The sequence below is a fragment of the Nelumbo nucifera genome, chromosome 2, assembly GCF_055504915.1.
Source record: "Nelumbo nucifera cultivar China Antique chromosome 2, China Antique-T2T, whole genome shotgun sequence".
Taxonomy (NCBI): domain Eukaryota; kingdom Viridiplantae; phylum Streptophyta; class Magnoliopsida; order Proteales; family Nelumbonaceae; genus Nelumbo; species Nelumbo nucifera.
This window is the reverse complement of record NC_142650.1, coordinates 108,253,257-108,325,345: the sequence shown is the minus strand read 5'-3', so window position 1 is coordinate 108,325,345 and position 72,089 is coordinate 108,253,257. Positions and strand designations below refer to the sequence as shown.

General features: G+C 36.7%; 3 protein-coding genes, 1 long non-coding RNA gene and 1 pseudogene across 4 annotated transcripts; 3 read left to right on the top strand and 2 right to left on the bottom strand.

The window, feature by feature from the left end:
- Positions 1-14,488: 14,488 nt before the first annotated feature.
- On the top strand, positions 14,489-18,598 carry LOC148802751 (putative disease resistance protein RGA1; annotated as a pseudogene).
- Positions 18,599-24,424: 5,826 nt separating this feature from the next.
- On the bottom strand, positions 24,425-25,084 carry LOC148802750 (uncharacterized). The gene is made up of 3 exons (XR_016081942.1): positions 24,928-25,084; positions 24,721-24,825; positions 24,425-24,517 (listed from the first exon to the last, which is right to left on the bottom strand). It is a non-coding gene; the product is annotated as an uncharacterized LOC148802750 (long non-coding RNA).
- An 8,653-nt stretch (positions 25,085-33,737) lies between these two features.
- On the bottom strand, positions 33,738-37,176 carry LOC148802749 (uncharacterized). Its single transcript, XM_088897976.1, has 5 exons — positions 35,822-37,176; positions 34,487-34,828; positions 34,289-34,394; positions 33,929-34,208; positions 33,738-33,811 (listed from the first exon to the last, which is right to left on the bottom strand). Exons 1-5 carry the CDS (start codon positions 37,174-37,176, stop codon positions 33,738-33,740), a joined length of 2,157 nt encoding a protein of 718 aa, XP_088754102.1.
- Positions 37,177-46,271: 9,095 nt separating this feature from the next.
- On the top strand, positions 46,272-48,085 carry LOC148802748 (putative disease resistance RPP13-like protein 1). The gene is made up of 2 exons (XM_088897262.1): positions 46,272-46,680; positions 47,736-48,085. The coding sequence occupies exons 1-2, from the start codon at positions 46,345-46,347 to the stop codon at positions 47,781-47,783; spliced, it is 384 nt and encodes a 127-aa protein (XP_088753388.1). The 5' UTR covers positions 46,272-46,344; the 3' UTR covers positions 47,784-48,085.
- Positions 48,086-55,892: 7,807 nt separating this feature from the next.
- LOC148802747 (putative disease resistance protein RGA1) lies at positions 55,893-59,474 on the top strand. The gene is made up of 2 exons (XM_088897975.1): positions 55,893-57,134; positions 57,264-59,474. Exons 1-2 carry the CDS (start codon positions 55,893-55,895, stop codon positions 59,472-59,474), a joined length of 3,453 nt encoding a protein of 1,150 aa, XP_088754101.1.
- Positions 59,475-72,089: the final 12,615 nt, after the last annotated feature.

Sequence of the window (72,089 nt, the reverse complement as noted above, 5' to 3'; positions counted from 1 at the left end):
GGGAAACCCAAAAACATTGCCTGAAAATGTAAAAAATCTTAAAAAATGTACCTATTTTTGCTCCTTTTTTCACAACCTTGAAAAACTTGTTCAATCTTTCAATTTTGTAAGTGTTTTGATGGATTTTTTATAGATTTGAGTTTCTAGGAATGTAAAGAAAGTTTCCGGAGGGTTTGGGAAGAAAGAAGGCTTTTGAAATGGGTTTAGAAGCCCTTTTTCGAAGGCTATTTTATTCGTATTTCCGCAATAGTGAACTCATCGCATATCGACCGATACGCTACCAATACACGGGCGAAACATAACAAAATTGACCCACACCAGTCCAATACGAACTTGATATGATTTCGATACGGTGAAAGAGATGGTACCTTCGTTTTATGACCGTCTCTCGTGCTTGAAAGCTGAAAAACTGATACGGATCGATCGATGTGTAACGAAAATTTGAACCTTGATGTTTGAACTTGGGAAAGAATTAATTACTACAGATACAAGTTTTTCCTGTATGACAATAAAAGAGTTCCAATCTACTTCACCTTTTGTTCTTGCATTTCCACTTTGTAGTTGAGTGAAACTAGAGTCGAATTTGGATCTCCTATACTTTTGTTTCTGCAATTCCTCATGCACTTTCGTTCAATTAGTGAGAGGTGTGCCATTATTTATGTGTAAATATTCGTATATTTACAAGAATACCAATGTTGCTAGCGGGGACCCGTGTGGTGCACGTAATTTATTAAGTTAAAGACAAACAATAGAAACATATATGTCAACTGGTTGTGTTCGAGACGAGTTTGTCTCAATCCTAACCCGACCTTTCATCACTCCAATCCAAACCCGATCTGACCTAGCTTTAAAAGTACACGATTCTCGAACCCGACCCGAACCTGTAGGGTTTAATCCATTTCCAGCCCAACTTGACCTATATAGTTTTAACTATATTTTTTAACACATTTTGAAGACATAAAATACATTAATTTAAATAAGGAAATTGTTTTAACACATTTCCATTTAAAAAAAAGAAGAAAATCAAAATCAATATATAAATAAATTATAAACTTTAAGCGTATAAAGTTAGAACATAAAAAATTGCAAGAATACTTGGAATATATGCAAGGTATCATGACCCAGCGTGGCAGGTCAGCCAAAACATAAACCTGACTCAGGTCAAAGAATCAAAACCCTAACCCAACCCTAAACCAAATATACTTGATCCAAACCCAACCCTATAAGGTCGGGTCAAGTCAAGTTTACCATTTAACTTGACCCATTGACATTCCTATATACAATTGTTTAATATAATAATTAATAATCATTTATATTTTATATACGACTTTTAATAATTATTTTATAAAACAAAAATTACAATAATTAATTTTAGATAGTGTTGTTTATCAAACTTAGGGATGACAATTTTCCCCATTTCTTTGATCTGCCCCAAATGGGGCGGGATGGGGATGATTTTTCCCCTGCAAGACAAAGATGGGGAAACTTTCATTCCCGTTGGCGAGGACGATAAGGGAAAATGAAGAGCACTCTCTACCCCATGTGGGTCCCGATCCCTGCCCCATGGGATTCTCGTTAATGTATATGTATATATACATTTATATATGTATATATGTACACATACGCCTATATGTTAATATTTTAAAAAATATTGTTGAATATGTTTGAATCTTTTCTAATAGGATTGTAAATTTTAATTATTTTATTTTTAAATAAAATAAAAAACAAAAACATAATGGTTGACATTATAAAGAATCATGTGGAATGGGGATCCTTGTGGAGATAAGGATGGGGATAACTTTGTCCACATTAGCGGGGATGGGGACAGGGACGTGGATGGGGATTTTTGCGGGGATGGGGATGGGGAAAGGCTCCTCATCCCCATCTTAATCTGTTGCCATTCTGATTTCTACTATTTCTATTCGACTTTGGTTCAACAATTTCCCAACCCGGAAGGGTTGGATCAGTTTTGCTTTGCCCATTTGTAAATTGATTAAATTGAACAACCCAACCATAGAAAATAATTATTATTGAAAATTTATAGCAAAAATACACAATTATTAAAAATATATTGATAATAAAAAATACAATAATTATGAAACTACAATAAGTACAAAAAATATATTAACTTAGTCAATAAATAGTATAATCTCAAATAATAGTTTAATCTCTAATAAATATTAATTAATAAGTTATAACAAAAATAAAATAAATTAAATTTAAAAATTTTCAATAATAGTAGTTTAATCTCCAATAATTACTGAAAGTTTTCTTTTAAATAACAAAACAAAATAAATTTATACGTAATCATTGAAAATGCATTTATCACAAAAAACAATAAATAATTACTGAAATACAATAAATATTAATTTCAGTATATATAATTATATAATAAATACAGATATAGAGTTTAAAAAAATTATTAATAAATATTAATTTTTTCAAAAGTTATTGTCTCAAATTATTAGTTGATATAGGTGAAATTAGTTATTTACAATGTTATGTAAAAATATTAAATTATTATTAATTTCAATATTATGTTATAATTGCTTTTATACTTTTCAGAATTTTTAAATTTATTACCTAATTTATTTATTTTAAGTATTTAAAATCTAGTTATGTTAAATATTTTGTTATTGAAAAAATTTATTTATTTAAATACTGAAATAATATGTAAAATATTTAAGTTTTAAAATATTAATTATTTATTGAATTTAGTTATCCATAAAATCATAATTTATACTAGTATTACATAATTTCATTATTAATTTTATAATATATTAAATTATTATTAATTTTAATATTATGTTATCTTTATTTTTCTACTTTGAGGAATTTTTTAAATTTATTACATAACTTTGTTATTTTAACTCTTTAAAATCTAGTTATGATAAATATTTAGTTGTTTATGTATTTAAATATTCTATAACAAATTTAAAATTTTTTGTTATTTGAATTTTATTTATTTAAAGCTATTGCATATTATTAAATATTTGAAAACATTTAAATTGATAATGAAGAAAAACGTAATTTAAATTGTTAGTACATATTTCGTGATATATTTTGTAAAAATATAATTTTTTTTTTGTGTTTACAATCAATATTTTAAAGTTATTATATAATTCTGTTAGAATATTTAAATAAATTCTTAAATTTTTTAATCCAAAATTTCTTTAGATAGATATAGATAAAAAGTATGGGAGAGGATAAATAGGAGTTAGAGATAATTTATGAGAAAAATTCTCTATCAAATTAGAGATAATTTTGAAGATAAATAAAAAATTTCTTGACCTCTTTATTTTAATATATATATATATATATACACATAGATAGATAGATGTCGAAATACAATGATGGTGCCGATGACCTACTGAGAGAATTTTAATTATTAAGTGATTTGGACTTTGGAGACAGCATTAGTTCTCAACTTTCACCATTCGTCACATCACTCCAAAAAGGAGAAGCCATGGCGCATCACTATCTCTGTTTTACTTTTATCCACAACATCAGACTTCCTTCTTCTACCTCTGGTACGTACGTAGTCACTTTACTTTATCTTCACAACCAAACTATTTCATTGTGCTTCTCTTAATGTTCATCTACATTAGGGGAGGCCAATAGAAAATGGTCTCACATTTTAATTAGTTTTCAATTTACAAGTTTCGTCTATTTCTATATTCTTTCTTATCTTTTATGGGAAAATTGACAATTTCTTTTAGACCTTACAGTCATTTCCAAAGAACAAGAAACAGGGGAGGCCAATAGAAAATGGTCTCGCATTTTAATTAGTTTTAAATTTAATTTACATCAACATGAAACTATGTTGTTGGGTAACCAACATTGTGTTAAACATGGAATATAATCCTCTATGCATATCCTCAATAAACATCAATAATGCCCCATAAGATGAACCTTTATGGATATATCTTCCCTTAACTTTGTTTAGTGTTGCTGCTTTTACCACAATGGGTCACAACAAGCTTTGTAGCTGTGCATTGGAAACATCTGCCTAGTCCTCAACGTCCAGATGTTCCCATTGCACAGCTTCGAGGCTGTTGTGACTAGTTGTTGAGACTTGATCCTAACTCGGCCACAAATTAATGAGTTCAATAAAATTTAGGGTAAATTATTGATTAATACACTGTACTTTTGGGGTGGTGGGAATTACCCTCCTCAACTTTCTAATTCCGATAAAGATCCCCTCTGTTTGTATCTCATCAATTAATTGAAAAAGATTCTCATCATAAGACTATTTAGATATTTTTAAATCCCCAAAGTACCTTTTGTTCATGGATTTTCTAAAATAAGTGTTGGTGTTCGGTTTAGCGTTTTTTTTTCCAATTTCCATTTCTTATTGGTTTAGTTGATATTAATTGCATGTGTGTTTGTTGCAATTCTAGTTTTTTATAGAATTTTCTTGGGTCTTTTGTTATAATTTCCATTTTATAGAAGTTTCTGAAATGGGTATTTTGGTAAATTAACTTCTTTGTCACTCAACTTGACGAAGAGGGGGTCTTTTGTTGGAATTTGAATGTTTAGGGGGGTCTGTGGAATTTGTTTATATTATATTGTATAATCAACTAGATTTCTGTTTTACCTTCTTATTCTGATTTTGATGATGCATTTGGACTTATGTTTTCTTTCTTTCTAAGCATTGTAACAAAATAAAAGGACTACAAACTACTATCAACAAGAAGAAATAGAGTTGTTCAACAAGGCAATCATATATAGGGGCCTATCTTGGTGTCATAAATACACATGCAAAGTCTTTGTGCTTATAGCTGTCGAATAAATGAAAGAATATTGTAGTGTCTATTTGCATAAAGAGACTTTGACTAAATCCAAACAGATAGATAAGTTTTCTTATATCCCATTAATGCACTAATTATTGAATGTTTGAATAGATAAAAATAGAAGGATATTCAGCTTTTTCGGTTGCTTGAAAAGCATGATTGCTCCACAGACAAATATGGTGTTGGAAATTTATTCAACCTCTGAGTATCATCTAATTTTATTGATTAGCTTCTTTTTACCCATTTTCATTTTCCCTCTTTATAATTTTAAAAGTTCCAAATCCTCATTGTTTTTCTAGCCTCTGCATAAAAGTTTTTGTTGTTGTTTCTTCTTTTGTTGTACAAATTTGACTACTCCTAATACTTGTATATCTTTACAAATATCTTTTACTTGGATCTCAGTTTTAGAATTTTCCCTAATTAGGCATTTCAAATTTACCTTTAAACCAAAAATATTCATTCAGGTGAGATGCAAATTTTCTCTTCTACATCTGAAGAATCATGTAGGGATCATCATTTCCTGTAATAGTCAAATCTCAAGTTGACAAGCATGAGACATGCATGGGTTCAAGCCTAAGAGTGGCCACTTTGTGAAAAAATTTCCAAAGGTTAGGGTTTATATCCTCTCCTTCCAAAGACATTGGATAACCAACTTGGACCAATATTAGGTTAAGGAATCATATGATAGTAGCAACAATTATTGTTTTATTGCACACTTTCTTTCTATTCATTTTTTCTTGTTGTGTTTCTTGATATCATGGTCAGTCCTATTAAAACTTGAAGATCTTCTGAGGGCCATTTATAATTTGGAAGTTTGAAAGTTTGAGTTGCAGATGAGATGGAACCACAACAAGTACGCTGCACAAGCACATAATAATGGCATATGCAGGATTTTAGTATAGTTTAAATTCGTGACTTCTATGAACAACCAATAGAGTTATTCTTTGCTCTTTGTGTCTCTTTTATTATGTAGCAGGACCAATTGATGATTCTTGGCACATGGCACATGTAGAGAGAGCAACCAAGTTGTGGACACTCTTGCAACTTTGATGTGACAAAAAGGAAAATTGTTTTTTCTTATTTGTAATCAATGCATGACTGACCTCATGAGGTATGTATTGCAGTAAAAGAGATTTTCATCTGGATGGCCTAAAATTAGGCATTCTTGGTTAAATCTCAATTGATGGAGGCCCATCACAAGGCACATCTCACCCTAGGGGCGGCAGCTCCTAGGATAAGGTTAAGTCAAGATAAGGTCCAAGAAAGATAAGAAGAATTTCCAAGAACTCAAGATAGAGCAAGACTTCCAAGATTATCAAGAAATCAAGATCAGAATCATCAAGACTCCAATCAAGATCCAACAAGACTCCAAGAAGCATCAAGAATTCCAAGACTTCCTAGATTCATGCATAAGGAGAGTCAAGGAGATCGGATGGTGGAAGATCAAGCCCAAGAATTCCAAGAAGGTTTGACCTTATCAGGACAGCCCAAGAGGATCAAGATCAAGATAAAAAAAGCCCAAGATTCATGCTCTTTCCTAATTACTTTACAACTTCCAAGATGTACTATAAATATTGATTATTTCTAGTTAATACACACTTCATATTTTCAGAATTTCTTCAAGTTCTCTTCCTTGAGTTTTCGCCACCTTTTCTCTCTCCTAGAGAAATCGATGTTCTTCGCTAGGATCTAGCGATCGCCCGGTGCTTGCATAGCCAGCTCCAGTTTCCATTGCTTCCACGCTGTGTCAGGTGGTATCATTGCAGGGAATTCGCCCAGTCATGGCCAACCCAGACGATAGCAGTCGCAACCCACCCCGTGACGGAGATCAGGGGTTTCCAACTGTTTGGAGAGCAATCGAAGAACAATGTACGGCCACACGTAACATCGAGCAGCAATTGGCAGAGATGGCTGAACAACTGCGAACCTTGTTACGGGAGGTTGTTCCACGGAATCGGGAACATCCACAAAAAATCGAAGGAGACGACCACGACAGACCACCCGTCAGTACTGCGTTCCGACAACCAGTCATGGACGACGACAGTGATGATGATTTAGAATTTGGTGGTGCTCCAGTTCTTCCCGGCAACGATAGAAATGGCAGAAATTGGCATAATCAAGGTAATTTCAACCCCCATAGGAATAATGATGAATTCAAACTTAAAGTAGATATTCCTACCTTTAGTGGAGATCTTGGCATAGTGGGATTTCTGGATTGGATCACAGAAGTCGATAGATTCTTTGATTACATGGAGATACCAGAGGAACAAAGGGTAAAACTGGTAGCTTTCTGATTAAAGGGAGGCGCATCTGTTTGGTGGGAATGGATGAGAGAGACCCGGGTCAGAGAAGGAAGGGGTTCCGTTCGAACCTGGAGGCGCATGAAACAATTAATCAGAGGTAGATTTTTACCTCCAGACTATGAACAATATATGTTTGAATCTTACCAGTGGTGTGCGCAGGGTTCACGTAGTGTTAATGAGTACACATCAGAATTTTTAAGATTAGCAGAAAAGAAACCAGTTGTCTGAAAGTGATAACCAGTAGGCAGTCCGTTATCTGAGCGGTTTAAGACCGTCCATCAGAGACAAGATTGGTGTACAAATGGTTCTTAGTGTGCAGGAAGCATGGAACCTAGCCTTGAAAGCAGAATTAATGTTCCAAGACAAGGCACGCAATGATAATTATCGCTGGTACAGCGGGAGCGACAACAGATCGACAACTGTTGATAGAAACAAAACAGTCCCGGTAGTACAACCCTCTCACCCAACAAGCACAAATAACACCGGTAAGGCTACTACAGGAGGACATACTCGAGGTAACCCTTCCAACCCTCCTAAACCCAGTAACCCTTATGCAAGGCCTGCACATATTAAATGTTTTAAATATAATGAGGTTGGACATAGGTCCAATGACTGTCCTAGGAGGAAGGCAGTTAATATGGTAGAAAGGGAGGAAGAAGAAGATATTGAGAAGGAGGTATACTGTGGACCTGATGGGGAAGATGAAGAAGGTCCATACGAACATGAGGAATATACCTGTGTTGTCAGAAAATTAATGTTGTCTCAGAAAAATAAAGACACTTCTCAGAGGCATAGATTATTTCATACCAGATGTACTGTCAAGGGAAAATTATTTAATTTAATTATTGATAGTGGCAGTCAGGAAAATATTATTTGCAAGGATGTCATCCAACAATTACAAATGATTCCTGAAAAACATCCCAACCCATACACAATCGGGTGGATCAAAGAAGGAGGCGGCATACAGGTGGAAGAGCGCTGCAAAAACCTTTTTCGATTGGTAAGTACCATGATGAAGTATATTGTGATATTGTTGATATGGATGCTTGCCATATTTTGTTAGGGAGGCCTTGGCAGTTTGATACAGATGCAAGGCACATGGGTAGGAAGAATACCTACCAACTTGAAAAAGAAGGTACACGTTATACTTTGCTACCCATAACTGAGAAAAATATTACAAATGCTCCAAAAGCACATGAGAAGAATTTCCTTACCATCACCCATTATCATGCTGAATTTGTAGAAGAATGTAAGGATAGCCGCGAGGTACATTTGTTGAAGGGAGAAAATATGAATGAAACACTAGAGGAAAATAAAATTCCAGTGGAAGTGCAGGAACTACTGGATGAATTCAATGATGTAGTTCCAGAGGAGTTACCAAACAAACTCCCTCCCATGAGAGATATACAGCACCATATTGACTTTGTTCCAGGTGCCAGTCTACCTAACCTTCCACATTACAGGATGAGTCCTAAGGAGAATGAAATCTTATGGGAAAAGGTAGAAGAATTATTGAAAAAGGGACACATTCAAATCAACATGAGTCCTTGTATAGTACTTGCCTTATTAACACTTAAGAAGGATGGCAGTTGGAGAATGTGTGTCGACAGCAGGGCCATTAACAAGATTACCATTGGGTACAAATTTCCTATTCCCAGGCTGGACGACATGCTGGACCAGCTTAATGGAGTTGTAGTCTTCTCAAAGATAGATCTCAGGAGTGGATATCACCAGATCAAGAGATGGCTTGTTCGAGTGGTTAGTCATGCCCTTTGGGCTAACCAACGCACCCAGCACATTCATGAGGCTGATGAACCAGGTATTACGCCCCTTCATTGGTAAACTTGTGGTAGTCTATTTTGATAATATTTTGATATACAGCAAATCTATCACTGAACAAGTGGGACATATTAGGGAGGTCCTAAAAACATTGAGGGAAAATAATTATATGCTAATTTGAAGAAATGCATCTTTATGAGTGATAATTTATTATTCCTGGGATTTATTGTAAGTAAGGATGGTGTAAAGGTAGATGAAGAAAAAGTGAAAGCCATTAGGGAGTGGCCGACCCCATCCACTGTCATAGATGTCAGACATTTCCATGGGTCGGCAACCTTCTATAGGCGCTTTATTAAGAATTTTAGTAGTATCATGGCTCCCATTACTGAATGTTTGAAAAAAGGAAAATTTCAATGGGGAGAAGAACAAGAACAGAGTTTTGCTCTCATAAAAGAAAAAATATGTACAGCTCCCATCCTTGCCTTGCTAGATTTTAATAAATTATTTAAAGTTGAATGTGATGCTAGTGGAGTTGTCCCAAGAGAAGAGGCCCATTGCTTTCTTCAGTGAAAAATTATGTGAATCCAGAAGAAAGTGGTCCACCTATGACAAGGAGTTTTATGATGTGGTTAGAGCCCTGAAGACATGGGAACACTATTTAATTGCAAAAGAATTTGTTCTCTACACTGACCACTAAGCCCTAAAATATCTTAGTGGGCAAAAGAAATTAAGAAGTGATTTGCATGCTAGGTGGTCTGCCTTCCTAGATAAGTTCCCATATAAAATTGTGTATAAGACAGGACAGCAAAATAAAGTGGCTGTCATGATGAACTAGAAAATTCAAGACTACCTTCTTAACTCCTCGATTTGAAGCACCGCGTCTACTCATGATGAACTAGAAATCGCTCCAACGGCATCGATCAAGAACAAAGAATCCCGCAAACAAAATAAACAAAATATACACAAAGAAAAATAACAGATCTAATTAGGATACCACCGAATTCGGAGGGTTCCGCATATATCAACTACGACTTGGGAAGGCATTGGACTGTGTTGACCTCAAATTGTTTTCGAATGAGAATGATGCTGCAAGAATGTGATATCTCGAATCCAAACAAAAGCACGATAGGGATAGGCTTTAGCAATGCCAACTTTCGTAAAAGAAGAAAAAAGAGGCTACAAGATTCGAGGGTAGGGAAAAGGTCACCCTCCCCCCTTAAAGCACTGTGACGGATCTAAATTCAAGATATTGAAGAAAAAAAAGAAAACATGGCGATGATACTCGGATCAAAATGTCGATCACAAAGCGATCCAACAACTTCTAGAGGTAGACTTAAAAATGAAGAAAAACAAAGAAGTGGATCTAAAATACCGGCAATACATTTTAGCTACAAATACCATGGAAGGCAAGACAGGCACGCCATAACAGAGATTCTCAAAAGAAAAGAAAAAAAAAAATCAGCATAGAAAAACGATCACCAGACAATCTAGCAGCTTCCTGAGACAAAAATCAAAACGTAGAAAAATAGAGAAGAAGATTTGTGATTAAAAATAAATGAAGAGAAGAAAATAGACAGAGGATGCATGATAATCGAACAGACAAGAAAAAGGTGGAATTCATTCAGCAACAAACCAGGCATCAGCATTGGACTTCTAATGTTCCATTTCGTGACGACAAAGCTATGCCTTTCCATTTGTTGAAGCAGGCAGCAAGGAAAGGAATGATCGAAGAAAAAGAAGAAGAAAGGGAAAAAAAGATAGAGAGAGAGATTGTGTTGAGGGTGGGAAGGGTTCTAGTAGTGAGACGGTGCTCTGTATTTAGATGGGACCAAAGAGACGAATTTGATAGTGGTGGTGGTGGTGAGGAAAGAACAAACCAGGGGATGTTTTGGGAAGACTCCCACTACCGTGAACTTTTATTGTCGTTGTCAATGAATTTTTGGGAACTCCTACTAGACCAGGTTTCCATATTGGATCTGGTGTCTCTAGAGTTCTCAATAATGGTTACCGCATGAGGTCGGAGGCTCCTACTTGTTCAGTTGGGGTATGATGGTGACAATCCTGTGATCATTGTCTTATGATGCCCAAGGAAGATGAAGGTAGACGGATGCCTTGTCATGACTGGAGTCGATCGTGGGAAGTGGTGATAGGAGACCACACTAGCTTGTCGTCTTGATTATAGTAGAAAATAGGAGGTTGGAACAAGGTCCCTGTAAATCTCTACAAATCCTTTTCATCAACCACCATCCTTAGCTCTCACCGAATGAAATTCTCGGAGATCGGAGATGGTAACCAGAGATTCTAATGTAAGCACCATGGTAAGGCAAAGGTTGGTCAGTCTTCGAAGGTCCAGAGATGGTGGCGGGAAAGAGAGAGGACGTGGGGAAGAGAGGAGAGAAGGGAGTTGTTTCTCTCTTAGAAATGCTAGGTTAAGATTGTATTATGTTGTCCCCTAGGGAAGAATTTATCTCCTCCTTTTATAGAGAGAAAGTTAAGGTTATCAAGGAATAAGTTCTTTCCTATTAAGAAAGATGATCTTTTTTATTAGGAAGGGAGTTATTTCCTTTTGTTTAAATATTAGTAGGTCATTATTAGAGAATCCTATCCCTTCGGATTCCTTCCGTATGCGACCCTATTATACTGATGTGGAGTGGGTGACGTCATCGTTTAGCGGGCATACTTTCATTAAACTCACATGCATAATTTAAAAGCACACGTGTAACTGACATTTATTCCCGATCTATCGTGATTCCACAGTTTTGTAACGGCCTCAGGTTCATAGCAACTCTGCACGTGTCCGAAGTTCATCTTGAATCCGTGCACGTCTTTATAGATCATCGTAGATCCGTGCGTATCTAAGCTTTATCGCAAGTTTATGTATGTCTAAAGTTTATTGCGGATTCGTGCTAGCCGATATTCATCGTGACTTGTTTTGAGTATGAATTCATCACAATCGCAGATCTGCAATGAACTTATCATAAATGTGTGATGGGTTATGGATTCATCATAGGCGTTTGTGTAGTGTTAGTTTGATATATTCTGTACTCTGATGGTCTTAGTGACCACTATGTACCTATAGTAGGAAGAAAATAACAACATGCATATCAAACACATTTACATGAAAGCAAACCAACTTATTACGTTTTACTTGGCTAATATTGGCTAGGAACTGGATGGACAACATCTCTCCCCCATGCATTTGAATGCAATCAATGGGCTCCCCCCTAGTTTTGCTAGTGCGCTTGTTCTTTTCCCCCCTTTTTGTGCAAAACACACTTTAGAATATTGCTTAAGTTGGTACTAGTCTACTCTCTACCATATGCCTTTTCTAAATAAAGTTCTATTATCAGCCTTGGTATACACATTTGTTTACCATTAGGATGCTATCAATAATTTGTATATTTCTGATGAAAGAATATTGGTTTTCAAAGATTTCATCACTAATTACTCCTTAATTCTCTCTACTTAAACTAATGATGGATAAAAGTGGCTCGCCAGTCATCCAACGACACATTGGTGTCCAGTGCAACCTCGGATCACCTTGGGACTTTAAGTAGCATCAGGTCGAAACTTGCTCGCCAACAAGATGGATTCATGTCACATCGGAGTACCCGAGCTCAATTGGAAACAGCTTGGTGAAGACCAAGCTACAACATCAATTATCACCTTAGAGCATTTATACGGTGCAGGCATCAAACGAGTTTCCCGATCTCATGATAGCTGACCTACATCACTTGCTCATTTTATACCAAGCAGACCATTTAATACCTTTGATATGCTTGGGGGGCACACCACACATTTAGCAGTAGTTACAAAAGTCTCCCTGTTTCTTTGGAAAAAGGAAATTGGTCGACTCAATGATTGTCCTCGAGTGTCCCTAAGATTCAGGGGTCGAGGACCGTTAACTCCAAGAATCTTGGAGACATTCTGAACTCTCCCCAGAGCTTGTTTAAGGGCAGTCCCTCACCCTCAAATGGTACACTCTCTGTTAACCATTAAACTCTTACTTTGCTCTTTACTTTCTACTTTCAACTCTCCTGACTCGGTGACGGTTGGAGCCCTCACGAGTGAGTCCACAACTCGGGCACTCTAACACCATCTCCCTTGTAGAAATAGCTTAAGCGACCTCACCCAACTCATCTTTCCAGCAAGGACAGGAGCAAATCGAGCAAATCAAAAACCATAGGCACTCTCTAAAAGACTAATTGGTTTGTAGTCTTTCATTTCAAGATTGCTCTCTTTCTAAGGGATAACAGCTAAAATGTTAAGAGCTAATATTCCGATTACATTGCAATATTTGTTGTATATTAAATCAAAATTTCAACCAATCATATTAAAGACATCACATAGTCTAATTATTTTTCAATGGTTCATATTTCATAAAATGTACTTATCATCAAAGTCTTTAACAACATTAAAGATATCACTGTCAATTTTACTTTATTATAATTCATTCACCTTCATTTTATCTTACAACATTTTCCATAGAATGCACCATTTTGCCTAAAGTTAATTCTTGGTTCATTTAGGCATATTGTTTGAGAAGCAATCTTGGGATTTGGTGTGAATTCAAACTTGTAGAAAGGCAATCTCTCCAAGTGAATGCTAGTGGGCCCATGTATAGAGTGAAAGGCAACCTTGGGATCTGGACTTGCTTTAATATCATGTCACTATTCTCTTTTTCAGAGAATGACTATTCAGCCTAGGGTCAGAATTTTTAGGCTTAAAGTACAGTTGGGGTGGAGATCAGATCGGAATTAATGTCAATTCACGGGCAGGCACTAATGTATAGAGTGGGGGATTTTGACATTTTGAATGCTTATTAGTCTGTAGTAAAAATACAAAATCTGCATTAAACCTGTCTGTACTTGTCCATTTCTTTTTTTCTAAAAATCTATTATGACCACAGTTAAAAGGCCTTTTATTTATGACTAGTAGTCGTAACCTAATTGGGGGTCTATGACAAGCCATCTTTTGAATATCTAAGGATAAAAAATATTGGGCCCTCTTATTTGTGCATCAACTATAATATGTCCCTATAACCCTATCCTTGAAATATATTACATATAACAAGACGGGAAGGCCGGAACCCATTCCCGGGCCTCAACTTAGGAATTTATTTGGGTTTAAAAGGCTTGACTCCGCTGGTGTTATAGTGGCCCTTATATGGGATTGTTTGGTATCAAGTGTGGTAAAATCGTTGCCTATGCACTGTATAGTTGTTTTGAGTCTACTAAACCAAAATCCTATTTGAATGGGCTGATTTAAGTATAATTGTTTAAATTGATTTTAACCTTAGAAAATAAGTTTTGAAAATTTGGACATTTGCTATGTAGTGTCTAATGGCACTAATGACGCTAGTTTACGTATATTAAACAATAATAAACAATCGTAACATTGTAATATGTGCCTTAGACTTTGTTTTTCCTAATATTATAATTCCAAGGAGAGGTGAATGCTGACTTGGTCCAAGTCTGAGTTTATTATTCTATTCCAAGTGCTTCTTTACATTACTGCCCTTGCACATGGGTTTGGTTGAATGAACCATAATTAAGTCCACAACTGGAGAACCATTTGCCGTGTCTTCTTCACTTGTACCATCCCCAAAAGGTGTTATATGCTCTGATCAGTGAGTGGAACGTTGTGACCGCTTGCTTTAGTCTGTTTTCTCTTTGGCAAAATATGGCAGAAGCTGTGCTTTTTGACTTTGTTGGAAACATAGTGGCGAGCTTGGCCTCCCAAGCTATTCAAGAGATTGGTCTGGCACTGAATGTCCAAAATGATATTGGAAAGCTCCAAGACAAGCTCACAGCAATCAAAATTGTGCTTCTGGATGCAGAGGAGAAGCAAGCCAAGAACGATGCCGTGAAAGATTGGCTCAGAAGGCTCAAGCACGCTGTTTATGATGCAGATGACGTGGTAGATGAATTTGAAACTGAAGCTTTGCGAAGGCAAGTGGAGATCCATGGCAGCAAAAGAAAGGAGGTAAAAAACTTCTTTTCTCGTTCAAATCCTCTTGCATTCCGCGTTAAGATGGGTCATAGAATAAAAGAGATCATGGAGAATCTTGATGTGATTGCATCAGATATGTCCAGATTCCATTTTAGAGAGAGGTTACATGATACCAGGCCAATTGCCAAGATAAAGAGGGAGGAAACCCACTCCTTCATACGTGAATCGACTGTTATCGGACGAGACCAAGATAAAAAGAAGATTGTAGAACTTTTATTAAAGGGCCCCCCCCGATTCCAAATTGGGTGGTGGTGAAGGTGTTCATCATCATCATCATCCAGCTGATCAGAATGTGGCCATCATTCCCATAGTCGGAATTGGGGGACTGGGGAAGACCACACTTGCCCAATTGGTCTACAACGACCAGAGTGTGGCAGATCACTTCCAACTGAGAATGTGGGTGTGCGTGTCCGATGAATTTGATGTGAAATTGCTAACACAAAAAATTATAAGATGTGCCAACTCTTCAGATATAGATTGTTCCAACAAAGAAATGGAACAATTACAGGTTATGCTTCGAAAAGCTGTGGACGGGAGGAGATATCTACTGGTGCTGGACGACCTGTGGAACGATAAAGCAGAGAAGTGGAATAAGCTGAAAGAATTGCTAATGGGTGGTTGTGTGGGAAGTAAAATCCAAGTGACAACACGTAGCAAAAAGGTGGCAAAAATCATGGGCACAGTTGGTATCGAAGCCTACCATTTGGAGGGGTTGAATGAAGAAGAATGTTGGGAGTTGTTCAAGCAACGTGCATTTGAGCAAGGACATGAACCAGACCCAAAGCTGGTGGAGATTGGAAAGGAAATCGTCAAAAAGTGCAAAGGAGTAGCACTAGCAGCAAAATCACTAGGGAGTTTGATGCGCTTTAAAACCCAAGAAAGAGAGTGGTTGTATGTGAAAAATAATGAAATCTGGAGAATAGAAGAAGAATCCCCACTTGGTGATGGTGATGATGACGACGAAGGAGATAGAATTGTAAGAGTACTGAGGCTAAGCTATGATCATTTGCCATCAAAATTGAAGCAATGCTTCGCCTATTGCTCAATATTTCCCAAGGATCATGTGATAGAAAAGGAAACCCTCATCCAATTATGGATGGCACAGGGGTTCATTGGAGGGAGTAGTAGTAGCCTGGAGGAAATAGGTGAGGAGTATTTCAACGATCTATTGTGGAGATGCATGTTTCAGGAAGCAAAAGAAGATGAAGAGGGAAACATAGTAAGTTGCAAAATGCACGACCTCGTGCATGACCTTGCTCAATCTGTCGCAGGGGTCGAGTGTTTTCGGGTGGAGGTCGGGGTGAAGGGAGCTCAACCACCTACTATTCCTGAAGGAGTTCGACACGTGACGCTTCTTAAGAATTTGTCACAATTGAAACTTCCTAATAAGGTGCGGACTCTAGTACACTTGTCCCATGATTATTATTTTGGGAGATTTCCAATTGAAAGACTAATGAGCTTACGTGTGTTAGACTTGCACGAAAAAACTGTTGAGAGCTTGCAAATAAGTAGCATAGGTGAATTGAAGCACTTAAGGTACCTTGACCTCTCTTATAATCCGCATATTGGGACACTCCCTACATCAATTACTAAGCTCCAAAATTTGCAGACCATGAAACTTACAAATTGTGGTCTTGAAAAATTGCCAGAAGATATTGGGAATATGAAGAGTCTAAGGCTTGTTGACCTCTCTTGGAACTGTAGCATCAATGCACTCCCTGCTTCTATTACAAAACTAGAGAATTTGCACACTCTAGATCTTGCTGGCAGTTCACTTGAAAAGTTGTCAGTTGACATTTTGGGATTACTGACAAGACTTAGTAGAATCAAGGGATTGGGGTTATGTGGTGAGCATATTAAGCTGTTGCATGCGCTGAACCAGCAGCTAAGCGGCCATTTAATTATCAGGGGAGTTGAACAAGTGAGAGATGGCAAGAAAGCAAACTTGAAGGAGAAGCCACACCTTCGATCCTTGACATTAGAATATGGAGGGGAAGGGGATAATGATGATGATGCGTTGGAAGGACTGCAGCCACATCCAAATCTAAAGGAATTGTATGTAAGCGGGTATGGAGGGATGAAATTTGCTTCTTGGATGATTGAATCCTCATTGCTCCCAAATCTAGTGACAATTGCGTTACAGAATTGTCCAAGATGCGAATCTCTAGAGTTCTCAGGTCCGCTCCCTTCCCTGGAGTATCTAAGTTTATGTGGATTGGAAGCCCTCAAGAGCATTACAAGTAAATTGAGGAAAGGAGATGGATTCTTCCCATCCTTAAAGTATCTCTACCTCAGGGACATGCCTAAATTGGAGAGTTGGTCAGTAGTAATGGAAATATTAGACGGTGATCAGGAAGTAGTGGTAGTAGAAGAAGAAGAAGAGCCACATAACTCATTATCACTGTTCCCTCACCTTCCCAATCGCTGGATCATAAAGGGTTGTCCTAAATTGGAAAGTATTTGGGGTTTGCACGTGGAAGAGTGGAATTATCTGGAATTGATGCAAAGACATTGGAGTAAGAAAAAGACGAAGCAGGATAAAACCCCCATCCCATTAATATTGACATCATCATCATCATCAACTACAAACTCATCATCCTCTTCTTCTTCTTCATTTCAACACTTCCTTCGGAGGTGATGGAAGGCTTGACTTCTATCCGAATTTTACAAATTTCACATTGTGATCAATTGACATCATTGCATCCTCAAGCACTGAAGCAATACCTCGCCGATCTTGAAGAGCTACAAATTGAGTCTTGTCGAATCTTTCATTCGTTGGAGGGCGTTGGAGGTCTTTCTGCCCTAAAAGGTTTGAGGATTAGGCATCTGCCCCAATTGGTGGAGCTGCCAGAGGAGCTTGGAGACGTCGAATTGCTTGAAGAGCTTTATATTGCTGACTGTCCCAAATTGACGTCTCTACCTAAAGAAATGAAGCATCCAAAAACAGTGCTACGGGAGCTACTAATCAAGCATTGTCCAAACTTTCATTCGTTGGAGGGCATCGGAGGTCTTACAGGCCTGCAAGTTTTGAAGATCGACTATATGCCCAGATTGTTTGCATTTCCAGAGGAACTTGGAGACCTCAAATCCCTTCGGGAACTTCATATTGAAGATTGTCGTAATCTATCATCACTACCTCAAGGTATGCGGCGTCTGACAGAGCTACAGATTCTACGGATTCAAAAATGTCCCAAGTTAAAGAAAAGATGCGCAACCGGTAAGGGTAAAGATTGGCCTAAGATATCTCATGTCCCAGATGTGGAAATACAATGATGGTGCTGATGACCTACTGAGAGAATTTTAATTATTAAGTGATTGGGAACTGTATTACTTCTCAACTTTCACATTCGTCACATCACTCCAAAAATGAGAAGCCATGGCGCGTCACTATCTCTGTTTTACTTTTATCCACAACATCAGACTTCCTTCTTCTTCCTCTGGTACGTACGTAGTCACTTTACTTCATCTTCACAACCAAACTATTTCGTTGTGCTTCTTTTTGTTAACATTGTTATCTTTATCTTCATTTCTTTTAATGTTCATCTGCAGCAGGTGTAGGTCAGCAGCACTCTTATTATTACAACCTGACAATTACGTGATGTATGTTTCAACCCACTGTTTGTGGTCAACAACATTGATTCGTTAATTTCTATATTCTTTCTTGTCTTTTATGAGAAAATTGACAATTTCTTTAGACAGGGGACGCCTACACAAAATGGTCTTGTAGTAATATTCATTGATTAACTATTCGTTAATCTCTTGTTTTGGTCTTTTTTTGTTGCAATATTCATTTTATAGAAGTTTCTCAGGTCGGTATTTTGTTAAATTAGCTTCCTCCATCACCCAACTTAATGGAGAGGGGGTCTTTGTTAGAATTTGAATGTTCAGGTGGTCTTTCTAGGAATTTGCTTACAATGGGATTTTTCTTTAACCTTCTTATTCCAATTCTGATGATGCATTTTGATTTTCTTTTAAGCATTATAACAAAATAAAATGACTACAAACTACCATCAAATAGAAGCCTCCCTAGACCTCTAAACAGAGTTGTCCAACAAGCCGATCACATATAAGGCCTATCTTGGTGTCACAAACGCATGCGAAGTCTTTTCTCTTCTAGATATATAATTAAGGAGACTATGTGATCTCTATTTGTATAGAGAGCCTTTGACTAAATCCCAACACATATATAAAGTTTGTTTATATTCCATTAATGCATTAATTATTGAATGTTTTAACAGATAAGAATAGTAGAAAATTCAGCCTGTCTAAATTGTTCGACCCAGCCGGTTGAAACGGTGACCCGTGACCTAGAGGCAAAAATGGTTCGACCTCTGGAGTAGTTTTTAAAACATTGTTATGAACTTCAACCAACAGATGATAGACTTAGATCCTCATTCTATATATAATGGACATCAAATTTGAATGATCTCACAGAAAACATGGAACTCTCACTGAATAAACACAAAATAGCAAGAAAAAGGAGAGCTTGGACTCAATCCCTCTAACTAAACCCTTCCTTATCCTTGACTTCATCGTGCCTTCACATTCTGTTTTGTAGAGCTGCAACACCTTCTTTGCTACACAGAAAGAAGTCATTATTCTAATGCTCTCAACTGCATCATTAGCAACTTAACTTGCTTCTTCATACATCTACAGATATTTGAATTTGCATCCAGATAGCAAAAATGATTTGAGAGGTTGATAAGAAAGACTTACAACTAAAAGAGACGTCAGAGGCCTCAGGTGATATCCCAAGGGTGTGGACGCTGACGGTCAAGTCAGTAATGCCAAGGAAAGACAAGGTGAGCCAGAGATCTTAGTGAGGTAAGGTGAAAGCTCATGTGGGAAGCTGAAGAGTCATGTGGAAAGCTGGAGATATCATGTGGAAAATTGGAGAAATCATAAGGAGAGTTGGAGAGCTCCATGTGATGAGCTAGAGATTTCCATATGATGAGCTAGAGAGTTCCATGTGATGAGTTGGAGAACTCGTAAGGAGAGCTGGAGAGCTCCATGTAGGGGTGTTAATTCGATTGGATTTGGTCCAATCCGATCTAATCCTACGTGAGTCCATTACAAATGGACCAGGTCCAATCCAATTCAATGAATATTTTGGACCATTTTGCACTATCTAATACAATGTCGGGACTGTTCAATCTGTTCAAATTCATTTTAATTTAGATTGGTTTCAACCCAAACCTGGTCCATTGACACCTATATTCTTATCTTATACCAATGGACTAGATATTGGCTTAATCCAACTCAATATGGACTAAGTCCAATCCAATCTAATAAATATTTTGGACCAGATTGGTCCAATCCAATATGTGACGTTGGTCTATCCAATCCTTCCAAATTGATTTTGGACTGGATTAGGTTCAATCCCAAATTAGTCTATTAACACCCTTAGCTCCATATGCCAAGGTGTCTGGCGGGTGTTGCGCATGATAGTGTAATGCAGCATTAAGTTGTGTCCTAATGAATGGGGGTCTCACCTATTTATAGGAGAGGGGTTTCATCCAAGAACCAATATGTTTCTCACATGTGGTTAGAGCTCGATCGACTTGTTGTGCGCTTGGTTGGCACGTGTGCACATGGTAGGTAGTAGGCATGCATGAAATGCATTGGCATTGATGTTTTGATAAGCTTGACCACGTATTGCTTACGCATGTTATGAGATAGTGTCAGGTCAACTTGTTAAGACCAAGTCAACTTGTCAAGACAAGTAGGTTCGTAAAGACAAGTCAGCTCATTAAGATAGGTCAACTCGTCAAGACTTGGTCATCTTGTCATATCTTCAAGACCAGGTCAGCTCATCAATTGACAACGTTGCCCCCCAACATACTATCACTTGGGTTTTTAGCCATATCAAAACCCAAGTTTAAATCCTTGATCGAGAAAGGTAGGGAAAGGAAGGTAAAGATAGGGGAACCTATACAAGGTTTGTAAAGGTTTCCTTGACTTTCCATGCATTTTCCTTCAAACTAAATATAGCCTAATATAAAATTGGATTTGGAGAAATGAGCATGCCAAAAGACTAAAAAAATCCAAAAATCAGAAAGCTTCAAATGAAGCTTTTCATCTTTTTGCACTAAAAATAGCCTTCCCAACTGATTTTAATAGCCAAATAGGACCACGATGTAAACCAAAGAATCTTGGTCTTTAAAGACGTGACCAAAGCTCAAAAGCTCAGTGTGTATTTTGGACTATTGAAATATATGCTTAGAAAGACTTGCAAAACAGTATCGCTTGTGAGCTCCGAGAAGCTCATGGCCGGCTCAAAAGAGATGGAGTCGAACACCCAATTTTTGCTCGGTCCCTTCTTTGACCCTAAGAAACATGATCCCCTTTTGAGGGTCTTGATTATGCCACATCACCATACCTGATCCCCGATCAAAATCCATTACATGAAGCAAAACCCTCAAACAAACAATCACACAAGATTTCAACCCACTACAACAGACATGACATTTACTGATGGACAAAATCTGTCGCTAAATGGCAAAATTCCATTGATATATCCATATTCAGGCTATACCAACGGAAAATAATTTTGTCGATATATACCTTAATGCTATAATGATATACCGACGAAATAATAACCATCGGTATAGATGCATTGTCTTTACCGACGGTTAAACTGTCCGTTGTAATAACATATAGCGACAGATTCACCGTTCGGTGCAATAGCATATAGCGACAAATTCACCATCCTTGGTAATAACATAGCGACAGATTCACCAACCGTTGTAATAGCATATAGTGACAGATTTACCGTCGCCATAACATGGTTTCAGATGGTTGGACATTTGGATTTAGCGACTGATATTTTTGTCGATATAAATATAATACCTTTACCGACGATTAAATTTTCCGTGGTAATAGATTTAGCGATAGATATTTCCGTAGGTATAGTTGTATTACCTTTACCAACGGTTAATATATTTCCATTGGTATATGTATTATAAGTTCCTTTCAATATTTATTTTGACAATATTGGATATTTTGATTTGTCATTATAGATGTTTTCGACAATACCATGTTGATATATATGTTGGCATTATTAACTACTTTGTAATGACTATTTTATCAATTTCCATCATTTAATATAAACCTTTTCCTTCAAATCTAATGGATAAATAGATTTGTAACAAAAGATATTTCATTAATTGAATATAACCATATGCATATAATTTATACAATATCCCTATTGTATCTGTACAAGTATCATAAATGAAGTTGTTTTTCGTAACTTTTAACAAAAAAAAAGTTCAAAACTCCATGATCACAAGCTTTATTCAATCCCTCTTCACAAAAAGAAAAGATTTACTCAATCCTATAATGTACTTATATCTTTCATAATTCAAAATAACCCAACACTAAACACTAGAAATCACAAAAAGATTTGTTTCCAAAACTCTTTTACCATCAAAAGTACAAAATTACATGATCACATGCTTTGCTTCACCCTACGGTGTACCTGTGAGAAAAATAATAGAAAAGTCTTATAAGTTTTAGATAAAAGAATATAAATTTTTTATTAAGACTAAAGTTTGTATGCAATATAATAACAAAAATAAAATAATATTTAAATTGTATTCTTACAATTTTGATCGTTAATATTATGACTAGAAACTGAAGAGGGTCCATGTCCTTGTGGGGATCGACCTGAGGCATTGCCAACATCAGGAACCTATCGAAAAACATACAAACTTAGTATCCATCTCAAACCATAACATATCTAAACAAAGAATATTTTGATGAATAAAAATACCAACATTTGTCAAGAGAAAATATTATTATTACATTAGAAAACAAACAAGTGGCTTGTTTCTTTGGATGACCAGAGTTACTATAGACCCAATAAACAGGAACAACTTGAGCAGTCTAAACATCGACTGGTAATCTACACTAAACTTCTTCCTACCCATGATGCTTTTCATGATGCACCACAAAGCCTCCCCTAGTGGCTCTATACTTGCCCCCCACCCCCCATGCAAAACTGTACGCCCAAAATAATGGCCTCTTGTCCCAACAGAGAAAGAAAAGAATATAGCACAGAGCTGAAGTTGCATGATTATTATGTCACCTAATGCAGTTCTGAAACCTTTCTCTAGTCCAATTTCCATGACCATGGGCAAGGTCATCAGTAGACCTATCTGAACATAGCATCAAACCAATGATGCTAACTGCCAAGTGGCTTTTTCTTTGGCTGATGGTAGGTGGTTTGTTTTCTCAAGACAGAACATTGTAGCTTCTAGGTGGCTTCGACTGATGCTGATGCTAAATTCCAAGTGCCAAGAAACTGATGCTAAACTTCCAAGTGGCTTGTTTCTTTGGAGCTATTAATTCTGTTTTCTCAAGAAGGTTGATCTCGTGTCTTAGTTTGGGACTGATGCTAACTGCCAAGTGACAAATTATTCTGGTAATAGAAAACTTAAAAGTCTTAGTTTGGGACTGATGCTAAATGCAAGTGACAAAATTATTAATTCTGGAGTCACTTTACCTATGGTTTTACTCCTTTTTCTCTCGTTGGAAAATAATGAAAAAATGGGAGAAATCATAGTTATTATATCATACAAAAATTCTTTTTTAATTTATTTTGGTAATAGAAAACTTAAAGGGGGCTAATAAGTATCAATTTTGATGACATGACAAGCTATAGAAGACAAAGTTATAGGAAAAGGGGGAAGAGGGTGAACTCATGCATGGGCCATCAAAACTTGGGGTGCAATTTGGGTGGACCCAACCTGATTATAGACTGACTTAGTCCACAATTTTGGGCTTAGGTTGTGCTTAAGCGCAAAATTTGGATTCCAGATCCAACCTTTTTTAGCCTAGGCTTAGTCCTTCAATAGTCTAAGCCTAGTATGGACTGATTGGCCAATCCAAGACCAAACCAAGACTGAGCCCAACTGGATTGCATCAAATTTTAGTGCAAGTTGGGCCAAATTTGCACAGATCAAGCTTTAATCTTGGCCTTGAGCCTTCGTCCCAATTCTGACCTGGGTATACCTTGCCCAACCCATCCAGAATTGTCAATGCTCACATACATCATGCCTCAAATCCATCAAGTACGAATTTTATAGGATGAACTCTTCATTTGACATTCTAATTGGTGTCTAGTAGTTATAATGGATGTATATACAATTGATGAACTAAAAGTTGATATAAAGATAATCTAAACAAATTTAGCATAAAATATCCTTAAGAATAAACTCTTCTAATTCGAAAAAAAAAGGAATTAACAAATGAGTTCTAAAAACTGTAAAAAGAAACTCCACTAAATTTAGTCGACTAACCTCAAGATTGCTGCCCCTAATATATTTGCAACTTGCTCCGTAGGCACTTGCCCTTCAATTATTGACACAAGGCTTGCAACTATTCCTCATAGCCCTTTTAACTTCATCTGTTAATCCTGTAAAGCTTTGCTTTAATTGTTGAACCTCTTCATCACGATTCATTGACTGAAAAAATAGAACATCAAATTATTTAGAAGATGTGGGATACCTTCCCATGCAACGAATCCTTCCCTTCTTTTCTGGTTTCACTTGGGAGAAAGACGTCATTTTTCCAAGAATTTTGTGTAGTTTCTGAAGTCTCAACCACACCCATACACTGTTTCATGCATTCCTAAAAATTACAATATAACTTATCATTTAATTGAAAGCAAAAAATATAGCAAAAAGGAACAATGATACTTGAAATGAAACAAAGGTCGAAAGAGGTTTCCGGGGAAAACAAAACACATTTGGGCAAGATTATATAAGATGAATTAACACATCAATAGACTATAATATACAAAGATCTATTAATTGATTTAAAAAAATACATACACATATTGTTGCTGCCTTCTCATTGATTATGCTCCCATCTTTACGTGTACGACTCTCAATGTATATTTATGCACGTGAAGGTCGTACCCCATTGTTTTCTTGAGTCTACCATCATAGTAAAATCAATTAAATAATAAATTTGTTAAATTTGCCATAAAATTGATATAATAAAAAAATGAACAAAATAAACTTTAATGCACATATCACCTTCTCCTCAATGAACCTAGGAAAAGATTTTGTTCCTACGCAGTGAGGTTCATCTAGTTTTGCCCGATTTTCCTTGTTTATCTCACTGATTCTCAATAACAATTAGAAAAACAAATTAAATAAAGCAAATATAACAAGAAAACTCAAACAATAAGATCTAGTTATTCCTTTCCTTTGTCAGATTTCCAATAATCAACTAAACGACCCCATTGATCTTTATCTACACGGGAATCAGGAATGTTTGCTTTTATGTCGTCAATAGAAGTATCAGCATTATAACCTCTGGACTTAATCTCACTCTTCCATTGCCTCCACTTAGTAGATATTTCATTATCTGTTAGCTTTTGTCTTCTCAGTCCAACATGGTAGAAATTCAAATTTAGACTACATTTAAAAGTGCAATATCAGTATTTCATTGTATAAAATGTATAAGTACACTACAAGAAAAGGAGTCTCTAGAATTTCATTCAATAAATCCAAAGTGAGTTTTTGTTATTTGATGATCTAAGCAAGCTACAATGCGATAACTGATAAGTAATATGACAATAACATGCAAAGAAATTGTTGGATTTTAGTGCTTTGATATGTGGCTATGCAAAGGCAGGGACGAGAGTTGAAGTTGAAGAGACTTTTAACTACATGCTAAGAGGTCTGGGATCAAACCAGACCTGTCCAAGGTGGGTTTGGATTTGGTTAGGTCAGCTCAAGATGGTATCAACCCAATGAACAACGGTATGTGGTTAATGAGTTGGGTCAGCACAAGGTGGATTTGTATTTGGTTCTATTCATTCAATTTTATTTAAATGGGCCATTATTAGGTCCATGTGTGTGTGATGGAGGACCAGCTCAACAATGGGCGATCACGCCTAGAGAGTCCTTACGTGATCCAACAAGCCCAGGATAATGTCGACAGTTCAACCTGCATTAGACGATGGTGGATATTGGACGGTGGGCGTCAAGTCCAAGTCCTAGTTGTTTTAGTTGTTTTACTTTCCTAGTTATTCTACAAGACTACGCGTATGTATTATAAATACTTCAGTTTCTGAGCTCAATAAACACACAAGAATTTTCTTTGCCATATTTTCTCTCTCAACTAAGGCTACGCCTAGTTTTCGTAAGGCTTCAAGATCGAAGCCGATTCGATCGTCTGGGTGCTTGCATAGTCGGCCCGGTCGAGCGCGTTATGTTGCGTCAGGTGGTATCAGAGCGGGAGTTCGCCCAGTCAGATGGCCAACCAAGACGGTAGCAGTCGCAACCAACCCCGTGACGGAGATCAGGGGTTACAAGCTGTTTGGAGAGCAATCGAAGAGCAGCGCACAACCACACGTAACATTGAGCAGTAGTTGGCAGAGATCGTTGGACAACTGTGGACCTTGTTGCGGGAGGATGTTCCAAGGAACCGGGATAACCCGTACTCAATCGAAGGAGGCGACCACAGTAGACCACTCATCAATTCTATACCCCGACATCCTGTTCTTGATGATGATAGTGACAACAAGCTAGAACTCGGCGTCGCTCCAATTATTTCCGGCGACGGCAGAAACGGTAGGAATTGGCGCAACCCCGACAACTTTAATCCCCGTCGGAATAATGATGAATTTAAACTCAAGGTAGATATCCCTACTTTTAGTGGGGATCTGAATATAGAGGGCCTTCTGGATTGGATCACCAAGGTCGACCATTTCTTCGAGTACATGGAGATCCCGAAAGAAAGAAGGATGAAATTAGTAGCTTTTCGACTAAAGGGAGGAGTTTCTGTCTGGTTGGAACGAATGAGGGAGACTCGGATCAAAGAAGGAAGAGGTCCAGTTCGAACATGGAGGCACATGAAACAGCTAATAAGAGGTAGATTTTTACCCCCTGATTATGAGCAGTATATGTTTGAATCATATCAACGGTGTGCACAGGGAACAAGAAGCGTAAATGAATACACATCAGAATTCCTGAGATTGGCTGAACGTAATCAGCTATCTGAGAGTGATAACCAGCAGGCAGCCCGTTATCTGGGTGGTTTGAGACCTGCTATCAGAGACAAGATTGGCGTCCAGATGGTTCTCAGTGTGCAGGAAGCAAGGAACTTAGCTTTGAAAGCTGAGTTAATGTTCCAAGACCGGACCCGAGGCGATAACTATTGACGGTACAGTGGGAGCGACAACAGACCGACAGCAGTCGACAAGAGCAAATCAGCCCTCGGAGTACAACTCTCCCATCCGCCGAATACAGCTAACGCCAGTAAGGCCGCCATGGGAGGAAACACTCGAGGCAACACTTCCAACCCTCCTAAACCCAATAATCCCTATGCAAAACCTGCTCCTTTTAAGTGCTTCAAGTGCAATGAAGTTGGGCATAGGTCTAGTGACTGTCCCAGAAGGAAGACAGTTAACATGGTTGAGAGGGGGGAGGAAGAAGATGTTGACAATGAAGTATGCTATGGACCTGACGGAGAGGACGAAGAAGGTCCCTATGAACATGAAGAATACACGTGTTGTGAGGAAACTAATGCTGTCCCAAAGAAGCAAAGATACCACTCAACGACACCAACTGTTTCGCACTAGATGTACTGTACAAGGTAAATTATTTGATTTAATTATTGATACTGGCAGTCAGGAAAATATTATATGCAGGGATGTGGTACAGAAATTACAACTACTTCCTGAGAAACACCCGAACCCATACACAATTGGGTGGATCAAGGAAGTCGGCGGCGTACGAGTAGAGGAACGCTGCAAGGTCCAATTCTCCATTGGTAAGTACACTGATGAGGTATATTGTGATATTGTGGATATGAGTGCTTGTCAAATTTTGCTAGGTAGGCCTTGGCAGTTTGATGCAGATGCAAAACACCTGGGTAGGAAGAATACCTACCAGCTCAAAAAAGAGGCTGTACGCTACACCTTATTACCCATGGTAGAAAAGAATACCCCAAAAGCCCCAAAGGCAGTGGAGAGAAATTTCCTTACCATTACCCATCACCATGCTGAATTTGTAAAGGAATGTAAGGATACCCTCGAAGTCCACTTGTTGGTGGTAAAGGGAGAAAGCATGAATGAGTCACTGGAGAAAAACAAAATTCCAGTGGAAGTAAAGGGACTCCTTGATGAGTTACCTAATGAGGTTCCACCCATGCGAGATATCCAACATCATATTGATTTTGTTCCTAGTGCTAGTCTACCTAATCTACCACACTACAGGATGAGTCCATGAGATCTTACGGGAGAAGGTAGAAGAATTATTAAGAAAATGGGCATATTTAAGTCAGCATGAGTCCTTGTGTCGTACCAACATTATTAACACCCAAGAAAGATGGGAGTTGGAGGATGTGTGTCGACAGTAGGGCCATTAACAAAATCACTATTGGCTACAAGTTTCCCATTCCCAGGCTGGACGACATGCTAGATCAACTTGATGGAGTTGTAGACTTTTCCAAAATTGATCTCAGGAGTGGTTACCATCAGATTAGGATCCGTCCCAGAGACGAGTGGAAGACAGCTTTCAAGACTAGAGATGGACTGTTTGAATGGTTAGTCATGCCCTTTGGGCTAACCAACGCACCCAGCACCTTCATGAGGCTAATGAATTAGGTACTGCGCCCTTTTTTTGGTAAGTTTGTTGTGGTATATTTTGATGACATCTTGATTTACAGCAAATCTATCACTGAGCACCTAGGACATATCAGAGAGGTCCTGAATGCATTAAGGGAAAACAAATTATATGCTAATTTAAAGAAGTGCACTTTCATGAGCGATAATTTGTTGTTCTTAGGGTTCATTATAAGTAAGGATGGAATTTAGGTGGATGAGGAAAAGGCGAAAGCCATTAGGGAGTGGCCGACCCCATCAAACGTCACGGATGTAAGACGTTTCCATGGGTTAGCAACTTTCTACAGGCAATTTATCAAACACTTTAGTAGTATTGTAGCCCCCGTCACTGAGTGTTTGAAAAAGGGAAGGTTTCAATGGGGAGAAGAACAAGAACGGAGTTTTGCTCTCATAAAAGAAAAATTATGCAATGCTCCTGTCCTTGCATTACCAAGTTTTGACAAACTATTTGAGGTTGAATGTGATGCCAGCGAAGTTGGCATATTGGCCGTATTGTCCCAAGAAAAGAGACCAATCGCCTTCTTTAGTGAAAAGTTATGCGAAGCCAGGAAAAGTGGTCCACTTATGATAAAGAATTCTATGCTGTTGTTAGAGCACTGAAAACCTGGGAACATTATTTAATTGCTAAAGAATTTGTTCTCTACACCGACCACCAAGCTCTTAAGTATCTCAGTAAGCAAAAACAGTTGAGGAGTGACCTGCATGCAAGATGGTCTGCTTTTATTGATAAATTCCCCTACAAAATTGTGTATAAGGCTGGACAGCAAAACACAGTGGCCGATGCTCTAAGTAGGCGTGTAGCCCTCATCAAGACTCTCAGCATTGAGATAGTGGGCTTTGAATGCTTGAAAGATCTATACGCCAAGGATGAAGACTTCAAACAGGTGTGGGAAAAGTGCATAAATCGACAGCCAGCAGGTGATTTCTATATTCATGATGGGTTCCTTATGAAGGGAGAACAATTGTGGATCCCTTGCACCTCCCTCTGCGAGAAGATCATCAGGGATCTACATGGGGGTGGATTAGCAAGACACCTCGGGAGAGACAAAACAATTGAAATAGTCAAGGGACATTACTACTGGCCTAAATTAAGGAGGGATGTGACCACTATTGTGAGAGAGCTAAGGGACAGACCCAGAATACTGGCCTCTACATGCCTTTACCTGTTCCTACTGCAATTTGGGAAGACTTGTCCATGGATTTCGTGCTGGGCTTGCCAAAGACTCCCCAAAATATGGATTCCGTCTTCGTAGTGGTTGACCGATTCTCCAAGATGGCTCACTTCCTCCCATGCAAGAAGACTGCGGATGCAACAACAATAGCTAAGCTATTTTTTAGAGAGATTGTCCGTTTACATGGGGTACCTAAGACCATCACATCAGATCGAGACACGAGGTTCTTAAGTCACTTCTGAATGACCCTGTGGAGATTATTCGACTCATCATTGAATTTCAGCAGTACGGCTCATCCGTAGACAGATGGACAAACAGAGGTGGGGAATCGGACCCTAGGGAACTTGATCCGTAGCATCTGTAGGGAGAGACCAAAGCAGTGGGATTTCGCCATAGCACAGGTAGAGTTCGCCTACAACAATGCAGTTCATAACTCTACAGGTAGATCCCCGTTCTCAATTGTTTATATGAAGGTACCTAACCATGCGTTGGACTTAGTGAAGCTACCCAGGGTACCCGGCCTCAGCACTTCTGCAGAATAGCTGGCAGAATAGATCCAGTTAGTGCAGGAAGCAATGCAGCAGAAACTAGAGTGAACCAATGCCAAGTACAAGATTGCGGCTGATAAGCATCGTCGGCACCACGTGTTTGACGTTGGAGATGAAGTTATGGTGTTCTTCAGAAAGGAACGCATACCCGTAGGGAAGTATAACAAGCTACATCCTCGGATGTACGGTCCATACAAGATCATTAAGAAAATCAACGACAATGCTTATGTCGTAGACTTGCCAGATCACATGGGTATCTCCAAAACATTTAATATTGTTGACCTTCATCGTTATTTGCCAGAGATGACACTTGCCTATCCCAGTCATGACTCGAGGTCGAGTTCTTTCCAAGTGAGGGAGAATGATGGAGGACCAGCTCAACAATCGGCGATCACGCCTAGAGAGTCTTTACGTGATCCAACAAGCCCAGGATAATGTCAACAGCTCAACCTGCATTAGATGATGGTGGATATCGGATGGTGGACGTCAAGTCCAAGTCCTAGTTGTTTTAATTATTTTACTTTCCTAGTTATTCTACAAGACTACGCGTATGTATTATAAATACTTCAGTTTTTTAGCTCAATAAACACACAAGAATTTTCTTTGCCATATTTTTTCTTTCAACTAAGGCTACACCTAGTTTTCGTAAGGCTTCAAGATCGAAGCCGATTCGATCGTCCCGGTGCTTGCATAGTCGGCCCCGGTTGAGTGCGTCACGCTGCGTCAGTGTGGCTATAAGGGAAGTGAAGCAACAAAGCTCTCTAAGGGAATCTTCTGCATTTTGTATAAAGATTCCAAAAAGAGAGAACAATAAGAGCTTTAAAGGGGAAGCATTCTCCAGTAGAATGCATGATATAAATGGGAGGATTGAAAAAGGAAGGGAATACCTATGGTAGGCAGGTGGAAAAACCAGAGTTCCCCCTCCTTTGAAAGCATTGTATTTGATTATAAATATGCTTATTACAAAACCGACCAGAATTTAAAGTCCTTTTAAGGATGGCATGGATAATTGTAGCCATAGTTACTTCATTTGTGGTTCACTTGGTTTGGATTCAGGTTCATAATACACATTTCATGTTCATTAGATGAATCAGGTTCATTTGTTCGTTTTTTGTTTTAAATTTGTACAGTACAACATCCATCAACCATCCGCATGCACACTATCATAAGAAGATTATGGGTCTGTTTGGCAAGCCTTTCTAGGTACTTCTTTCAACAGGCCGATGTGCTGAGCTTTTGGGGTCTTGTCTTCCAAAATCAAGACCATTTGGTTCACATCATGGTCTACCGTTCTGTTAAAAATCATTTGGGAAGGTATTAAAGGAAATCTGTGTATGAGTCAAGAGAGATCACATAGTTCTGTGGAGTACATCACATCACTTGTAAATCTGTGTATGAGTCAAGAAAGATAAAGAGAAGCTGTAAAAAATCTTCTCATAGATGAATCTTTGGAATCAAAACAAGGCCTGCAAATGGATCTGATCAAATCAGATTTAAGGTAAATCCAAATTTGGTTTGTTTATATTCAAATTTGAATCTGAATTGCAATCAGATATTGAACACCATTAACAAAATTAATCTAGAATTTATTAAAATATTATATTATTAATAAAATGAAATAAAACTGACTTTGATATTATCATGAACTAAATATAATGAAAAATAAATTTTATAAAACCTGAACCGATAACTCTAGTAAAAGTACAACATTCAAACTAAGCATATACATTAAAATCTAGTCAAATTGGAATATATCAGATCGAATAGGGGCAGATCTATATTCAATCCAATTGGAATTCTATTTGGTTCAGCTATCTATCTTTTGAGATCAGTGTATATCTATTATTTTTTGCTTTACACCTCTTTTGTATGTTCAGTGAGTACTTACAGTCATAAAATCTCTTTAACCATTATAAAGCACAAAGAAAGAATAGTACAATTAAAATTTGAAGAAACAGAAAACAATAAAGGAGACCAGATTTCTGTGTGGTTCAGATTGTCAGTCAACATCCATGAGATAAATACCCTAGGCTTCATTTTGTTCAGTGTAAACCTATACCAACTGTAAATTTTACACTGAATTCAGGTTTATACATGTTTATTTGTAGCTATGGGTCAGTTTGGGAAGAGTATACAGTTCAAAAACAATGAGCCTTTGATTCAGATCCCTGTCTGATGTGAAATAAGAGTATACAGTTTGGAGCTTAGATTTTGATAAACTCTGCTTGAATTCCAAGTTCATATCTATGTTTAGGAATCCAATTCATAAGAAGGCTTGTTTTATATTTTATGAAAAGTATAGTATATTTTTGTAAACATTTTCCTATTATGCATAGAAAAAAAAAACACTTACCAAGCATGGAGAATATTTTTATAGTATTAACAAACAAAATAAAAATTAAAAAAAAAAATGTCAAACCAAACTTAAAGCTTAAGCATCATAACTTATCATACCTCAACAATTTTTCTCATTGCTTCTTTGTTTGCATCTGGCATGTTGCGCCAAGATATATAGTCAATGGGTGCCATATTAGACATCCTTACCATAGTTCCAATTAAGTGAGTAAAAATGGTTGCTTCATTACCAATTGGTTGCCCATCTTCATTCAACTGAACAACAATGTGTTGCTCTCGAGGCAAATCCCATATATCTGCCATACGTGTTTTGCCACAAGTCTACGAAAATCATATATAATGTTAAGATTGCATTAGTTTATAAACTTTGCAAGAATATGGTAAAAAACTTATGATTGCCATCATATATACCTGACATGGCTGGTGAGATCGCATCTGTTTGAAGCTACTCATCCGTTTCGGGTTGGGTGTGGACACAAGATTGAGCGGAACTAGAATGAATGTTAATTCGTTTACGCTTCGCCATTATACAAACAATAAAACTATTACTGCAATAAGAAAAAGAATTCAACTCAATACAACTTCCAAAAAACCCAATAGTCTAATGGAAAATCAAATTTCAACCAAGAATTACATAAAAAATGAGTGAAAGAGGCAAACAAATTATTCTGCAACTTAATTAATTACCTTGGATCTCATGGCAAAAATTAAATTTTTTTCTCCATACTTGCTAAAAAAGAGCAAACAACAATAAAATCCTCAAAAGATACTTAAATTTGGGGAAAAAACCAATTAATCACTATAAGTCCGTTACTTTAACTGTAACTATTTAAAATTAAATAACACTAACCATTAATTCAGCACCAAAACTAGATTTTTTGGAGTTACACATCAAATATAAATAATCAAAACATTTCTTCCTCAATTTCAGCATCTTCTTCATCCTCATCCTCCATCTGCGGTGTGACATTGAAGCCATCACCATCAACTTCATCTCTAATCCAATTTGAAGTGTCATTTGCAACATCAAAAGTGTCTTCAATTACTTGCTCATGCACTTGCTCTCTATCAACAGAAATCTCATCATCCATGTCATATACATCTCTAACTTTTGAGGGCATGGCAACCATCCAATCTTAGTTTGTCTCATCTTTCACATAGAATACTTTTCTCACTTGAGACGCTAATACAAAAGGGTCATCAAGCAAATCTTCACCAATATGTTTCAAATGTGAGAAATTTACAAGTGTGAAACCAAACTTATCTTTCTTGCATCCTCTATTGACATCAACCTAATCACATTTAAATAATACAACTTTGAACATACCAGAGTAATTCATTTCATTGATGTCTGCTAATATACCATAGTAGCTGATCTCTCCTTGAATAGGTCGTCTATCTCTTGCACTAGCATAACTCATTGAATGCACAATCACAATGACTCCACTATTCTGAGTTTTCAAGAACTTCTCTCGTCTTTTTGTATGAAACCTAAAACCATTTACAATATAACCACTGTATCTCCTTGCCACATCACAAGGGCCATGGGCTAGCCACCTAAGTTGGTCCGTAACTTGTTCATTCCTTTCTTGATCCAACCGTGCTACCTGATTCATATTATATAACATGTCAATATAATCCAAATTGTTTAAATAATATAACCAACTTTATACTAGATAATACTAACCCGATCACGAAACCAATCATGAAATGTTTGACCCTGAATCTTATCAATTTCATATGGAGAAAGACGACGTGGACGACTTTGGGCCTTAGTAGATGCCTCATGTTGTCTACACATGAAGAGTTGTATAAGAATGATAATAATTTATGATCAAATAATCATGCATTTCATTATATCACCAAGATATATAGATAGCCTTACTTTCGAAATGGGATGACTGCACCAGTATTGAATAAAACATATCTATGTGCTTGTATCCATGTTTTCTTATCAAGATGGATTTTTGAAACTCTACTTCTCTTCTTCCCCTTATATACATGTTGCACCTTCCTCCCTAATGGCCGTCCTGGAGTGGATAAAATAGAAACCCCCAAGAATGGGTTAATAGCATCCTCATTTTGTGTTGGTCGATTAAACCTTGTCCCAACCCCCGATAAATACCGTGAACAAAATGTTAAGCATTCATTCGCTAGATAGCCTTTTGCAATGGATGCCTTTGGATGGGCTCTATTACGCACATAAGACTTAAGAGTACAAAGGTACCTACCAGAGCACAGGTTTAAAAGTTTTAAGACAAAAACTAATATAACAAAGGCATATATGGTTAAAACTTAGGAAATATAAGACACATTGGATTGTACCTCTTAATGGGGTACATCCATCATAATGTACTGGACCATCAACTTTAGCCTTAGCTACCAAATGAATTACCAAATGTACCATAATGGTGAAAAAAGATGGAAAAATCTTTTCCATTTCACAAAGTGTTAAAGCAATCCAAAATTGTAGTTGCTCAAGGTCTTGTACATGAAGAACCATAGAACACAATTCCTTGAAATTGCACAAATCAATGATAACCGAGCTTACTTTATCGGGCAAATACCCTCGGATGGCAATAGGAAGGAGCTTGCATCAAAATATGGCAATCATAAGATTTAAGCCCAATAATCTTTCGTTGCTTAAGCTATACACACCTTGAAAAATTTTATGAATACTCATCTGGAGGTTTCAATTCCTTGATGACTTTGCGAAAATTGTCTTTTTCCTTCAAAGTCATTTGATAGCAAGCCCTATCACTACTAGGGTATTTTTTAGGGTGAAGCACACTTCTTATACCCATTTCCTCAAGGTCAAGACGTGCTTTGTAATTGTCCTTTGTTTTTCCTTCCTGGTTCATCAATGTCCCAAGAACATTGTCACACACATATTTTTTCTATATGCATCACATCAAGATTGTGACGCATTAGATTATATTCCCAATAAGGTAATGTAAATAAAATGCTTTTCTTCTTCCATTGTTGTGCCCCATCCTTATTTCTATCAATTCTGTTATTTTCATAGGTAAATGAGATGGCTTCTAATTGTCTCAACACTGTAGTACCCGATGGTCTTGAGTTCCATCGAAAGATTTGACTATCATACCGAAACTTATGGTTAGGATCTAAGAATCTACGATGGCACATGTAACAAAATTTTTGACCACGATGCAACCACTTTGAGCTAGTTTCATATCCACAAGAAGGGCATGCATACTACCCTTTAGTACTCCAGCCAGACAAATTTGCATATGCTGGAAAGTCACTAATAGTCCACATTACTGCTGCATACAACTGGAAAAAATCTTTTCTTAAGGCATCAAATGTTACGGTGCCAACTTCCCAAAGCTCCTTCAACTCTTCTATTAAAAGTTGCAAGTACACATCCAGGTTGTTTGTAGGAGAACTTGGGCCAGGAATAAGCAATGAAAGGATGAAAGAAGGTTGCTTCATGCATGACCATGGAGGCAAATTGTAAGTGATCAATATGACTGGCCAAGTGTTATGAGTAACACTCATAGTCTTGAATGGATTAAAACCATCACAAGCCAACCCTAAGCGAACATTGTGAGGATCTGAGGAAAAATCAGGATATTGAGAGTTAAAATCCTTCCAAGCTTTAAAGTCTGTAGGATGCCTTAATAGTCCATCCTTGGTGCAGCCCTCTTCATGCCATCTCATGTCTGAAGCTGTCTTTGAAGACATAAGCAATCTTTGTAGCCTTGGTTTCAAAGGAAACCAATGCAAGATCTTTGCACCTATCCTCTTTTTCTTTTGATTAGAAGATTGTGGGTCATCTTCTACATGATATGGAGTTGTTTTCCACCTTGACATGACACATTCAGAACAAACTTCTTCATTTTCTTTGTCATTCCAAAACAACATACAACCTTTAGGGCAAGCATGGATCTTTTCAAAGTGTAGACCTAGACCTGAAATGAACTTTTTTGTCTCATAGTAAGAGTGTGTTAATGTGTTTCCCTCTGGAAATGCATCTTTCAACAACTCTAGCAACATGGAGAATGACTTATTACTCCACCCATGAAGGCACTTTATGTGATAGAGATGTACAATGAAAGAGAGCTTTGTGTAGATCTTGCAATTTGGGTACAACTTCTTTTCGGCATCTTTGGTAAAATCATTAAACTTTTGTGTGTCACTCCCTTCATTGGGTTCTTGAACATGATGTTCTCCATGCTGTGACAAGTCCTCTTCACCTAAATTCATATCATGATCCCCCTCTGTTGTAAACATGGGAAAAACATCATGTAATAAACCATGCATATCATGCTGAAACCGCTCTTCTTGCTCACAGGTTCCATTAGTAGATGGAGATGCATCAAAGGACTCCCCATGCATAACCCAATGATCATACCCTCTGAGGAAGCCATCACATATTAAGTGATCAAAAACATCCCCTCTTGAAAGCAAGCATGTGTTAACACATTTCACACAAGGACATAAGATTCTCCCATCTTTAGATGACCTCTCAAATGCAAAATCTAAAAAACTTGTGACTCCTCTTATGTATTCTTCACTCCATCTTGATGAGTGACATATCCAACATTTATCCATTTGATAACAGTGAACTGAAACAATAATATGGAAGGAACACAAGTTTTAAGCATTAACTAACACCTTCTAAACCAAAATATAGAAATTATATGAAGGATAGAAGGAAAAAAAAAGAAAGCAAAAATTGGGTGTTCATTGGCCCCTCTTGGCCCATTTTCAGAATGGCCTATTTTGGCCCATTGGCTTAAGAAGCTATCCCGTTGTTGCATTTCCAATTGACCCACTGAGGTCTATTCTTGGCCTATTTTGGCCCATCTTTGATTTGGCTCATATTAGCCTATTGATAGCCTTTGTAACCAACCAATAAAGACTCTCTCTCTCTCTCTCTCACACACACACACACAAAGCAATTGAACCATTAAGATCATTTCATCACTTGTAGTTTTGTCAAGTTGTAGTTTTGTCAAATACATGAAGATTTATTATCCCCATGTGTTTAAAGGGGTGTGTTAGGGAATAAAATAAAGTTATTAAGATAGAGTTGAGGCTTAATGATAAGGTTGAGATAGATGGAATTTGAATTGAATTAGGATAGAGTTTTATTTTTACAAGAGTCTCTTACCCTTCTCTATTTAAGTTTGTAATCTTGTTATCAATAGTAATGCAATCTTTTCAATTTCTCTCATATTTTAGATTAGGAAAAGCTAATCTTCTCTTTCACCCTAAAAAAAATTATTTTATCCACTAAAAGACAAAAAAATAAGTTATTCAGCTCAACAATAGATGTTATCTAAGGGTCAAACATTAGGCTCCTTAATGGTTGAATGAAGTTAGATAGAGCACTATTTCATTGATTGAAATTTTTGTTATTAGTTATTATAATAATTAAAAAGATAAAATCATTCATCTTTCAGTTCAACAACTTCAATTGTTATTTAATTACTGCAATTCGAATTTGACTCGAATCTCACATGACTTCGTGGATAAAATCCATTTGCATCCCTGATATTTTGAGAATCAGAGATGACCACACCAAAATATATAGATTTTTGTATGTGATTTTGAATCCAACATTTTCTTTATTCAGTTTTGGAGACAACTCATTCAATTTAATTCATCGAAGTTGTAGGCTAGCTCAGTTTTGATTTGGACATTAACTGGTTTTAGAAGAGAGAATTGGGATTGATGAAGGGATTTTTTGGGCCAAATCCACCCTCATCAGGGATCAAATCCTGTTGTCACCAGAGTTAATGGTTACAAGGATGAGCAGCTCCATTTGAGCTGGATTTCTGCAATCAAAATATATACACACAATGTATCCATCTATACATCAGTAATATCTCTTGCACATATATGTGTGTGCTTTTAGCCTCGTTAGCTTTTCGGTAAGTAACTTACCTGAGTAAATACAATTACTTGGATATGTTTTTCCTATGAAACACTTACCCAGGTAAGTGAATTTACCCGTGTTCTTTTATTTCTCAGGTAAATAAGGTAATGACCATTTTAGTCACAAAAATGCATTATTAAAAGGGGCACTTTTGTCCCATTCAAATGTTAGCAACTTTCCTCCTAGGTGGGAAAATTATTTACTCACTTAGGAGATGGTATCACTTACCTAGGTAATACCCATGAATACAAACTTTCCCAAGTCCCTACATTAATCTGAAAAATGAACATGGAATTCTTGGCAATGGGAACTAAAATCCTATTGACCAACTTCCCCCCTCTCAAAATCCAAAAAAAGAGTGCCCCCTTAGTGTGTTAACTTGCACAAATGGTATCCATCTTCACATCGGGAATATCTTCCTAACATGTATGTTCAATTCATGGGGAGACATTCCTAGTGTGTAATTGATTTTCGTGCTTTTAGAGAGTTTGCAAAGTTTGTGCTTGTAGGAGATCCCATTGTCCCCCCATCGTGCAAGCTCAGGAACAAATAGGAAAAGAAAATCAATTCAACATGTTAAAACTAGGGAAAGAATTAATTACTATAGCCACAAGTTTTTTAGGCATGTATGACAATAAAAGAGTTTCGATCTACTTCACCTTTTGTTCTCGCATTTCCATTTTGTGGTTGAGCAAAGCTGGAGTCGGATTTGGAGTGGTCTTTCAATTAATTACTAAGCCCATAAGTGTTAGCCTTCTGATAAAATGTCTTGAAGTGGTCTTTCAATTCAACCACTTCTTTATCTAAAAACTTTTCCATCACCTCAAATGTTGTAGGCCCCTTTAAACCCTTTATTGCATTGGCTATTTCATCTATCATAACTTGATAGTATGGGTAAGTTGTTATATTTGCAGGAATGTGATTGTACAATAAAAACTTTGCAATTCCTCTTTTCATATTATGTCCAAAGCCTTTCTCATGACACTCCCTAAGTTTTTTTTTTTTTTTTTTTTGTGAAGCATCATTGTCTCTGTACAAATATTTATCCATCTCTTCAATATTAAGAGTGTCCCTACTTGATAAAAATTTTTTAAAGGAATTTAGTTTTGAGAATGCTCCTTTCATACTTGGTGTAAGAAATAATTTGTTTTTACTCTTTAATAAAGATGCTTGTGATGAGCCACTACCACCTTGATACTCTAAATCTGCAAATATAGATGTACTTTTCTGAAATCATTGTACTTGCTCTTCCCAGTATGTAGCTCGTGATGCATGTCTTCCCATATTATATCTTCTTTGTTCTATATCATCATCATCTATGTTACAATATTGAGGCATTGATTCTATGTCCTCCTCCCATTCATCATCATCATCATCATCATCCCTGGGCCCTAATGTTCTTCTAATCATTTTTTATCTTTTCATGTTGGTTTCTAAGCATCTTTTGTTCTTTGAGATGCTTTTACATTGCCCTAGAAATTTCTAGTGGGCATTTAGGGCAGTCAACAACATTGGAACATCCTCTTGCTAAGTGCTATTTCAGGTGGGTCACACCACCACCTTTCATAATTTGCCCACAATACTTGCATTTTGTATGGAACCGGTTCCCATTAATTTTGGTGCCATATTTCCAACCAATATCTTATTCTTCAATGTGTCACAATCTCACAAATTTTCAGTGTTACACTATCATAAAGCATATGCACAAAAATTAATTAGAATTTAGAAATTTAACGTTAGAACCTATAAGTAACAATTAATCATAAATCTAACAAGTAATTAAATAAATTATATAATTTAAAAAATAACACATTAATTACCCAAATAACCAAATATCCATCATATATACTTATTTAATCACAAATTTAAAATCATATAATATAAGAGAATATTCACAAATTTATAAATAATTATCCATAATTATGTTCACATTCAAGTTATAGATTATCATGTGAAATATAGAAATGCCTTTTATTTTTTATTTTTTAACATATTTAAATATTGCTCAAACTAAAAATTCTTTTTAATTTTTTTAAACACTTTTCCAAGTCTTATCCAATCAAATTAAATAATTAACAATTAATGAATCAAATAATTATGTAAGTTTTGTAATTATTTAATCAAACATTTTCTTTATTTTTAAATATATATTTATTTTTCCAAATAATTATTTTGCCTGTTTTATTCTAAAATTAAACAAATAGTTTTTTGAATGGCTTCAAGGACATCTATTATTTTTATTCTAAAATTAATAATTATTTTCTATGTTTCATTCTAAAATATAAATAATTATATATTTTTATTCAAATAATTATTTTGGATGTTTTATTCTAAAAGTTAAATTAAAATTAAGAAAAGTAAATATGTAACAGAAAAATTGAATGGATTTATGGACATAAAGGATCAAGTAATTATTTTGCATGTTTCATTCTAATTTTCTAAAAACTTAATAATTGCTTATTTTTATTCAAATAATTATTTTTCTTGTTTTATTCTAAACATTAAATTAAAACTAGGAAAAGCAAATATGCAACAAAAAAATTGAATGGATTTATGGACATAAAAGATCAAGCAATTATTTTGCATGTTTCATTCTAATTTTCTAAAAACTGAATAATTATTTATTTTTATTCAAATAATTATTTTTCTTATTTTGTTCTAAAAATTAAATTAAAATTAAGAAAAGTAAATGTGTAACAGAAAAGTTGAATGGATTTATGGACATAAAAGATAAATATTTATTTTTCATGTTTCATTCTAATTTTCTAAAAACTGAACAATCATTTATTTTTATTCAAATAATTAATTTTCTTGTTTTATTCTAAAAATAAATTAAAATTAAGAAAAGTAAATATGTAACAGAAAAATTGAATGGATATATGGACATAAAAGATCAAGTAATTATTTTGCATGTTTCATTCTAATTTTATAAAAACTGAATAATCATTTATTTTTATTAAAATAATTATTTTGCTTATTTTATTCTAAAAATAAATTAAAATTAAGAAAAGTAAATATGTAACAGAAAAATTGAATGGATTTATTGAATATGGACATAGTAGATCATCTATATATTTACTGTAAATAGTTATTATTAGAATTTAGATCATAGCAAAAAATTAGAGAATATATTTATAATCTAAAAATAAAAATTAAAAAGACAAATTAAAATTTTCACATGATATTTGAATATATTGGTGTATGGAATTATGGACCATGTTAGATCTGCCTTAGCTCTACAACATACTCAACCTATAGAGTTAGATCACATAAAATTAAAGAAATTATATATATATATATATATATTCTAAAAACTAAAAAATAAAAAAAAATCAATTATTTAGAAAAAAATTCAATTGATCCATGGACATAGTAGGTCATCCATAGATCTACAACATAATCAATTTTTAGAGGTAGATCACAGGAAAAACCTAAAAATTTCATTTCTTTTCAGTTTTTTTACTATTTTTGAATTTCTACAAATATTCACAAAGATCTACATATAGAAACTAAATAAGTGGGATTTTTTGCTCAAGAATAGCAGATCGATATACATAAAGATGCTTTTAAGCATCCAAACTAAAAGGGAAACCCAAAAACATTGCCTGAAAATGTAAAAAATCTTAAAAAATGTACCTATTTTTGCTCCTTTTTTCACAACCTTGAAAAACTTGTTCAATCTTTCAATTTTGTAAGTGTTTTGATGGATTTTTTCTAGATTTGAGTTTCTAGGAATGTAAAGAAAGTTTCCGGAGGGTTTGGGAAGAAAGAAGACTTTTGAAATGGGTTTAGAAGCCCTTTTTCGAAGGCTATTTTATTTGTATTTCCGCGATAGTGAACTCATCGCATATCGACCGATACGCTACCGATACACGGGCAAAACATAACAAAATTGACCGATACCAGTCCAATACGAACTTGATATGATTTCGATATGGTGAAAGAGATGGTACCTTCGTTTTAGGACCGTCTCTCGTGCCTGAAAGCTAAAAAACTGATACGGATCGATCGATGCGTAACGAAATTTTGAACCTTGATGTTTGAACTTGGGAAAGAATTAATTACAATAGATACAAGTTTTTCTGTATGACAATAAAAGAGTTCCGATCTACTTCACCTTTTGTTCTTGCATTTCCACTTTGTAGTTGAGTGAAACTAGAGTCGAATTTGGATCACCTGTACTTTTGTTTCTACAATTTCTCATGCACTTTCGTTCAATCAATGAGAGGTGTGCCATTATTTATGTGTAAATATTCATATATGTACAAGAATACCAATGTTGCTAGCGAGGACCCATGCGGTGCACGTAATTTGTTAAGTTAAAGATAAACAATAGAAACATATATGTCAACTGGTTGTGTTCGAGATGAGTTTGTCTCAATCCTAACCCTACCTTTCATCACTCCAATCCAAATCCGATCCGACCCAGCTTTAAAAGTACACGATTCTCGAACCCGACCCGACCCTATAGGGTTTAATCCAGTTCCAGCCCAACTTGACCTGTATAGTTTTAAATGTATTTTTTAACACATTTTGAAGACCTAAAATACATTAATTTAAATAAGGAAATTGTTTTAACACATTTCCATTTAAAAAAAAAGAAGAAAATCAAAATCAATATATAAATAATTATAAACTTTAAGCAAATAAATTTAGAACTCAAAAAATTGCAAGAATACTTGGAATATATGCAAGGTATCATGACCCAGTGTGGCGGGTCAGCCAAAACATAAACCTGACTCAGGTCAAAGAATCAAAACCCTAACCCAACCCTAAGCCAAATATACTTGATCCAAACCCGACCATATAAGGTCGGGTCAAGTCAGGTTTACCATTTAACTTGACCCATTGACATTCCTGTATGCAATTGTTTAATATAATAATTTATAATCATCTATATTTTATATACGACTTTTAATAATTATTTTATAAAACAAAAATTACAATAATTAATTTTAGATAGAGTTGTTTATCAAACTTAGGGATGACAAATTTTCCCATTTCTTTGATCCTTGTGGGGATCTGCCCCAAATGGGGCGGGATGGGGATGATTTTCCCCCTGTGAGACAAAGATGGGGAAACTTTCACTCCCGTTGGCAAGGACGATAAGGGAACATGAAGAGCACTCCCTGCCCCGTGGGATCCTCGTTAATGTATATGTATATGTACATTTATATATGTATATATGTACACATACGCCTATATGTTAATATTTTTTAAAAATATGGTTGAATATTTTCTAATAGGATTGTAAATTTTTTTATTTTATTTTTAAATAAAATAAAAAACAAAAACATAATGGTTGACATTATAAAGAATCATGTGGAATGGGGGTCCTCGTGGAGATAAGGATGGGGATAACTTTGTCCACATTAGCGGGGATGGGGACGAGGACGTGGATGGGGATTTTTGCGGGGATGGGGATGGGGAAAGGCTCCTCATCCCCATCTTAACCCGTTGCCATTCTGATTTCTACTATTTCTATTCGGCTTTGGTTCAACAATTTCCCAACCCGGAAGGGTTGGATCAGTTTTGCTTTGGCCATTTGTAAATTGATTAAATTGAACAACCCAACCATAGATAATAATTAATATTGAAAATTTATAGCGAAAATACACAATTATTAAAAATATATTGATAATAAAAAATACAATAATTACGAAACTACAATAAGTACTAAAAATATATTAACTTAGTCAATAAATAGTATAATCTCAAATAATAGTTTAATCTCTAATAAATATTAATTAATAAGTTATAAAAAAAATACAATAAATACAATAAGTATAATAAACTAAATTTAAAATTTTCAATAATAGTAGTTTAATCTCCAATAATTATTGAAAGTTTTCTTTTAAATAACAAAACAAAATAAATTTATACATAATCATTGAAAATGCATTTATCATAGAAAACAATAAATAATTACTGAAATACAATAAATATTAATTTTAGTATATATAATTATATAATAAATACAGATTTAGAGTTTAAAATTATTATTAATAAATATTAATTTTTTCAAAAGTTATTTTCTCGAATTATTAGTTGATATAGGTGAAATTAGTTATTTACAATATTATGTAAAAATATTAAATTATTATTAATTTCAATATTATGTTATAATTACTTTTCTACGTTTCAGAATTTTTAAATTTATTACCTAATTTATTTATTTTATTTAAAATCTAGTTATGTTAAATATTTTGTTATTGAAAAATTTTATTTATTTAAATACTGAAATAATATGTAAAATATTAATTATTTATTGAATTTAATTCTCCATAAAATCATAATTTATACTAGTATTACATAATTTCATTATTAATTTTATAGTATATTATTATTATTAATTTCAATATTATGTTATATTTATTTTTCTACTTTGAGGAATTTTTTAAATTTTTTACATAACTTTTTTATTTTAACTCTTTGAAATCTAGTTATGATAAATATTTAGTTGTTTATGTATTTAAATAATCTATAAAAAATTTAATTTTTTTTGTTATTTGAATTTTATTTATTTCAAGCTATTACGTATTATTAAATATTTGAAAAAATTTAAATTGATAATCAAGAAAAACGTAATTTAAATTGTTAGTACATAATTTGTGATATATTTTGTAAAAATATAAAATTATTTTTTTTGTTTACAATCAATATTTTAAAGTTATTATATAATTCTGTTAGAATATTTAAATAATTCTTAAATGTTTTAATCCAAAATTTCTTTAGATAGATATAGATAAAAAAGTATGGGAGAGGATAAATAGGAAATAGAGATAATTTATGAGAAAATTTCTCTATTAAATTAGAGATAATTTTGAAGATAAATAAAAAAATTTTTGACCTCTTTGTTTTAATATATATATATATATATATATATATATATAGATAGATAGACACATAGGTAGATATATAAATGTGGTAGACTTAACCACCGACTGAATGAATGAAAGTATGGGAGAAAAGTGGAGGAGATCGGGGACATGTGCAATTAAAAGTCAAGTTGCACCAAATTGCATGTACTAAAACACTAGTTTTTATCCATCACTCTGGATTGTCACATGGTGCAACGCATGGGATTCCTTTTGCTTTAGAATAAAATGAAAAAAAAAAAAAAAAGATTTCAAGGCCGAGATAGATCAATTAGTGAAACCAAAGAGAAAGTGAAAAACAAAAGCCAGTCGGTGATTTCGGTGATTTTCGGATTTAGATTGTATTTGAAAATCATTAAGCCAGTGGAATCGTCACATGGAGCTATTGCTGTTATTGAGTCGAATAATATAAGATTCGGTAATTGTACCTGTACCCATTATGCAAATTTACCAATCAAATAGACTTGGTTTTATCATCTTTACCATTTAATTAATGCCAATACTAATTTACTATTAATTCTCAGCTACCTGAGACGGGTCTGGATGTAGTAGGCACTTTAGGTAAGCAAAAAGCAATGAGTATCTAATAGATATAGCTGTGTTACACCTGTTTCAGTTAATACGTCTTTTATTCAAATGTTTTTGTTCGTTGGACAGAATTAGACATGTTAGATAAGCATAATGAGTGAGCACCCAATAGCTTTGTAACACCTGTTCCAGTTAATGTGCCTTAACATCTGCCTGGGACTGGGTCCGTCCACTGGTAATGGAACGAGTTCGGATCTACTCCTAACAATCCTCCCAAGTACTTTTCGTCGACTCTTTATCTGCATTTGCCATTTTTTTCTTTTTTGCAGTGTCATATATTAACCCCAATGGTTGCGAGACCCTCACTTACAACTCTTGCAACCTCTCAACACACCAGTGCTGTACCTAGTTTGTTTTCTCTTTCGGCAAAACATGGCAGAATGTGTGCTTTTCGGCATTGCTCAAAATATATTGGGGAGCTTGGTCTCCGAAGCAATTCGGGTGGCAATTCAAGAGATTAGACTGGCCAAGAATGTCCAAAATGATATTGGAAAGCTCCAAGACAAGGTCACAGCAATCAAAATTGTGCTTCTGGATGCAGAGGAGAAGCAAGCCAAGAACAAGGTTGTGAAACAATGGGTGACAAGGCTCAAGGATGCTGTTTATGATGCAGATGACGTGGTGCACGAGTTTGCAACCCGACTTTTGCTACGGCAGGTGGAAATCCATGCTGGTCGTAGCAGAAGCTTTATATCTATGGGGAAGAAGGTATGTTCAAGCTGCTGTTTTTCTGTTCCAGTCTAGACCTCTAAGATGGCCCATAGGATACAAAATATCACAGAGAGGCTTAATAGGTTTGAGCGCCAAATAGCCCAAAGGATACAAAATTCAAACTGGCAGAAAGGCAAGCTCTCCAAGTGAATGCTAATGGGCCCATATATAGCAGATTTGGACTTGCTTTAATTTCATTCATCATTCTCTTTTTCAGAGAATGACTGTTCAGCCCAGGGTCAGAATTTTTAAATCCAAAATACAGTTTGGGTAGGTGTCAGCTCGGAATTAATGCCAATTCACATGCGTGCACTGATGTATAAGGTGGGGGATTTTGACATTTTGAATGTTTATAGGTCTGTAGTGAAAATCAGAAATCTACATTAATCCTGTCTGACTTCTCCATTTCTTTTGTTTTTGTAGAAATCTATTATGACCACAGTTAAAAGGCCTTTTACTTATGACTAATAGTCGTAACCCAACTGGGGGTACATGACAAGCCATCTTTTGGATATCTAAGGATAAAAAATATTGGCCCCCCTTATTTGGGCCACAACTATAATATGTCCTTATAACCCTATCCTTGAAATATATTATATATAACAAGACGGAAAGGCCCGAACCCATTCCTGGGCCTCAACTTAGGAATTTATTTGGGTTTAAAAGGCTTGACCTCACTAGTGTTATAGTGGCCCTTTTCTTTATAACTTAGTCTGGCCTGCATTAATGGGTTCCATTACGTGTATTTTTGCATGAATCCATTTTTGATATAAGTGTGGTAAAATCGTTGCCTATGCACTATATAATTGTTTTGAGTCTAGTAAACCAAAACCCTATTTGGATGGGCTGATTTAAGTATAATTGTTTAAATTGATTTTAACCTTACAAAATAAGTTTTGAAAATTTGGACATTTGCTATGTAGTGTCTAATGGCACTAATGACACTAGTTTACGTATATTAAACAATAATAAACAATCATAACATTATAATATTTGCCTTAGACTTTGTTTTTCCTAATTTTTAATGTTTACATCAAGTACACTTCAACCAGAAGACATTTTCATCAAAGCTCTTGGAAAAGATCAATTTACTGCATTGATATCTAAGTTGAGCATCGTCAAACTCCTTTCTAGCTCCAACTTGAGGGGGCACATTACAATATGGAATTATCGTCTTCTGTTAGCTGGTTACCAAGAATCGTGGGTTGTTTTTACTTTTAACCATGTGATTCATTTCAATTTTCTTGATACTTCTTTCCAGAAACTTCCTATTGTATCTATTGAAACCACGAGATCAATTAGTTAGTTATCAAGAATCGTGGGTTGTTTTAACCATGTGATTTATTTCAATTTTCTTGATTCTTGATTCCAGAAACTTCCTTTGTATCTATTGAAACCACAAGATGAATGAACTTCTTATGCTCTAATCTCATTTTAGACCAATTATACAGGAAATACTATTTTCAGAGGTTTCTATGTTTTCTCCAAGAAGAGACCTCATGAATAAGACCACTGAAGCCTTTGCTGTCTTTGGATCAATTACACCCAACTTCTAGGATAAAAAACCCCCTTTCTATCAATATTACCTCATACCTACCAAAACGATTATCTTGCATCAAAGAATGGCCCATTTCAGATTTATTAGGAGTGTAACCTAACCACGACCAAGAAACAAAGTCTTCTGTCAAACTCAGAGTCCAATCTAACAGTTGATGTGCATTCTAACCTTGATGAGAAGGACTGATTTCTGGTTCATCAATTGGTTGCCTAATTAGTCTGATTTGAACCACCATTTAATGTGGGATCATCTTGTTTGAATTATGAACATTAAAAATAAGAATTGTGAAATGTGAAAATAAATTTACTTTGTAGAAGGTCAAATAAATAAGATTTTTTTTTCTTTCTAATTTGTTTCTATAACAAATGGGAACAAGGTAAAATTCTACAATAGAAAATGTTTGTAAACATTGAATGCTATCTTGCTTCTAGAAAAACAAGATAGCATTATAAGTTAGCTAATAATATTTTAAATACAAGTTCTGTTTTTTAAGGGTAAATTACAAAAACCCCCTTGTACTATGGGGATAGTGATAAATAGCCCCCTGAAATTTCATTTGTGACAAATATTCCTTGACTGTTTAGTCAAATGATAGAATGCATTAAATTATCAAAATTGCCACCTAAACTTTACTTATTTTCTTTTTCTTTCCCTTTTCTCTTAAACCCTATTTAACCAAAAGTAACCTCCATTTTCTTCAAAGAAAACCAGCTAAAATAACAAGAATAATTTCATTGGCACAGAAAAACGTTTTTTTTTTTAATCTTGATTCATTTCACTCACACAAATGCCTCTCTTCACCTTAAGATATAAAAATCATCTATTCCTTTCTCCAATACATCAAGAAAAACCAAACAAAGCCATAAGTTTTTTCCTATCAAAAGGAAACCTCTACTATTTCATGTGATTATTGAATCCAGCTAGAAATCTATAACGATCTATTGGAGCAACCAAGAGGGCTTCAATGTTATATTTAGAAACCTAATTGAATCATAAATCATTCAAATAAATAAGAAAAGGGTAGCTTGGGACTTTAAAATTTTAAACAGCTGAATGGAAATCTTTTTCAAAATCAACAGAACTCTAATGAAGGGGGCATTTGTTGCAAAGTGAAAATTCAGGGTGGTATTTGTCACAAATGAAAGTTAAAAGGGTATTTGTCATTGACCCCATAGTACAGGGGGTCATTGTAATTTACCCTTTAATTGTAAAATATTAAAAGATGCTGAGCATGAGTCATTAGCTAGAAGATGCATGAAGAAGAAATTAAATTGCAGAGGGCAGCTTTCTTCACATCCATGACTGATGAGTATTTGATGAGGCAACTTGAAAGAGAGAAGATCCAATTTACACTGGAAGACAAGTTAGCTTATTCAAACTCTGTTTCATACAAGTTGAGTGGACATCACTGGATGAGGAGAATTGGAAAGTAGATTGCCATCGATGATTTCTAACTTGAGACATAAATGCTTGTTGAAGGAGAAGTTCAATGGCCATCTGCTCTCAAGTAGTTATTGACACAATAAAGCCTCGTAGTTTATTAGTAGCTTGATGACATTGAGAACATGTAGTATTATGATCTATAATGCAATAGAATCAATAAGAATTTGTGGTGCTAATGATGGTGGGGGTAGTCTATTGTATGGATGTTGTGAGGGTACTGAGGGTGGAGGTGGTGGCTTATAATAATGTGGAAGTTGGGGAGGTGGTGGGGGTGGCATGTAATTGTAGTAGGATTGAGGAGGAGGTGATGAAGATGGTAGAGGTGGGGACTTGTAGCAATAGAACGGCAGTGGCGGTGGTAGGAAATTGTATGGAGGAGGCTATGGTGTTGAGGATGGAGGTGGCTTGTAATTGTAGTAGAACTATGGAAGAGGTGATGGAGAGGGTGGAGGTGGAAGTAGTGGTGGAAATTTGTGATGGTGAAGTAGGTCCTTTAATATGTAGGGACCAAATGGTCGAACCATTGACCCAAAAATCAGAGGCCAAAGCGGTGCCCGCTACAATGGTCTGGATAGTAAGTTGATAGGAAATAACTTATTATACTGTTTTGTTAAGAGAGAGAGAGAGAGTGGTTATGGTAGAAAGGTTTGGCCTGTTGGTTGCTCGTCAGGGATTTAACCCATCGTTCCATTATTTAAGCTTTAAGATAGAAAAGGAGAATAAGCGTTCTTGTAGGTTTGTCCTTGTCTCCATGACATTAATGCTTCAACTTGCAGTCGATCTGCTTGGAGTTGACCATCCAATCCATCAATAGGTAAGTACTTGGGTATGGGCCAGCAACAGGACTGTGGGCCAAAAAAGTCAGTACTCTGGTTTTGCAATTTGCCATGTCGTTTGGGCTGTCAATGGTCGGGTGCGGACCCATTTCCGAGCTAAACATTATAGGGTTTGAAAGTAAGACTCGGTTTGGAAGGAGTATATATAAATATGTAGTTTCTACCAAAAAAAATATAAATATGTAAAATATAAAACCTCGTAATTTATATTATTTTGTATATATTTGTATTTATATTCTTTCTAACTGACCCTAAAACTGAATTTGAAAAGAGTGAAAATGCAAATATGTGCCATGCAAATATATACAAAACAATGTAAAAAAGTAAGATTTTATACACTACATATTTGCATTTGTACTCCTTTCAAACTGAGCCTAAGAGACTCAGAACTAAACCCAGGTCGCTCTGACTGGAAAGAGTCAATTATGTTCGATGAAATTGTTATAAATGGTTAACCATAAGGGATAGGTGTCTATTTCATATATTTAATTTGGATGTAATCAGGTTAGAACAGATAAAGCCAGTCCAAACCCTATTTTAATCAGAACTCAATTAATGCTGGCTTGAAACTAATGTAATTAATGAGGTCGGATTGGTTCTGATCTGTTGGGTTGATTAAACCAATTGGTAATACAGTCAAATGGTGGGGACCCACCATTGTGTTACCTGAAGATCAACTGGGCTGGCTAGAAAGCACTTGGGATACATGGATCATAGGTTGTGAATAAAAATCTTAAAAAATGATTTTACAAGCTGCGTCTCCACACTTAGGGATGCCAATGGTCGGGTTAAACGGTAAATCCGGTTTGTATAGAGTTAGGTTAGGTTTTGATTTTTTTGATTCGAATTGGATACGGGTTTTGACTGATCTACTCTATCGGGTCATGATGCCTTTTATATATATATATATATATATATATATATATATATATATATATATATATATATATATAACTATTCTTGTAATTTTTTGATTTCCAATTTTATAGGTTTAAAATTTATAATTTATTTATATGTTGATTTTGAATTTTTTTTTATTTTAAATGGAAAAAAAATAATACCTTAAAATTTATAAAATAATTTTCTTATTTAAACTAATGCACTTTAAGTCTTCAAAATATATTAGAATATATTTAAAACTATACAGGTCAAGTTGGATTAGAATCAGGTTAGACCCTATAGGATTGGGTTGGATTCGGGAGTCAAGTATTTCTAAGCTGGGTTGGGTCAGGTTTAGGTTGGAGTGCTGGAGGGTCCTTATCTATACTTGTACATTTGAAAAGTAAATTAAATGTTAAGTTATAGTTAATTAAAATCTGTGAAAGCAATCCATTCTTTAAGGGTTTGATTCACAGTTGAAATCGGAATCAGAACCAAAATCTATTCGAATCAGAACTAGAATGGCCCATTCCCACAGTTTGTTTGGTTCAAACAAGAATTGAAATGGTAATTGAAATTAACAGGAATGGGATTTCATTCCCAAGAGAGGGGAGGGAGTGGCCATTCCACCAGGAATGAAAATAGGATTCCAATTCTATCCATCCGAACAGTTGAACCCATTTCAATTCCTACTCCGAACCCCTATTCCTATGAACCAAACAGGGCCTAATAGGATCCTATGAACCCACTTGATTGGTCTGAACAGGGCCCAGAGAAACATTGGACCCAACCTGAAGAGCAGAATCCCAGGCCTATAACTCATACTAACCTGAGATCAAGCCCAAGATGAAATAGCCCAGGCTAAACAAATCTAAGAATACATTTGGATTGCACTGTCATTACAGGACTTTGTATTCTGATTTAGAATTATGGTTCCTGTATGAAGACCCAGACTTGCCTTCTGCTAAGAAAGTCATAAGAGTATATAAATCAGATTATCAGAGCCAATGCCTGGTGAAGGCAAGATTCTAAATCATGTCTTTGCTACAACCAGCAAGCTAACTGTCACCTTCAGTTCAAAATATAACTGAATGATGATAAATAGAGGGCAGGGATTTGGTTGAAGAAAGGCTCCAATAGTGCATAAGTCACCTTGTAAGATAATATGGCCTTTTTCTCTTTTCCCTTGGCTTCATGGGGTTATATAAAACCTCTAATGTAGAGGTTAGGGGTGTGAATGGATCAGCTTTGGATTGGATTCATCTAAATCAAAACCAATCTAAATGGATTGGATGCATCGGTAAGACATATTGAAGTGGACCAGTCCAAACTTAATGATCTAAAGTATATATTAGATCGGATAGTACCTAGTCCATCTACAATGAATTTATATTGGATTGGGTTTGATTGAACTAATTTGAATAAATTGAATGGACTAGGTTTAGGTTGAAATCAATATAAATTACAACCAATTTGAATAGATTGAATGATCCAGACATTAAATTGGGTCGATCCAAAATGGTCCAAAGTATTGACCCGATTGGATTGGACATAATCTATCTATATTGGACTCATATCACACAGGATCAGATTGGACCAAATCCGATCCAATTGACACTCCTAATAAAGGAATTAGGATTGAATTGGTTCGTGTCTCCTTATTGTGCTTGTTTCTTCCTCTTGTATGCTTTACCAAGATTCCAAAATTTGAACTTCAAGAGAATGTTTAAATAAAAAATTAAAATTCTGCCTTACCTTATGGCCTAGTTGCAATTATAGCATTGTTTCAGTGAACTTCCCCTAAAAATCATTTTGAAGAGAGTAGCTGGAAATTTCTTTAACAAATACATCGCATAAAAAATGAGCATGCTATTGATTGAAATAAAATTGAAAACGTCATTTGATCTGTTTTTATTTCAATCGCTGGTGATGGAAATACAACTGAAAAACACCGTAAACGATACATCGACGACCTGAATCACATAAAACTTTTTTTTTTTTTTTAATTCAAACACAAGCATTTAAGTGGAGATTGGGGTGTGAATGGACTGGTTTTGGGTTGCACCTTAATGGTCCAAAATATTTATTGAATTGGATTGAATTGAAGAATATTGAAGGTTATTTGCTTCCCACAAATCTTGGCTGAAGAAATTAGAGAAAACAAAAGCATATGATGTCTCAAACATATATTTAGTTGTCTACTGATAAAGGCGTGCCGATGACTTCTTTGTCTTCTAACTAATGTTGCAGAATCTAGCTTGACCATAGGCATCCTTGACAGGATTAAATCTCGGGCCCCATTGTTGTATTCAACAGATGATTAGAATTCTGGAGAAGCTTCTGAGGTTATAGAATTGAAGCAGATTTTTGTGCAACTAACCATGAAAAAAAAAAAAAAAGCGAAAATAAGGCAAAATCAGTACCTTCTTGTTCTTCACGGCAACAATGTTTCGAGGTCGTCTTTTTTCGTTTTATTCTTTACGTGGAGTAGGGGTAGCTAGTCACCTTGACATATCTCCATCATAATCTCCTAAGCATGGGTCAAACAAAATGTTAAGCTGCTCCACGTAGGGCTGTCAATTGGTCCAATCCAATCCGGTCTAGTATGAATCCATTACACATGGATCGGGGTTCAATCCAATTCGATAAATACATTGGACCATTTGGACCGGTCCAATGTATTGCCTGGATTATCCGAACTGTGTAAATTGATTTTAATTTAAGTTGGGTCCAATGTAAACCTGATTACCTGATTCTTTGACACCCGTATTCTTTTCTTATGTCAATGGGCCAGATAATATTAGTTCAATCCAATCCAGTATGATACTATATATATCAATTACAAATGGGTTAGGTTCAATATGTATTATAGGTCTTTCTAATCCATTCAAATTGATTTTAATTGGGATGGGGTCCAACCGAAATCCAATCCATCGACACTTTTAGCTCCACACAATATGATCTTGCAAATATAATACCTCATCTAAATCCGGAAATTATGCTGATGCAAATATAATAATTTGTTTCTTGCTAAAATTTTGTGAAAGCCTGGGGGCTCAATGGTATTTGTATGTATGTAGAGAAATAAAACCTATTTAAATACCTCACTTAATCTTTTAGCTAGGTTAGAATGTTCGGAAAAGTATGGATTAGCCCATTGCAGATTTTTTATTTTCACTGCATATCTAAAAACATTCAAAATGTCAAATATCCCCATTTTATACATCAATGCCCACCCATGAATTAGCATCAATTCTAAACTAAAACCTACCCTAAATGTACTTTGGGCCTAAAAATTCTAACCCTGGGCTGAATCTTCATTTTCCATAGAATAATATCTCTATATTTCTTCTATTGTGTAATTGAATTGATTTGATTTATTTGATTGATGAATTTTATGTTTGTGAGCAGTACTCCAACAAGACGAAGTGTTTGATGTGTCCCTCAATTCAGAAACGTTGTTGTTGCTATTTATGCACGCGTTATCACAGCTTATAATCTGGTCTAGCCCAATCTTAAATTAGTATTTGATTCAAACCATACACTAAGAAAATGTTACTCTTATTGTCAATCAATCAATACCAATAAAGGTGTAAAACAGGCCGTGCCTAATACGGCACAAACCTCCGTCTTGGGCTGGGCCAAGGGCTTGTGGCCCACAGGTCGTACCAGCCCATGGCCCGTGAGGGCTCATGCCGGCACCGCCTACAGTTTCGGCATGGCAGCCTGCATTACGTCTCTAATACCGGAACTTAGGAGACTGGTGCTCCAAAGTGTTGATGCAGTGGTGTATTGGTGTGTAGAAATAAGTGGGAATACGTACTGAGAAATTGTGGATGAGTGCAAGTAGGGGAGTCAATTGGACTGGATTTGGTCCAATGTCAGCCCATTACAAATGGAACAGATCTAATCTAAATTCAATGATATTTTGGACCATTTTAGACTGGTCCTATTCAATATTTTGGACTGTTCAATATGTTCAAATCTATTTTAATTTAGATTGGTTCTAGCTTCTAACCTAATAAAGACTAGAGACTAAATCAGAGCCCACAAAGTCCTCTGGAATGCTGTGTTTGTGGAAAATTCAATGATGCTAAAACTGTCGGCAGCGTCATCATCTTATCCAGCTCTCCAAGGTGAGGTGGAGGTGAATGCTGACTTGGTCCAAGTCTTTGAGTTTATTATTCTATTCCAAGTGCTTCTTTACATTATTGCCTTTGCACATGGGTTTGGTTGAATGAACCATAATTAAGTCCACAACTGGCCTGTGTCTTCTTGACTTGTACCATCCCAGAAAGATGTTATTATTGGCATATCAATTTTAGCCAAAAATTTGGGTACACATAAAAGCAATGGATAAGATCAGACTCAGGCCACACCACAATAGAAACCCAACTCACTCCCCCTGGTAAGTTGTTTTCTTTATATTCTGATCAGCGAGTGGAACGTTGTGACCGCAAGCTTTAGTCTGTTTTCTCTTTGGCAAGCAAAGGATGGCAGAAGGTGCGCTTTTTGAGATGGTTGGGAAGATACTGGAGAGCTTGGCATCCGAAGCAATTAAAGAGATTAGGCTGGCACTGAATGTCCAAAATGATATTGGAAAGCTACAAGACAAGGTCACAGCAATCAAAATTGTGCTTCTGGATGCAGAGGAGAAGCAAGCCAAGAACAAGGTTGTGAAACAATGGGTGACAAGGCTCAAGGATGCTGTTTATGATGCAGATGACGTGGTGGACGAGTTTGCAACCCGACTTTTGCTACGGCAGGTGGAAATCCATGCTGGTCGTAGCAGAAGCTTTATATCTATGGGGAAGAAGGTATGTTCAAGCTGCTGTTTTTCTGTTCCAGTCTTTAGCTCTAAGATGTCCCATAGGATACAAAATATCACAGAGAGGCTTGATGGGTTTGAGTGCCAAATACCCGGGTTGAAGTTAGTGGAGAGGTCATATGATACTAGGCCATTTGCCAAGATAAAGAGGGAGGAAACCCACTCCTTTGTACAAGAATCCAATGTTATTGGACGAGACCAAGATAAAAAGAAGATTGTAGAGCTTTTATTAAAGGGACCCCCCGACTCCAACTTGGGTGGTGGTGATGGTGTTCATCATCATCATCATCCAGCTGATCAGAATGTGGCCATCATTCCCAAAGTTGGAATTGGGGGACTGGGGAAGACCACAGTTGCCCAATTGGTCTACAACGACCAGAGTGTGGCAGAGCACTTCCAACCGAGAATGTGGGTGTGCGTGTCCGATGAATTTGATGTAAAATTGTTAACACAAAAAATTATAAGATGTGCCAACTCTTCAGATATAGATTGTTCCAACAAAGAAATGGAACAACTACAGGCTATCCTTCGAAAAGCTGTGGACGGGAGGAGATATCTACTGGTGCTGGACGACGTGTGGAACGATAAAGCAGAGAAGTGGAATAAGCTGAAAGAATTGCTAATGGGTGGTTGTGTGGGAAGCAAAATCCTAGTGACAACACGTAGCAAAAAGGTGGCAAAAATCATGGGGACAGTTGGTATCGAAGCATACCATTTGGAGGGGTTGAATGAAGAAGAATGTTGGGAGTTGTTCAAGCAACGTGCATTTGAGCAAGGACATGAACCAGACCCAAAGCTGGTGGAGATTGGAAAGGAAATCGTCAAAAAGTGCAAAGGAGTAGCACTAGCAGCAAAATCACTAGGGAGTTTGATGCGCTTTAAAACCCAAGAAAGCGAGTGGTTGTATGTGAAAAATAATGAAATTTGGAGAATAGAAGAAGAATCCCCACTTGGTGATGGTGATGATGATGACGAAGGAGATAGAATTGTAAGAGTACTGAGGCTAAGCTATGACCATTTGCCGTCAAAATTGAAGCAATGCTTCGCCTATTGCTCAATATTTCCCAAAGATCATGAAATAGAAAAGGAGACCCTCTTCCAATTATGGATGGCACAGGGGTTCATTCAATCGCAACCGCCTCATGATCAAGGGAGTAGTAGTAGTAGTGAGAGGAGCTTGGAGGAAATAGGTGAGGAGTATTTCAACGATCTATTGTGGAGATGCATGTTTCAGGAAGCAAAAGAAGATGAAGAGGGAAACATAGTAAGTTGCAAAATGCACGACCTCGTGCATGACCTTGCTCAATCTGTCGCAGGGGTCGAGTGTTTTCGGATAGAGAGGGCCAGGTATGGAGAGGTGACTCCACCACCTACTATAACTATTGCGAAAGGAGTTCGACACGTAACACTTCTTGACAGTGGAGGATATAAAAGAAATAAAGGCATTGAATTCTGGTCAGAATTAAAACTTGCTAAAAAGGTGCGGACTCTTCTACTCTTGCCCTATGTATATTTTGGTGACAGGGCATTGCCAATTGAAAGAATAATGAGCTGTGCTTGCTTACGCGTGTTAGACTTACATAATAGAAGTATTGAGAGCTTGCAAATAAGTAGCATAGGTGAATTGAAGCACTTAAGGTACCTTGACCTCTCTTATAATCCGCATATTGGGACACTCCCTACATCAATTACTAAGCTCCAAAATTTGCAGACCATGAAACTTACAGCTTGTGGTCTTGAAAAATTGCCAGAAGATATTGGGAATATGAAGAGCCTAAGGCATGTTGACCTCTCTTGGAACAAGGGAATCAAAGCACTCCGTGCTTCTATTACAAAATTAGAGAATATGCACACTCTAGGTCTTGCTTCCTGTTCACTTGAAAATTTGCCAGTTGACATTTTGGGATTACTGACAAGACTTAGGAGAATCAAGGGATTGGGGTTATGTGGTGAGCATATTAAGCTGTTGCATGGGCTGAACCAGCAGCTAAGCGGCGATTTAACTATGAGGGGAGTTGAACAAGTGAGAGATGGCAAGGAAGCAAACTTGAAGGAGAAGCCACACCTTCGATCCTTGACATTAAAATATGGAGGGGAAGGGGATAATGATGATGATGCGTTGGAAGGACTGCAGCCACATCCAAATCTAAAGAACTTGAAGCTAAAAAGGTATGGAGGGATGAAATTTGCTTCTTGGATGATTAAATCCTCGTTGCTCCCAAATCTAGTGAGAATTGAGTTAGAGAATTGTACAAGATGCGAATCTCTAGATTTCTCAGGTCCACTCCCTTCCCTTAAGGTCCTTGAGCTAAAATGGTTGGAAGCCCTCAAGAATATTAGTTTTAAATTGAGAAAAGGAGAAGGATTCTTCCCATCCTTGGAGCTACTCGGACTCGAGTACATGCCTAATTTGGAGAGTTGGTCAATAATAATGGAAATATTAGATGCTGATCAGCAAGTTGTGGTAGTAGAAGATGAAGAAGAAGAGCCACATAACTCATTATCAGTAGTACTGTTCCCTCACCTTCCCTATGACTTTTGCATAAGGGGTTGTCCTAAATTGGAAAGTATTCCTTGGGGTTGGCCGGCACGTGAAAGAGTGGAATTATATGGAATTGATGCCAAGGCATTGGAGTTAATTCTGAAGAAGAAGACGAAGAAGGATAAAACCCCCATCCCCATCCCATTAATGTTGACATCATCAACTACAAACTCATCATCCTCTTCTTCTTCTTCTTCTCAACACTTCCTTACTACTACTCATGTAACCACCACATCCTTGGAAATTAGGCACTGCAGAGACCTAGAGTCTTTTCCTTCGGAGGCGATGGAAGGCTTGACTTCTATCCGAATTTTACATATTTCATTTTGTCATCAATTGACATCATTGCATCCTCAAGCAGTGAAGCAATACCTCGCCGATCTTGAAGAGCTACAAATTGAGTCTTGTCCAATCTTTCATTCGTTGGAGGGCATCGGAGGTCTTTCTGCCCTAAAAGTTTTGAAGATCGACGATATGCCCAAATTGGTTGCATTTCCAGAGGAGCTTGGAGACCTCAAATCCCTTCGGGAACTTCATATTGAAAATTGTCCTAATCTATCATCACTACCTCAAGGTATGCGGCGTCTGACAGAGCTACAGATTCTACGGATTCAAAAATGTCCTAAGTTAAAGAAAAGATGCGCAACCGGTAAGGGTAAAGATTGGCCTAAAATATCTCATGTCCCAGATGTGGAAATACAATGATGTTGCTGATGACCTACTGAGAGAATTTTAATTATTAAGTGATTGGGAACTGTATTACTTCTCAACTTTCACATTCGTCACATCACTCCAAAAATGAGAAGCCATGGCGCGTCACTATCTCTGTTTTACTTTTATCCACAGCATCATACTTCCTTCGTCTTCCTCCGGTACGTACGTAGTCACTTTACTTCATCTGCAGCAGGTGTAGGTCAGCAGCACTCTTATTATTACAACCTGACAATTACGTGATGTATGTTCCAACCCACATCAACTAACAACAAATAAATTAATTTTTGTATTAATTCATTCATATCTCTTGTTTATGGACAGTCAAGGCTGTGAAATTTATGAATCACGCGCGTGATGTATTCTGTCTACTGCTTTCCTTTTTCAATCCTAGCCAAACAGTAGAACCAAGTTAACCATTGATGATTAACTATTCGTTAATTTCTATATTGATCTTTCTTATCTTTTATGAGAAAATTGACAATTTCTTTAGACCTTAGAATTATTACCAAGGAACAGGGGAGGCCTACACAAAATGGTCTATGAACCAATGTTTTCAACCCACGGTTGATTCAGCTGGTCGAACCATTCAAATCATCATCTGGTCAGGATTTTGTGTCCAATTCAATCAAGACGTGCCAGACGGTCAAAAACCATAGACATGGTGAAGAATCATTTGACCTTATCGGTTTGACCTTTGACCCATTCGGCCCAGTAACCGGGTCAAAGGTTGTAGATTGAATGCATACAAACTTTTGAAGGCCATATCTTTGCACTCCGATGTCCGATTGAGATGATTCTTTTTTGTTTAATTTGGGCAACTTTTCGAGATCTATGCATCCCAAGGAGTCATAGGTGCCTTGCCCAACTATTTTCACGAAAAAAAAAACCCATTTTTGGCTTCAAATGGGAGCCAATAGATGATAGACTGTTTATACATGTAACACATATAACACATCTAAAACATATTTATACATACATATATATATATATATATATATATATATATATGTATATATATATATTATATTACATATATGCACTGGTGTGGCATACTCTAAATTGTTCGACTCAGCCAGTTGAAACGGTGACCCGTGACCTAGAGCAAAAATGGTTCGACCTCCGGATTAGTTTTTAAAACATTGTTATGAACTTCACCCAACAGATGATAGACTTAGATCCTCATTCTATATATAATGGACATCAAATCTGAATGATCTCACAGAAAACATGGAACTCTCACTGAATAAACACAAAATAGCAAGAAAAAGGAGAGCTTGGACTCAATCCCTCTTACTAAACCCTTCCTTATCCTTGATTTCATCGAGCCTTCACATTCTGTTTTGTAGAACTGCAACACCTTCTTTGCTACACAGAAAGAAGCCATTATTCTAATGCTCTCAACTGCATCATTAGCAACTTAACTTGCTTCTTCATACATCTACAAATATTTGAATTTGCATCCAGATAACGAAAACGATTTGAGAGGTTGAAGAATAGATAACTAGAACACCATTTTATTTGTGTTTTAAATCTGTTGACCTTAAAATTGGCCATAAGGTCGAATATGAGAAGTTGTTGGTATATGGTATCACCTCAGTTGCTAAGAAAGACTTACAACCAAAAGAGACGTCAGAGGCCTCGAGTGATATCCCAAGGGCGTGGACGCTGACGGTCAAGTCAGTAATGCCAAGGAAAGACAAGGTGAGCCAGAGATCTTAGTGAGGTAAGGTGAAAGCTCGTGTGGGAAGATGAAGAGTCATGTGGAAAGCTGGAGAGATCATGTGGAAAATTGGAGAGATCATAAGGAGAGTTGGAGAGCTCCATGTGATGAGCTAGAGAGTTCCATGTGATGAGTTGGAGAACTCATAAGGAGAGCTGGAGAGCTCCATGTAGGGGTGTTAATTCGATTGGATTTGGTCCAATCTGATCTAATCCAACGTGAGTCCATTACAAATGGACCAGGTTCAATCCAATTCAATGAATATTTTGGACCATTTTGGACTATCTAAGACAATGCCTAGACTATTCAATCTGTTCAAATTCATTTTAATTTAGATTGGTTTCAACCCAAACCTGGTCCATTGACACCTATATTCTTATCTTATACCAATGGACTAGATATTGGCTTAATCCAACTCAATATGGACTAAGTCCAATCCAATCTAATAAATATCTTGGACCAGATTGGTCCAATCCAATATGTGTCATTGGTCTATCCATTCCTTCCAAATTGATTTTGGACTAGATTGGGTTCAATCCCAAATTAGTCCATTAACACCCTTAGCTCCATATGCCAAGGTGTCTGGTGGGTGTTGTGCATGGTAGTGTAATGCAACATTAAGTTGTGTCCTAATGAATGGGGGTCTCACCTATTTATAGGAGAGGTGTTTCATCCAAGAACCAATATGTCCCAACTCGTTAACGAACTTCTTCATCCACCGGCTGTTAGACAGTTTTGTATGCCCTTAGCTTAAATCAGAATGATGCACTTTATGAGTTTATTGAAAATGAATAAAAGTGCATATTTGATTCATATTCCCTTGGTATGTTTCTATGTAATACCCTTAAACTGGACACTTAATGAGACTCGTGTTAGTTTAGAATGTTCACAGCCGGTGGGTCGGTCTAGGGAGACCTATCCTGATAAGGCTGACACTGTGGTGCCAGCAAGTAGGTTGGGGTGGCCTGTCTCAACTGCCAAGGTGAGACCCTAGGCACATACAATGTAGGATAAATTGAATCTTGGAACTGGACCAGATTTCCAGTATTGCCCTGGACCTAGGAGATTAATGGGAAAAACTGGAATGTTACACTCGACCCCTAGACTCGATTATAATACTGCACTGGGTGTTGGATTGGGCTGTCTTTGATGTACCAATCAGTGAGATCCTTAGCGGGGGTCAAAACCTGGGTATGTTGGGACAGTCTGAGAATTAATCTGAGTGGGTGATCATAGTGACAGGATCAGCCCCTTTGTCGGACAAAGGTAATGATCGGGGATGCACTCTCACTGATGGAAACCAAGACTGTCGGCAGCCGATTTCAATCGTTGAGATTTGTTTTGCAAAGTATATTTTATATGAGATATAAAAGTATATATATTATGGTTTCTAAAAGGTTTGCAAAAGGTTTTAATTCTCGGGATCCATATAAGTAGAGAGTGCAACACTATTCCTTGCAGCCGAGGGAGAGGTCCTCTCTTGTCGGGCAATGTATGATCATTATGGGCTGAGAGGTTAAGTATAAGACCATTGAGGATAATACCTGATGGGCTAATCTTGCATCTGCCCACAGTCCCTAGGTGTTACAAGGTGGCTTGGCCCAAGGACCACTTAGGGTAAGTATTGGGCCCATAGAGCCCATTTGATGGGTTTCAAGGGGTGCACTGTCCATAACAGTGTATTCGGTCAGACCTTGTAACAAAGGTTGGGCCGAACCCATGTGGTTGATGTGTAGATCAATGATTGGGTCCCACGCCATACAAGGAAGCCTAACTGGGCAGCAGTTAGGAAGGTTAAGTGAGCACACTCAACTGACCCTTAAAGAACACTCAGACATCAGGATTAACACCATAAAAGCATATGCGAGTAGTTTGCAACTGACCCCCATGCTGCAATGAACTTGCGACACAATGTCACCTCGGCAATGAACTCGATACACAAAGCAAAACCGGGATAAACCTGCAGTCCACTAAGCCCAGTTAGTGCTTGGACCTAAAGAAACCCCCACAAGGACCTGTCCAAAGGACCCAAGCTCACCTGAACGTGCGATAAAGCTACACTCGCTACAACATGTGATGAATTCACATCTCGCAAGCCCACTCTTGATGACGGATTAGAAGGAACAGTAGGCGAAGCCCATGGCGAGGCTTGCATGTGCTCGGACGCACACGGACCCACGACAACAAAGAACCTTGCAAGCTGCCATGTGGAATCGATGAAATACCAGCCGCCAAACGGTGACATCACCATTGCCAGGTAGTAGCACACATGAGTAATGGGGGATCTCAAGGATAAGGAAAGCCAATCCCTGAGAAGATCCTCATGAAACATGTGGCGATACCCTAGTAGCACATCCAATAGTTGATAGCGAATCAAATATTCCCTTCCCCGATACGAAGCGAATATCTTCACCTCCTACCTTTTAGGATCTTGGGGTCCCATCCATAAATAGGGATTCTCCTCGTATCAGAGGTCATCTGATACCAAGCAATCTGTTACCTAGTACACTAAGTTATCCCCATTTCTTGCATCCTCAACCCAAAGATCCTCACTTCCCTATCCACGAGACCCTTCTCTATCTTTCATAGAGACCATTCCTCACCCCTGCCTTACCCCTCCCACAGATGGTGCACGATCTAGCGGCTCTCACATGGTAGATGACTTGGATGACGAATTGGAAGTTTATTCTATCGGTGGCCGAGCTGAGTTTGGTTAAACTAAGTCTGGCCAAGCTATGTGATTCTACAAGAGAGAAAGTTAGAGTGCCCAAGTTGCTTTTACCTGGGGTGGGCACTCCAATGCTTAAGTGAATGAAGAGTACTTAAAGATTTTTAATAGATTAGAGAGTGTGAGAGAGTAATTGTGCATACCTCTTGAAGTGGAAATGCGACCTTTATATAGGTGTGAGTGGTTGGAGACCTCCTGTAACGTGTCCCTAACTCTCATAGAGCCATTTTTGTTAAGTCACAAGAGAGTAATGGTGTCAGTTACGTAATCTACATAGAGGGCTAAGGTCCATTGGGTCGACTCTAATGTGTGTGATGTAGGTAAGTCAGCCTAACTATCGACACATTAATATTTTGGAGAACTCATTATGGAAATGGATTGATGTGACAAGTCAGCGAGTGTGCCTTGTATGTCGCCAATAGTACCTTTCTAGCTTGGTGGTCTCTAAGGTAGGTTGCTCCTTGCTCGGAGGTCCTTCAGGTTAGTCAGGCCTAGGTGCCTTAGGTCGGCCTTGGAAAGGAACTACTAGCCAACCTTCCGAGGTGGTCCGCTTACTCAATGTCAAGGTGTCACTTGGAAGCCATGTGTCGTGATGCAATTCGAAGGACCAAATTTCCCTTCATCAATTGCCCCCACTCCCGAATCAATGTCAACTTGGCGAAGGGAGTAACTCTCAATATGGTAATTGGTCCGGCTGGTTTGTGAGTTGCTTAGCTTGCCCACTTGATCTGGTTCGAGAATAGGCAAGACCACAAAAAATTCAAATTTTATAATTTTAAAAGGGGCGTGCAAGATGGGCACGCAAAGCTCAAAATTCAAATAGTCCACGCAAGGTGCTGCCTTCTTAGTTGTTGATTCGCTAGTAGCGCGCCTTAGTCATTGATTCTTCTTCCCAATCGACTATAAATAAGGGGTCCCCACCGAGGTCCCACTCACACTATTTTGAGGCTTTCACCAAGGGAAAGAGTGACTAGTTAGAGAAGAGCTCTATTGGAGAATCGTCTTTGTTCGCCTGTCAAGGTCTGTTTGTCACCGACGTTGACTTTCTATTCCCCAACAACTAGTGAGTCACTTCCTTTGTAGCAATGTCTTTTGGTCCTTCTGAGGGTAGGACATTGAATTTTATACTAGTGAGAGGGGAGGTGTCATCATGAGACCAAGAGGGTTCTCAGGCCGAGACCTCGACGTCTTAGCCAAAGGCGGAGGTGGATGCCCAAGAGGAGGAAACCCCATCCGGTCAATCCGAGCTGACTAACAAACACATAGTGGAGTTATATACCGTATGCCAAATACCTAGTGAGTTCGATTGTATCCAACCCAACCCAGATCACTTCCCATGGACTCATAGCCGAGGTGAGTTCTGTGTTTTTAAGGAGGCACTAGTCGTCAGACTTCATTTTCCCTTGCACCTCTTTATTCCTGCGGCACTTTCATTTTGTTGTGTTCATAGTACGTAGTTCAGACACTTATAGGGCTGATCTCCATGTGTCATCACCTTAATTTTCCTTTAGACTTAGATATCTTCTCCAGGCTATATACTATGAAGAAGGTCCCCCACGTGCCCTATTGTTTTTATCTTCCCTTTTGCCATGGCTACAACCTTATAGATGGCTTTCCCTCTAAGATCAAAGATTGGAAGAATAGGTACTTCTTCCTTTCTCATTGGACTAGATGGAACATGGATACCATATGGCGAAGGGATTGCTGGAACATGGATACCTTTCTCATTGGCATTTTCAAGTAGATAATTTCTTAGCTGAGTATATGCTTATTCAGGTCAACCTGAGCCACGTAGGTAAGTCGGCCAACATGTCTTTTGCATTTTTCTTCGAAATTTAATTTTAGCTCAACTTAGTGATTTAGTCCTAAGGGCCTAATGTCATTCTGATTGGGTTGGTTGTCTATTTACACGATGCTCTACTACTGGCTATTTCACCACTCTTGGTCACTCTCCACTTTCACGGAAGTCAAGGGATTATTCTTTCCACAAATAGTGATTTAATCCTAAGGGCCTATTGTTTTTCTGATTGGGTTGTTTGTCTATTTATGCAATGCTCTACTACTGGTTATTTCACCACTCTTGGCCACTCGCCACTTTCATGGAAGTCAAGGAAGGAGTTCACTGTATCTCGATCCTCAGAAAAGCAAAATATCATTCTATGGCAGCAGCTACCAGTGAATTACTATGGCTTCATCTGCTCTTTAGTGACTTGGGCCTCCATCACCCTCAACCCATAGAACTCTATAGTGACAACAAAGCTTCTTTACATATATCTGCCAGCCCGGTTTTCCATGAATGCATTAAGCACATCGAGATCGATTGCCAATTCATTAGACATCATCTTCAATCTAGAATTATTACTGCTACTCATTTACCGATTACACTTCAACCAGAAGACATTTTCATCAAAGCTCTTGGAAAGATCAGTTTACTGCATTGATATCCAAGTTGAGCATTTCAAACACCATATTAGCTCCAACTTGAGGGGGCACATTACAATATGGAATTAACGTCCTCTGTTAGTTACCAAGAACCGTGAGTTGTTTTAACTTTTAACCATGTGATTCATTTCAATTTTCTTGATTCTTCTTTCCAGAAACTTCCTATTGTATCTATTGAAACCACGAGATCAGTTAGTTAGTTATCAAGAATCGTGGGTTGTTTTAACCATGTGATTCATTTCAATTTTCTTGATTCTTGATTCCAGAAACTTCCTTTGTATCTATTGAAACCACGAGATCATTGGATTTCTTATGCCCTCATCTCATTTTAGACCAATTATATAGGAAATACTATTTTCAGAGGTTTCTGTGTTTTCTCCAAGAAGAGACCTCATGAATAAGACCACTGAAGCCTTTGCTCTCTTTGGATCAATTACACCCAACTTCTAGGATAAAAAACCCCCTTTCTATCAATATTTCCTCATACCTACCAAAACAATGATCTTGCATCAAAGAATGGCCCATTTCAGATTTATTAGAGTGAAACCTAACCACGACCAAGAAACAAAATCTTCTGTCAAACTCAGAGTCCAATCGAACAGTTGATGTGCATTCTGACCTTGATCAGAAGGACTAATTTCTGGTTCATCAATTGGTTGCCTAATTAGTCTGATTTGAACCACCATTTAAGTTCTGTTTTTTAAGGGTAAATTACAAAAACCCCCTTGTACTATGGGGATAGTGATAAATAGCCCCCTGAAATTTCATTTGTGACAAATATTCCCTTGACTGTTTAGTTAAATGACAGAATGCATTAAATTATCAAAATTGCCACCTAAACTTTACTTATTTTCTTTTTCTTTCCCTTTTCTCTTAAACCCTATTTAACCAAAAGTAACCTCCATTTTCTTCAAAGAGAACCAGCTAAAATAACAAGAATAATTTCATTGGCCTAGAAAAACATTTTTTTAATCTTGATTCATTTCACTCACACAAATGCCTCTCTTCACCTTAAGATATAAAAATTATCTATTCCTTTCTCCAATACATCAAGAAAAACCAAACAAAGCCATAAGTTTTTTTCTATCAAAAGGAAACCTCTTCCATTTCATGTGATTATTCAATCCAGCTAGAAACCTATAAGGATCTATTGGAGCAACCAAGAGGGCTTCAATGTTATATTTAGAAACCTAATTGAATCATAAATAATTCAAATAAATAAGAAAAGGGTAGCTTGGGGATTTAAAAATTTTAAACAGCTGAATGAAAATCTTTTTCAACATTGACAGAACTCTAATGGAGGGGGTATTTGTTGAAAAGTGAAAGTTCAGTGTAGTTTTCGTCGCAAATGAAAAGGGTATTTGCCATTGACCCCATAGTACAGGGGAGTCATTGTAATTTACCCTTTAATTGTAAAATATTAAAAGATGCTGAACATGTGTCATTAGCTAGCGGATGCATTAAGAAGAAATTAAATTGCAGTGGGCAGCTTTCTTCTTATCCATGACTGATGAGTATTTGATGAGGCAACTTGAAAGAGAGAGGATCCAATTTACACTAGAAGACAAGTTAGCTTATTCAAACCCTGATTCATACAAATTGAGTGAACTGATGGTGGAGTGGCCATAGGCCCTCGTTTAGTCCTCAACATGTTGGAATATCCAATGGCCATGTGACAAGCCACATGTTGATGGTTGATAGTTGATGGTCATCTCCATGCAACACTCACACACACAATCATTCATTTTAAATAATTGCCTATTTATTTATTTTCTATAAAAACAAATTTATTTGATTGTTTATTTGAAAACATTTTCATGCATGGAGATACCAATGTTGTTGGATAATTTGGATCCATATTCCAGCTCTTATTGGGTCAATGGATATCCATTTGACCTAATGTAGACTGGGTGACCAAGTGGTTAGATCCTTGGTCCAGTTGAGACACTTGTCTCAAATCTAGTGGAGCATAAATTCTAATGCTTATCTCAATTGGTTATTCTGGTAACTGTTGTTCCTAATGTCAAGGAACTTAACGTTGGAGGAGCAACTATTTAAGGGATCTCTCCCAAGTGCTTCAACACAATGAGAAAATCCCTTTACTGAGAAAGGAAAATTATCCTCTCAGCCTTAGCTCTAATCAGATTAAGCTACTCTCTCTCACATATTGTTTGATAGGTTCGTGTCTCAGGTCCGATACTGTGAAGCTGCTCTCATTCTCTTTGCATGCAGGTAAAACCGCCAAAGACTTCAGCCGTTCGATTCTACACGCGCTTGGATCAACACTAGTATCAGAGCGAGGTACGACTGGTATAGTGTTCAAAGCATAGGCCCGCCTCACCAAATTGTATCTCGTCTTTTAAGATCCGAAGGAGAGGAGAGAGAAAACAAAACCCACTTTGAGGGTTTCCTCTCTACTTCTCAGCCCCTCTGCTCGTTGCTCCCATCTGTGCACTCTCCCATCAGCTTGTTTCCTCCCGTCTGCGCAATCTTCACGGCAAGGACAGAACGACAACGAGGGTTTCGTTTTCAAAACCCTATTCGAAAATATCACTAGGTGACTGTGAATCCCCTATTCGACTGCCCATCTCCAGCGGCTACGGCAAGTCCGAGACAACAAAACCCTCGGCTTCGATTCTGCGCTACTACAACCTCCAAAGCACCTATTCGCTCCAGTGACATTTTTTTTTGTGGCAGACTCTTATTCCAAATTTTCTCAAACGAACCTGCTGCTCGAAGAACTACTAAAGCTTCATCCTCTTTTTCTTTTTTTTTTTGGATCCATCTACAAGATCTAGATCGAACTCGCGACCTTCAAAGAGCAGCGACGGCCTCTCTCTCTCGTCAGTAGAAGGGTTACGAGTAAGAGCTCCCCTCATCCATCATTGTCTACCAATTAAGTTCCCAAATCTAAAGTTTGAGGATATTTCAAATCGGATTGAAGCATATTGTCGAATACCAATGCTACTGCTGAGTTAAAAAGGAGCGGTGGGAGCTAGAGAAATTAATATATTTTGCATGAACAACTAAGTATTCCATTTGCATTTATTTTATTTATTTATTTTTGGCCTTTGAAATTGAATGACAGTCTCGTAAAATACAGTCAACACTGATATTGCATTTGCTTTATTTATATCTAGAATACTGTTGCTATTTTTTTGAATCATGTATGTTACTGCCTTATCCCAAGAACTCAGTAAAACTGAGAAACTGAATGACACCAATTTTGCTCTCTGGAAACATAGGATTAGAAGGATACTTGGTGAAGAAAATGTTGATTATGTTTTAGATAAACCTATTCCTCCTAAACTTGTTGATGATGATTCTTTGACTGTAATTTGTGAATATCAAAAATGGGAAAGGGATAATAAGAAGGCAAGAAATTGTTTATTAACCTTTATGGAGCCTGACATAGAAGATGTGTTTGAAGAACACAATAATGCTAAAGACATGTTTGAAGCCATTAAAGAAACATATAGAAAAATAGATGAAACCTATGTTCAATTGTTAATTGAAAAATATTATGGCTGTGAAATGAGAGAAGAGGATTCTGTAGTAGATCATGTTAGTAAAATGAATGTGATTGCTAAAGAATTGGCAGCCACTGGGAACCCTATTCCTGATAAAATTCAGGTCTCCACCATTCTTAATAGCCTCCCATCTTCTTGGAATTCCGTAGTGACAACTTTGAACCTATCTGGAAGAGAAGTTAACATAAAAAACTTACCTACCTTGTTAGGATTGGAGGCTCAAAGGAAGAGGAAGAAATCCCAACCTTCGTCCTTAATGGTTACTCCCAAACCAATTGAAACTTCCCAAATGACCGAAAAACCTAAGGGCAAGTTTTTCAAAAATGCTAATGGGAAGAAATTTAACAAGAAATTTAAATTCTCAAAAGGATTCAAGAAGACTAAGGGTAAGCATTGCTTTAATTGTGGAAAACAAGACTATACAAAATATAATTGCCCAGAATGTAAGAAGAATAAATCAAATAATGAAAAAGGAAAAACTGAAAAAAAGACATAGTGTGTGTAGTCTCTGAATCCTACTTTACTAATTCTGTTCTTTCTGATTGGTGTATAGATTCTGGTTCCTCTAAGCATATTTGCAAAACTAAAGAGATGTTCCTGGAATTGAAGGAAATGAAGACAACAGAACACAAAATTTTTATGGGAAACACCTACACTGATGTGCTTGGAACCGGAAAAGTGAAGATCCCCATAAATGAGAACACAAATTTAATCCTTAATGATGTATTGTATGCACCTAATTTTAGGAGAAACTTATTGTCTGTTCCTCTATTAGATGAGAAGGGTTTTGATGTACGTTTCAGGGGAGGAAAGGTGACCATAGGAAAGCATGGTAGAGTTTTAATGCTTGGGAATAAGTCTGATGGATTGTATCATTTGACTATTAATAAAGTTAATGCTCTTTCTAGTTATAATTGTGCTTATCATGTGAATGAAAATGCGTACATATGGCACATGAGACTTTGTCACATAAACAAAGATAAAATGATGAGAATGAGCACCAATGGCTTAATTCCCAAAATAGAAATAAATTTTAATTATTGTGAACCATGCCTTAGTGGAAAAATGACTAGGATCCCTTTTAAGAAGGGAAAGAAATCAGAGGAATTATTGGCTATAATACACTATGACGTTTGTGGCCCTTTGAATGTAAAAACACATAGGGGTATGGAATATTTTGTAACTTTTATAGATGATTTCTCCGGATTTGATTTTGTGTATCTGATTAAAAGAAAACCAGAAGTCTTTGAAAAATTTAAAGAGTATAAAACACTTGTAGAAAACCAATTGGGTAGAAAAATAAAAACTCTTAGGAATGATAGAGGAGGAGAATATTTTTCTAACCTATTTAGTGACTTTTGTACACAAAATGGAATCATACACCAATTAACCATGTCCTTCATGCCACAATAGAATGGAATGGTTGAAAGGAGAAATAGAACTTTGGTAGATATGGTGAGATCAATGTTATCTCACTCAAGTCTAGGAACACACTTTTGGGGAGAGGCCCTAGGTACTGCTGTGTATATCCTAAATAAGGTTCCAACTAAAGTTAATAGCTTAACACCCCATGAAATGTGGACTAGTAGAAAACCAGACCTGACTGACATCAAAATTTGGGGGGCTAGTGCCTATGTAAGAGCGCCAAATCAGCAAAGAAGCAAGTTAGATAACAAGAGTCTAAGATGTACCTTTATAGGGTACAATGATAATAGCAAAGGGTATAGGTTTGTTAATTATAAATCTGATGGAACATTTGAACTAATAGAGAGCAGGGATGCTGTTTTTCTAGAAGATCAAATTGAGGATAATAAACATTTACCCAGCTTATTTGAATTAAATAAAGAAATTATAGAAGTTGAGACTGCACCTGATAGACAAGCTTCACCTAATAATGACACCTTATGTAGAGTTCAAAGAGAAAGATTCCCTTCATCAAGATTAAAAAAATATTATACCTACTTGAATGAAGAGTCTCTTGATGATCCAATTGACTTTGAAGATGCTATGGATGCACCTGATAAAGAAAAGTGGTGTGAAGCTATACAAGATGAGTTAGACTCAATAAACAAAAATCAGGTTTGGGAATTAGTTGATTTACCCAAGAACAGAAAACCTATAGGGTGTAAATGGATATTAAAGAGAAAACTCAATGCTGATGAATATATAGAAAAATATAAGGCAAG

Excerpts from the sequence above, each read along its gene's own strand:
- LOC148802749 (XM_088897976.1), bottom strand. The coding sequence starts at position 37,176 with ATGGATAAATGTTGGATATGTCACTCATCAAGATGGAGTGAAGAATAC. Across the intron at positions 34,395-34,486 it reads GCAGTCATCCCATTTCGAAA|ACAACATGAGGCATCTACTA; the intron begins GTAAGGCTATCT and ends CTTCATGTGTAG. Across the intron at positions 33,812-33,928 it reads CAATGAAATGAATTACTCTG|ATTTGCTTGATGACCCTTTT; the intron begins GTATGTTCAAAG and ends ATATTGGTGAAG.
- LOC148802748 (XM_088897262.1), top strand. The coding sequence starts at position 46,345 with ATGGCAGAATGTGTGCTTTTCGGCATTGCTCAAAATATATTGGGGAGC. Across the intron at positions 46,681-47,735 it reads TTATATCTATGGGGAAGAAG|AAGACATTTTCATCAAAGCT; the intron begins GTATGTTCAAGC and ends CACTTCAACCAG.
- LOC148802747 (XM_088897975.1), top strand. The coding sequence starts at position 55,893 with ATGGCAGAAGGTGCGCTTTTTGAGATGGTTGGGAAGATACTGGAGAGC. Across the intron at positions 57,135-57,263 it reads AAGAAAGCGAGTGGTTGTAT|CAATGCTTCGCCTATTGCTC; the intron begins GTGAAAAATAAT and ends TCAAAATTGAAG.